The sequence below is a fragment of the Triticum aestivum genome, chromosome 5A (assembly GCF_018294505.1).
Source record: "Triticum aestivum cultivar Chinese Spring chromosome 5A, IWGSC CS RefSeq v2.1, whole genome shotgun sequence".
NCBI lineage: Eukaryota > Viridiplantae > Streptophyta > Magnoliopsida > Poales > Poaceae > Triticum > Triticum aestivum.
In genome coordinates, this window is record NC_057806.1 from 389552883 (window position 1) to 389624971 (window position 72089).

At 43.3% G+C, this 72089-nt stretch overlaps 1 protein-coding gene and 1 long non-coding RNA gene across 3 annotated transcripts; one reads left to right on the forward strand and one right to left on the reverse strand.

Moving 5' to 3' along the window:
* The first annotated feature begins 18250 nt into the window (after positions 1 to 18250).
* On the forward strand, positions 18251 to 19726 carry LOC123103538 (uncharacterized). The gene is made up of 2 exons (XR_006449854.1): positions 18251 to 18542; positions 19457 to 19726. It is a non-coding gene; the product is annotated as an uncharacterized lncRNA (long non-coding RNA).
* Positions 19727 to 22793: 3067 nt separating this feature from the next.
* LOC123103537 (uncharacterized) lies at positions 22794 to 27581 on the reverse strand. Of its 2 annotated transcripts, none has more exons than XM_044525154.1 (7): positions 27426 to 27581; positions 26687 to 27285; positions 26428 to 26595; positions 26182 to 26349; positions 25690 to 25857; positions 23961 to 25611; positions 22794 to 23658 (listed from the first exon to the last, which is right to left on the reverse strand). In XM_044525154.1, coding segments are annotated over exons 1-7 (3330 nt in total). In that variant the 5' UTR covers positions 27428 to 27581; the 3' UTR covers positions 22794 to 23084. The 2 variants fall into 2 exon arrangements, with proteins under 2 accessions (XP_044381089.1, XP_044381088.1); XM_044525153.1 differs by adding an exon at positions 25936 to 26103 and having other exon boundaries at positions 23961 to 25857.
* Between the last annotated feature and the right edge of the window lie 44508 nt (positions 27582 to 72089).

A 72089-nucleotide genomic window follows, 5' to 3' on the forward strand; every position in this document is an offset into this window, starting at 1 on the left:
GTAATTGACAGGAATGCTATGAATGATGTTGAATAGCAGATTCTTCATGATGCCAACTATTTCCTCATCAGATGAGTCGTGGCCTTTGATAGGACTCATTGTCCTCGTCAGAATGCGATAGACTGTTCTGGGCACATAGAGTAAGTCCTTCACAAGGAATTTGGTCCTTGGGGCTTGACCGGGCTTCAGAGGCTTCATTAGAACTTGCATGTAATGAGTAGTGAGTTCAGGTTCTTGGTACAGGCAGCGAGCTCCTTCACTGGGTGGACTGATGGGCAGGGCGTGAAGTAATTAAGAGGCCGGTGCCTTATAATGAGTGTTATCGGTCATCCAGTCCAAGACCCAGGTGTTGATATCTTCAGGATCACTTGTGATGTGCAGTGTCGCATAGAACTGAAGAATAAGCTCTTCATTCCAATCAACAATGTCAGAGCAAAAGTTGAGGAGGCCTGCATCATGAAGCACACCGAGGACAGGAGAGAAACAAGGCAATGATTCCATGTCCACGTGAGGAATATGCTCATGGTAGAAGATTTTGTCCTTGTTGAAAAGCAGTGAAGAATAGAAGTTGGCCTAGCTTGCAGTCTAGAAACGCTTCCTCCTTAGACGAGCAGAGTCATAAGGATTGTAGTCAGTGAAGAATACATGCTCGCCAAAGAAGTCATCAGCCTTGAATTTTTGCTTCTTCGAGAAGGGATCCTTTGGCTTGGGGTGAGGAGTGTCAGTCAATTGCATCACAACCTCAGGGATCTCGATCTCAGGTTCCGCAGGCTGAGGAATTTCAGGTTCTTCTTCAGTGGCAGCCTGGGACTTCAATTCTTCATTTACATTTTCTTCAAAACTAGTGGCTGGAATTTCTTCATGAACAGATGGGGTTGCATGTGGTTCTTCAGATCCCATTTGTACTTCAGTAGCTACAGGGGACTGAGGACTTTGTTGAAGCGGTGTGAACAGAGGAGAATTGGGGTGCTGACTTTCCCAAAAGTCATCATTCATCACTGGTGTAGTGCTTCCAATGTCCACACCTTCTTCTTCATTCATTTCTTCAACGCCGGCCTCTTCAGTAGTGAACTGAGGCATGGGCGATGAGATAAGTGGGGTTGAAGGGATTTCATCCACTTCAATTTCTTCATCCAACTGCTTTGATGAAGCAGCAGAAGGAATGTCATCATCTGATCCGCTTGGGATCACGTATTCTTCATCAAAAGGAACAAGGTCCTTTGATGGCATGGACGAGACAGGAACAACATCAATTGGATTGTCATAGGAGCTTGTCAGTGGCTTCATTTTCTTCTTAGCTGAAGAATCTGATGCAGTTGATGCCTTCCTTTTCTTCACAGCTGCACGTTCTGCAGCCTTGGTCTTCTTCGCATCTGATGCAGATGGAAGGATCGGAGTTGGTGTAGGCGTAGGAGGAGCAGAGGAATTTGGTTGAATTTCTTCAGGCGCAACTGATGCAGTTGCCCTGACTTCTTCATTTTCTTTAGGCGCAACACTAGAGGTTGCCCTGGCAATTTCTTTAGCAGCTAGAATGCAGTCATTAGCCCTGGAATTAACATTTTCTTCAGTAGCCTGAGAGTCATCAGCAATGCTGGCATTTTCTTCAGTAGGCTGAGTATATGCAGTAGTCTGAGGAATTTCTTGTTGCGATTGGGCAGCAACAGTGGAGGTGAAGTTGTCAGCGAGTCTCACAAAACGAACCTTGGCTCCCAGCAAATCAGCATGGTATGCGTCAAATTCATCACTGAGTTTCTTGATCTCAGACTGCATATTGACGAGTTCTTCAGTTGTCATAGAGACAACATTTTTCTTCAGGAAGCGCTCCTTTTTGTACTGCGCTTTCTTGATTTGCCTTGCCTTTTCAAATTTCCATTTCTCTTCTTGAATGAAGTGAGTCAACATATGACTTTGGCCAGGAGTCAACTTGAAATCAGGCATGGGAGTGTTGGGGTCCTTGTGCCAGAGATCAATGTATTCAAGGATCAACTTTGGATCCAAAAGCAGAGGCACACTTGTGCCTTTGGCTCTAGCGGCCCTGATTTGTCTGTCCCTGATGATTTCAGCAAGTTCTTCATCATCAGCTTCGTCTTCATCAGACGGTACTTGAAAAGTGACCTGCTTCTTTTGAGGACTTGGTCGAGAGCCTCGTCCAGCAGTTGCCTTGGTCTTCAACAGAGTGGAACCAGTTGAAGAATGCAGTGGTGCTGAGGAACTAGCAGATGCTCCTGAGGCAATAGAGATGCCTGTTGTCCTTTGGCACGTGGCGAGATGCACATGTGCTGAGGATTTGGTCGAAGCAGGTGAGGACTTTGGAGGAGCAGGTGAGGGTTGAGGAATTTGCCGTGAGAGCTTTGAAGAAACTGGACGTGAGGGCATAGCTGAGGAACTTGGCCGAGAGGGCATTTGAGTAGAAGCACTTGGCTTATGAGCCGGCTTCTTTGGCATAGCCTTCTTGGGCTTACTTGCAGAGGCCTCAGCAGTGGCAGCAGCAGCAGAGTCTTCATTGAATTTCCTCACTGCTTCCTTAGCAACTTTGGCAAGCTTGGCCTGGCGCTTGGCCCATTCATCAGGATAATCCTCACCACACTTGAGGCTGGTGGGATCAGCTTCTTGGCCAGGTGCCAATGGAGGTCTTGGGCATGGAGGATGAAGAGTGAATTTCTTAATATACTTGGGAGTGACATATCTGTATTCCCTCCATTCCCGTGCCCATCTCCTCTCTATTCTTTGGATGCGCACTTTGCGCTCATTCTTGGTTTCCTTTCCATGAGTGGCCTCATCAGGAGTGCAATAATCCTTGTATATGTCCTCAGGGATTTCAAACGCAGTGTTGACTTCCAGCCTCTTTCCTCCCTTCTGAGGCATCTTGCCATCTGCCATTTTCTTCAGCTGAGGGTTTTTAACAATTGAGTTCTCTGAAGAGGTATGCAACTTTTCTTCAAGGAACGCTGCAAATGAGTTAAGTTGATGAGAACCTAATTATTCAGCAGCGGTCATGTGTACCTGTGAACAGAGTATATGTGCGAAGAATTTGGAGAGGTCATATGCGTTCTCAGAAGTTTTTGCAAAAAGAACAAGTTTGAGGAAATTGACCAGATGAGTCTTGAAGAATTTCACTAAGCATTCTTTGACTTAGGTTCCAGAGTTGTACAGATTTGAAAATCCACACAATTGAGGAATCTTGAAGAAAAATGTTGCTTAGAGAAACAAATCAAGAACAGATGATATGTGAGGTGTTTAGAGTGTGAAGAGTTGAGGAATAAACACCTTTTGAAGATTTGAAGAAAACATCAGAATCAACAAGGGCACTAAAAGTAGCTTTTAATTACCCTTGACGAAGAACACGACGAACTAGGAAGTGTAGATTTGAAGCTTGTCGGTTCAGATCTTCCACGCCCTAACTTGGCTGAGGAAGACAGCTAAGGCGGCGGCGGAGTGAAGAAATCCTCATCCGGCATGAGTACGGTGGCGACGAGGTCGAGGTAGTGAAGCTTTTCCTCACCGGCGATGATGGAGGTAGCGGTGGCGCTAGGGTTGGGAAGCTCGAGCGAGGGAGTGAGATCGAGCGGAGTAAAAGTGAAGTGAGGAAGGGAGAGGGGTATTTATAGCCGAAGTGAAAAAACCGCTCGCCCGAGGAAATAGGACGAGCATGCTCCTGAGCTTTCTCATTCGCTTGACATGTGTCACCCACGTATAGAGAGGTGATGATCGAGTGTGATCGTGGGTGAATAGATAAACATCGTAGAGAATGCGGAACGGTTTGAGTGGCAAAGCCAAAAATTTAGATAAGATAGGTTTTAAAGTTCCGTTCCCAATTTCTTCAGCTGACAAGAACACAGTGAAGATTTTGAACGAGATTCAAATAGAACGCACATGAAGAATTTGTGAATAGAGTGGGTTGAGTTTACCATAGAGGAGAAAGGGTCCGATCACATTCACTTAGCAGAACAAGCAATTTGAAGAAATAGCAATAAGTGAATGTTGTAGCGGAGATAAACTCACATATATATAGCCAATGAAGAAAAACAACGGAAATGGTGAAGACAATGCAAATTGAAAAACAACTGAGGAATTTCAAAGAACTGAGGAAAAACTCAATTGAAGTTTTTCAACATTTTGTGGTGGCGTGACCCACCGTATAAAAATGATGATTTCAGACACCGCGTACAATTGTCGTAGGGTTCTGAGAATCAAATTCTTCGTTTCTTCACACTTAGAGTGTTATTCTTCATTAATTGAAGAAAAACGTTTCTTCATGTGTTGCACATATAAGTCATCAATTTTGCATAAGTGTTAGGATGAGTGTCCTTTTCGAAGAACATTCAAAGATTCTAGGATATTTAGCTCACATCGCAACTTGCTAAATCTCTCCTTGTCCAAGGGCTTAGTGAAGATATCGGCTAGTTGTTCTTCAGTCTTCACATGCTCAATAGATATGTCGCCCTTCAACAAATGATCCCGAAGAAAATGATGACGAATCTGAATGTGCTTTGTCTTCGAGTGCTGAACTGGGTTATGAGCAATCTTGATGCCACTCTCATTGTCACAGTAGAGTGGCACATTCTTCACATTGACTGTCGTAGTCCTTGAGTGGTTGCTTCATCCATAGTGATTGAGCACAGCAAGAACCAGCAGCAATGTACTCAGCTTCAGCAGTAGACAGTCATATGTAGTTCTGTTTCTTCGAGGACCAACAGACCAAAGATCGTCCGAGGAAATGGCATGTGCCAGATGTTGACTTGCGGTCCACGCGATCGCCAGCATAGTCAGAGTCTGAAAATCCAATGAGATCACAAGCTGAGCCCTTGGGGTACCACAATCCAAGTGTTGGTGTGTGAGCTAGATATCGAAGAATATGCTTCACAACCTTATGGTGTGATTCCTTCGGTGTAGCTTGAAATCGGGCACACATGCAAACACTAAGCATAATATCTGGCCTAGATGCACATAAGTATAATAAAGAACCAATCATGGAGCGGTACACCTTTTGATCGAAGTCAATACCATTTTCATCAGTGCATAGATGACTATTTGTGGGCATAGGGATTTTGACTCCTTTGTAGTCTTGCATGCCGAATTTCCTCAGTACATCCTTGAGGTATTTCTCCTGAGATATGAATATGCCATTGCGCTGTTGACGAATCTGAAGACCTAAGAAGAATTTCAATTCTCCCATCATAGACATTTGATATTCTTCACTCATCATATAGGCAAATTCATCACTGTAACGTTGGTCAGTACAGCCAAAATGATATCATCAACATAAATTTGGCACACAAACAATTCACCATCATAAGATTTAGTGAAAAGAGTTGGGTCAAGTGAACCGGGTTTGAAGCCTTTCTTCATGAGGAATTCCTTCAAAGTATCATACCACGCCCGTGGGGCCTGCTTGAGGCCATAGAGGGCCTTATTGAGTCTGAAGACTTTGTCAGGATGCTTTGGATCTTCAAAACCTGGGGGTTGAGCAACATATACTTCTTCCTCAAGCTTACCATTGAGGAATGCACTTTTCACATCCATTTGATATAAGATGATATCATGATGGTTAGCATAAGCAAGTAATATGCGAATAGCTTCAAGTCTAGCAACAGGTGCAAAAGTTTCATCGAAATCAATTCCCTCAACCTGTGTGTAGCCTTGAGCTACAAGCCGTGCCTTATTCCTCACCACAAGGCCATTTTCATCTTGCTTGTTGCGGTAGATCCACTTTGTGCCGATGATATTGTGCTTGCGAGGATCTGGACGTTTGACCAGTTCCCAGACGTTGTTGAGCTCGAATTGATGTAATTCCTCTTGCATAGCTTGAATCCACTCAGGCTCCAGAAATGCTTCATCTACCTTAGTGGGCTCTGTGATAGAGATGAAATCAAAGTGCCCACAAAAGTTAGATAAATGTGAAGCTCTTGAGCGTGTGAGAGGACCTGGAATGTTGATGTTGCTGATGATTTTCTCAATTTGCACTTCATTTGCAATGCGAGGATGAGCGGGTTGACATTGAGGAATTTGATCTGCATTTTCTTCGGCGCCATTTTCCTCAGGTGCATCAGCATGACGTTCTTCATGTTCTGGAATGACTTCTTCAGCAGATTCTTCAGTAGGAATGACATCCTCAGTAGCCTTGAACCTAATAGATTCCTTAGGAGGTATTTCATCTGTCACAGGAGGTAGGTGCTCTCTTTGCAAGCCATTAGTTTCATCGAACCGCACATCTACAGTTTCAACAACCTTGTGGTGACAGGTGTTGAAGACTCTGTAGGTGTGCGAGTCCTTACCATAACCGAGCATAAAACCTTCATGTGCTTTCGGTGCAAATTTAGAACTGTGATGAGGATCTCTAATCCAACATTTAGCACCGAAGACTTTGAAATAACTCACATTGGGTTTCTTGTCAGTGAGGAGTTCATATGCAGTCTTCTTGAAGAATTTGTGAAGATATACCCTGTTGATGATGTGGCACGCGGTATCGATTGCCTCAGGCCAAAAGCGAGGAGGCGTCTTGTACTCATCAAGCATAGTGCGGGCCATCTCAACAAGAGTCCTGTTCTTGCGCTCCACGACGCCATTTTGCTGAGGAGTATAAGGAGCAGATAACTCATGAGTAATACCAAGTTCATCAAGATAGTCATCAAGACCAGTGTTCTTGAACTCAGTTCCATTATCACTTCTGATGTGCTTGATCTTCACACCAAAGTTGGTTGAAGCCCTCGATGAAAATCGTTTGAAACTTCCTGCACTTCAGTTTTGTAAGTGATGATATGGACCCATGTATATCGAGAATAATCATCAACAATGACAAAGCCATATAAGGATGCAGCATTAGTAAATGTGGCATGGTGAGTAGGGCCAAGGAGGTCCATGTGAAGTAATTCAAATGGTCGAGAACTAGTCATGATAGTCTTCACTGGATGCTTGGCCTTGGTCATCTTTCCAGCTTCACAGGCTCCGCACAAGTGATCCTTGAGGAATTTGACATTTTCAATGCCAATGACATGCTTCTTCTTCGCGAGCGTGTGCAAATTCCTCATGCCAGTATGACCAAGTCGACGATGCCATAGCCAGCCTTCTGAAGCTTTTGTAAGTAGACATGTAGTAGGTTGTGGTCCTGTAGAGAAATCAACAATATACAAATCTCCTATCATAAAGCCTTCGAAGACTTTGGAATTGTCAGCTTCCATGATCACAACACAACGATACTTGCCAAAGACAACAACCATATCAAGATCACAAAGCATTGAGACAGACATGAGGTTGAACCCTAAGGACTCGACAAGCATGACTTGTCCATGTGTCGATCCTTTGAGATCGCAACCTTACCTAGACCCAATACCTTGCTTTTGCCTTTGTCAGCGTAGGTGATATGCTTCAGATGTGATGGAGACAAAGCAGTGTCCATCAATAAGTTCCTGTCACCAGTCATATTATTTGTACATCCACTATCGAGGACTCACTCAGTGGCTTTGGGTTGATCATCCTACAGATGAATTAGTGCATCTTACAAACTCATATACTTCAGCAGTGAAGAGTATGACATCAATTTCATCAGATCAATTTCATCAAGCGATAGAACAGAAATAGCAGTATGAGACGTGAGAAATGAAAACTCATTTCTTCATGATTAGCTTGCGCCCTTTCAAGCATATTCTGGTCTCCAGCAAATTCTTTAGACGTTTAGGATCGTCTGGAGACCTGACCCTGCATAAGAGATTAGTTCTTTTTCTTCACCACCCATATCTGGAGGGGTGGCAAAGAGTTCATCATTCTGCAAGCTCCATATGAGGAAGGTGGCATAGAAGCCAATCCACTTCGTTTCACATGAGAGGGGTTAGAGTAATCATATGAATAAGCAAAGAAATTCTTCGAGGACTTATGAACATAATGATTTGAAGAATAATGCACATATCCATAATCCTTAGATCTTCCCTGCAAAACAGACGGGTTAGCACGATGATGTTCATATGAGGACTTTGATCCTTTTGAGGAATTTGATCCATGTGAGAAGTTTGGTCCGTATGAGGATTTGGATCCATATGAAGAATTTGGTCCATATGAAGAATTTGATCTGGGGTTCCTATTCTTCACAGGTGGTGTCATGATGACATTCACCTGAAGATTTTCAAGGCACCTTTTGGGAACCCAGATTTTCTTCATAGGAGGACCGTTCCTGCAGTTAGTGCCAACATATCTAGCAAATACTTCACCATTCTGTGTTTTGAACAGTTTATAATTGGAGTCAAATGACTCATCAGAAGAATATGAAGATTCACATGTAAAGCCAGATAAAGTAGATGGATCCACTGAAGGTCCCTTTGCAGCAACCCATGAGGTTTTGGGATACTGCTCAGGTTTCCAGTAGGTCCCATCAGCATTGAGTTTCCTCTCAAAGGCAATACCCTCTTTCCTAGGGTTCCTGTTGAGGATCTGCTTTTTAAGCACGTCACAAAGAGCCTGATGCCCTTTGAGGCTTTTGTACATGTCTGTCATATACAATTCCTTCAGCCCTGCATCATCAATGATACTAGCAATGTCCTCAGATGAGGAATTAGTGATAGCAGAGGCAGTTGAAGAATTTGCACCAATGGAAGTATTTGAGCATTCAGGTGAAGAATTAGCAGTTCCACGTTCAATGCACTTCAAACATGGAGGAACAAATTCATCCTGAGTAGCGCTGATCTATTGAGCAAGTAATGAATCACGCTCCTTCTGAAGATCTTCATAACTCACTCTTATCTGCTCAAGATCTTGCTTTATTTGAAGAAATTCATAAGAAAGCTTCTCATGATCAGATAGGAGAGTGTTATGATGACCTTGAAGATTGTCAAACTTGGACTAAAGTCTCTGAAGATTTTCAGTCAAAATTTTAGTGCGATCCATTTCCTCGCCCAACATATCATCGCTTTTATATAGCATGTTTTGAACATTTTCAAGAGCCTTTTGTAGTTTCATAGCAATCTTAGCAAGTTTAGAATAGCTGGGTTTGAGGTTTTCATCAGATTCATCCTCACTAGATTCAGAGGAGGGATATTTGAGTACCTTTGAGCCTTTTGCCATGAAGCAATAGGTGGGAGTGTAGTCCTCATCGTCGTCATCAGTAGTGTTGGGGAGGTCCTTTTCTTTAGAGTTGAAGATGGACTTGTTGACGAACATGGTAGCGAGGGCTAGGCTCGCCACACCAGAGTCTGACTTTTTAGATTCCTCCTCTTCCTCATTTTCCTCAGATTCAGCCTCAGAGTCCATTTCCTTGCCAATGAACGCCCGAGCCTTCTTGGAGCTGCTCTTGTTGTGAGATGAGGACCTTGAAGGGTTTGATGACAAGGACTTTAAAGATTTCTTCTTCTTCTTTGAATCATCAGAACTGTAATCCTTATACTTCTTCTTCTTTGATCCCTTTTCCCACTGAGGACTATCTTGAATGTAGTGTCCAGGCTTCTTGCATTTGTGGCAGAGTCTCTTCTTGTAATCATGGGGTGATGAATCTGTTCTCAAGTCACCACTTCTTGAGGATTTACCAAAGAGACCACGTCTTGAGAACTTTTGGAACTTCCTAACGAGCATAGCTAGATCCTGGCTCAGTTCTTCAGGGTCACCAAGGCTGCTGCCAGAATCTTCACCATCAGATTCAGACACTGCCTTGGCCTTCAGAGCCCGTGATCTACCATAGCTTGGTCCATAGAGATCTCTCTTCTCAGCAAGCTGGAACTCATGAGTGTTTAGTCTCTCGAGGATATTAGCGGGATCAAGTGACTTGTAGTCTCCACATTCTTGTATCATCAATGCCAAGGTATCAAATGAGGAATCAAGCGATCTAAGCAATTTCTTCACCACCTCATGGTCGGTGATATCAACGGCATAAAGTGCTTGAAGCTCATTTGAGATGTCAGTGAGGCGATCGAAGGTTTGCTGAACATTTTCATTGTCGAGTATTTTGAAGCGGTTGAAGAGATTTCGAAGAACGTTAACTCGAGAGTCACGCTGTGTTGAGACTCCCTCATTGACCTTGGACAGCCTATCCCAGATAAGCTTAGCTGTCTCCAAGCACTCACTCTGCCATACTGCCCTTTGCTCAGATGTCCACATATGATATTCTTCGCTTGAGAGTCGAGTTGCTTGAATCTCTTCACATCAGCTGCGTTGATGGTGGGAGTGACAGAGGGAACACCATTCTCCACAACGTACCAGAGATCGTTATCAATTGCCTCAAGATGCATGCACATCTTATTGTTCCAGTAGGGGTAGTTCGTCCCATCAAATGTAGGACACCCAGTAGAAATCTTGATCATACCTGCGATCGACATAACTAAAACTCCAAGTGGTTAAACCAAAATCACACAAAACAAGGGAGTACCTTGCTCTGATACCAATTGAAAGTGCGTTATATCGACTAGAGGGGGGGTGAATAGGCAATTTTTATGAAATCTTCACTGAAGAATTTCAGGGTGAGGAAATTCCTGAGTGAAGAACTACTTGCAGCGGAATAAGTACTCAAAAGTAAACATGACACAACATGAGCATGGTCTTCATGATGAAATGAAAAACAAGCACATAGCACAGAAAGCGTAAACACAGGATAACACAGGATGAAGACAAGCACACTGAAGAAATTGAGCTGAGGAAATTGAGAAAGTCTTCAGTCAAAGTCTTCAAACAGATATGAACAAGCTCACAACACAGAAATGAGGAAATAAAAGGGTTGAGGAAATGGAACCAGGTAGCTTGGTGAAGACAATGCTTTGGTTGACCAGTTCCAACTGCTCTGACAGTTGTACGTCTGGTTAGGGCGGCTAGGTATTTAAACCTGAGGACACACAGTCCCGGACACCCAGTTCTGAACACGCAGTCCAGAACACTCAGTCCTCACCGTATTCCCCTTGAGCTAAGGTCACACAGACCTCGCCCAATCACTCGTGGTAAGTCTTCAGGTGACTTCCAAACCTTCACAGACTCGGTCACTCGGCGATCCACAATTTCCTCTTGGATGCTCTAGACCATAACGCCTAACCGTCTGAAAGATGCACAGTCTTCAAAGGTAACAAGTGTCGGATCCACGCAGGATCAATCTTTTAAGTGATGCTCAATCACTTGGGGTTTGTAGGTGTTTGGGTTTTCCTCACTTGATGATTTTCACTCAAAGTCCTCGGAGGATGGGATGCTCTCAAATGACAAGTGTCAGTTTCTCTCAGAGCAGCCAACCAGCTAGTGGTTGTAGGGGACGGCTATTTATAGCCTAGGGAGCAGCCTGACATGATAAGACATAAATGCCCTTCAATGATATGACCATTAGGTGGGTAGATATTTTGGGACAGCTGGCGCATAGCACAACAACGGTCGGATATTTGAGTATCAAATTCCTCAGGGCTATCATGTTCCTCACTGTGTAGGCAATCCGCACTGGCGAATTCCTAACTCCTCAGTCAGAACAAATTCCTCAGAGACCAGAAGAACTTCATCTCTGTCACTGAAGAAATTGACTGAACTGTATGAGATTTCCAATGGCTTCACTCGAAGGGATTGGTAGGTGTAGGATTTGAGTTGAGCATCACTTGAAAAAATTTCCTTAGTATTTCCTCGACCCCCTTTAACAGTACGGTGTTTCCTATGACTCAAGAAAGAGAAAATGAAACTACGAAAACAAAAGTCTTCACGCTTCATGTTCCTTGAACGAATACCAAGTCTTCAGGATTACACCAATTTCTTCACTTTCAAAGTCTTCAGAAATACAAAGTCTTCAGTTGAAGAACTTCATTTTTAGGGGTCAACTTTCTCTGTAAATATCAAACTCCTCATAGACTTATAGACCTGTGTACACTTACAAACGGATTAGTCCCTTAACCTATAAGTCTTCAATACACCAAAATCACTAAGGGGCACTAGATGCACATACATGACAGAACTCTCCCTCGAAGCTCTACTGAATAGTGAGTTCGTGAGACGTCACCGAGCTGAACGTGTGCAGATCGCGGAGGTGCCGTACGCTTGGTACTAGGATCGGTCGATCGTGAAGACGTACGACTACATCAACCGCATTGTCATAACGCTTCCGCTTACGGTCTATGAGGGTACGTGGATGATACTCTCCCCTCTCGTTGCTATGCGTCACCATGATCTTGCGTGTGCATAGGAATTTTTTTGAAATTATTGTGTTCCCCAACAGGGACATCTGATATGTGGAACCAGCTGAGACAGATGTGTGATGGTATTACTTTGTCAGATAAAGAAGATGTATGTTACTGGTTGTTAACCAAAAATGGTAAATTAGTGTTAGATCCCTTTATGTTAGTTTCAAATATAGTCACAAGAAGTATGGGGGGTTAAAGTTCTCGTGTGGTTGGTCCTAAGGAAAAGTATTCCAACTAGAGATGTTCTGGCTAAAAGAAACCGGGAAAGTAGTGAAACTAAATGTAGTTTTTATGATTATGCTGAAAGTACACGACATCTTTTCTTTGACTGTACTATTGCTAAATATGTGTGGGGAGTAGTTCGTGTGGCTGTAGGTTTGTCTGAATTCCCCAAACTGTAGATCAATTGTGCTTGGATTGGTAGTTTTAAAGGTAAAGTAAAATAGAGGTTAGCGTTGGGTGTGATAGTTGTGTTCTGGACACTCTGGAAAACTAGGAACACTACTATTTTTGACCACATATACCCTAGTGATCCTATTATGGTGGTGTATAAGTTGTCTCATTGGATTAAATTATGGTCTGGTTTACAGAAAATGGAACACAATTGGAGGTACAGAGATCAAGATGGCCACAAACTCACTCTTGATAACTTTTATGGTTTGCTATTATGGCCATGCTGCTCATTAAGGTTTGCTATCATAGATAGGTTGCTTATTTACCAGTCTTGTTTCAGTGTTTCTTTATTATTATTGTTTGTTTCCTCTTCATTCCTACAGTTTTATGTTCCTTTATTCTGTAAGTTTTCTTGCATCATTTTTGGTTATTTTAGTCAATAATTATTTAGTTCATCTCAATAGCCCCTTATAATTCTCTATTTAAATAATTATTTCAGTTTTTCCTGTTATATTCATTTATGCCTTCACTTGATTTAGTTGATCAGTGTGTTTGGTATTTCAATAGTTCTGTATTTTCATTTCTTTAGTGTTCACTTTGTCTTTTTTTAGTATGCAGTTTATCATTTTTCAAGTCTTCATTTGTTTATAGTCATCAGCGTCCACCTTTGATATTTCATTTGGTCCTCTTTAGTTTTTTATAACTTATTAGTTATTTTTTTCATTCTATGTCCATCAATTTAAAGTTAAGTAGTTAAGAATAAAGTTAAGCTATCCATCAGTTTAGCTATAAGAATAGGTTTTTCTCTCCCATGTGTGCAATCTCTTTTTAAGCCTATCAGTTTTGAGAGTTTAACAAGCATCAGGAGAGCAAATCTTTCTTTTTCGAAAAATATTTTCATTTTCATTTCTTCTTCAGTTTCTGTATGACTTCAGTTTCCTTTTCTTTTTCAGATATAAACTTGTTATTTTTAGCATGTAATCTCTTTTTAAGTCTCCCAGTGTTGAGAGTTTAACAAGCATCAGGAGAGCCAATCTTCTTTTTTCGACAAAGTTTTTCATTTTCATTCTTCTTTAATTTCTGTATGACTTCAGTTTTTTTGGGTTCATTTTAATTCTTCTTACTTGCTCCTTTTTCTGCATTTTGTGCTATGGCACTCAAGGGCCGAATTCAACGGCGCAACTGGTGACTGCGTGCCCTTTGAGGAATGTGAGGGCCGCAGATTTCTGCAGTTCGTTCATTCAGGCACATCAAGATCGCTGGCTAACAAGTTTACAATACTGCTAGGGGCATCATCCACCCAAAAGCAATCCTGGGACTCATTTCTCAACCCGACCTGGGCAAGTTCATGCGCTACGGTGTAACAGACATGACTACTAAAAGGGAACTTGAAAGACTCAAAATTTGAAACGCATAAGCTCCAAGCTTCCTTCACCAGTACGACCGACAGTCCAGCGCCCTCCGTGCGGGCCGAAGCCGACGCGCGATGGCTCACGGTCGACACCGGCGGCGGAAGCCCACCCCCCAACTCCGCGGAGCTGTCCTCAGGCTAGCTATCCATCCTCACCGTCCTGCCCCTCCGTGGGTGGGGCCGGCGGCGGTGCTGGCGGCGTGTCCTCCGGCTGCCCCTCCATTGCATCTAGGTCGATCTCATAGGTGATACACTTGCCCTTGTTATTGCCGAAGTAGAAGATCAGGGACAAGCCGTCCACATTAGCTGGAGCCTGACAAAGGAGCTCGACGCGCGCCGGTCCATCGCCCTCCAAGGAATCCAGATCGACTGTCAGAATCTTGCCCACCGGCTCCGAGATGGCTTTGAGAATGTCCTCGCGCTTGCCCCCACTCGGGAGCCCGTAGATGAGCATCCACACCCGGGCAAGGGGGGGCACCGTGTCCGGCTCAGCATCAGCCTTCTGGATCGAGATCATGAACTTGACGTGGTTGTGGGTGCAGACATTGAGCATCTCAGCAGAAGGGAAGGGTACCGAGAAGACCATCGGCGTTGTCTCAGTGACTTCCCAAGAGAAGGCGCTATCTCTATAATCGCCAATGTACGCTGACAGCTCCGCCCGTATGATCTCAGCAGTAACCACAACCGACGGTGGCGGCTGCTGATCCGGGACGAGGGTGATCGTCGCCAGGTGCGACCGGACAGGCTCGTCCTCCAGGGTCGCGTCCACATAGTAGAAGCCACCCCCTGTACCCCGTACTCCGGGTAGGCAAGAGTGATAGGGCACCGGGAGGGCGCCAAACACTCCAAATGGAAGTGATCGGCACACCCACAGTTGATGCACATCGTCTCCTCATAGGTCTGGGCGCGACCGGCTCTAGCCGAGGGAATCACCGAGGCCTCCTGCTCCGGCTCCCCGATAGCCGACCTCCCCGATCCGTCCACGATGGCAGGACCACCGAGCCCACCCGAGCACTTCTTCTTCCGCTTCGTCAACGGCCCACTTGGAGCCTCCCCCGAGGTGCTAAGGGGGGTGTACCGCGGCGATCCGGATGAGGACCTAAGCCAATCACACGAGTCCGCACGGTCCAGATCCATGGACCCATACCAAGCACGGTCGTCCGAACCCGCGGATCTTTGGGCGCCTTGGCGCGAGCTCTGACCCACCTCTAGACCGGGCCGTCTAGGGGTGGAGTATGCAGGCCGGCGCCGCAGCTCGGAGCGGAGTTCATCTCCGCATCGCTGGTCGTCTTCACGTAGCCGCGCAGCCTCCTCCCGGTGTCGCGCCCCCCGGGAGCCAGGCAGAGGGAGCCACGCGTCCCGGCGGCCGTCATGGGTGCCCTCACGAGCAGGGGCCGGCTGGTAGGGAGCGGCTGCTGAAGCCCTGCGTGGAGCGGCCCAGTCATCCCGGTCAGCGAGCCGACGGTCGTCGGCCCCCCGTCGGGCGCCGTCCCCAGCCGGCATGCGAGGTCCGCGCGGCGGGCGAGAGGACTCAGGTCGCTCCAACGGCCTCTTCGGGCGGGGCCCCTCATCCCCAGGCAGGCGGGAAGCCATCTACGCGGCCGCGTAGGAGCGTGCGGGGGCGGGGGTGAGCAGCGGTGTGGCGGAGTCAGGCGACGGTGGGAGGGGATTGAGGGTTTGGGGGGGATACGGGTGACAGTGGCGGCGCGCGGTGGGAGATGTGTCGGGCGTTCGATCCAAACCTAGCGACGTTGGTGTGAGGTGATCCAGATGATTAAATTAAGAAACTTTGGGGTGAGTAATATTGTTGTGGAAACTTACAAGACAGATGGCAGGATAGAGCTAGATGCATTAGGGAAAAACTAATGGAGTGGATTTAAATTATGTGTGGTTCTATAAAAACAGAGGGTAGCTTTAGTTGAGAAGATAGATAACATAGATAAGGACAGCACGATTAATGGTTTAAGTAGAGAGAACTACTTATTAAGAAAAGACTTAGAGGAACAAAGGAAGATATTTTTTAGAGAAGAAGAGATTATGTGGCTGCAGAGATCTAAAGAGAAAGAGCTGTTGGAAGGGGATGCACTCCCTCATTACTTCATTGCTAGAGCTAGTGGTAGGAAGAGAAAAAATAGGATAACTTCCTTTAATTTTATAGTTAATGTTGTGCAAGGGGATAAAGACTTGTTAGACTATGCCACATCCTTTTATAAACTTATTTGGCCCTGTTACTAATAATTTAATGTTACTGTCGATTTGGAGTTTCCTTTTGTTTTAGATGATATTGATAGAAGTTTATTAGATAGGGATTTTACTTTAGAAGAGATTTAAAAAGTAATTTTTCAGATAAAGCATCATAAGGCGCCTGTGCCTGATGTTTTCGCAGCTGAGTTTTATCAACATTTTTGGGAAGTAACTGGTGTTGGTTTACTTAAATTGTTTAATTATTTTTATCATGGTAAACTAGATTTAGTTAGATTTAACTATGGAGTGCTCAGTCTGCTTCCCAAATATGTGGGGGCCGAAACACTACAATAGTATAGACCTATATGCCTATCTAATGTGATTTTTAAATTTACTAAGGTAATTAATAATAGGGCAAGTATAGTAGCTGACAAAATTATAACTCCTGTGCAAACAACATTTATTAAAGGTAGATATATATTAGATGGATTGGTGGTGTTACACGAAGTCATGCATGAAGTACATAAGAAAAAGATGGATGTTTTTTAAAGTATATTTAGAGAAAGCGTACGATAAGATTAACTGGACATTTTAGATTTGTTAAGGGAAAAGAAGGATTTCATGATATACATTAATTGGGTGATGCAAACAGTTACCTCAGGTAAAGTAGTAGTGATGGTCAATGACCGAATTGGTTCTTTCTTCCTACTAAAAAGGGTTTAAGACAAGGTGACCCCCTGTCACCAATTTTATTTAACATTGCTATAGATATGCTTAAAGTGTTACTAGATGAAGCTCCGGAAAGTGGTTTAATTACTGGTTTAACTCCTGATTTAGTTGATGGTGGCATCTGCATGTTACAATATGCAGATGGCACCAGTTTTTTGTTTCAAGATGATCTAGAGGGGGCTAAGAACAATAAGTTTATTTTGTCTCTTTGAGCAGATTTCCGGGTTAAAGGTAAATTTTCATAAAAGTGAAGTAATGTGTTTTGGTAATGCTAGAGATAAACAGAATGGGTATACTACTATTTTTACTTGTCGATAGGATATATTTTCTTTAAGTATTTAGGTATTCCTGTTAATTGTGTAAGATTATGCAATAGTGATCGGGATCCTACTTTAGAGAAAGTTGAGAAGAAAGTAGGTCCTTGGAAAAGTAAATTACATTCATATGGAGGCGGGTTAATTTTACTTAGGTCTTGTTTGACCAATATTCCTTTTTTAATGATGTCTATGTTCGAATTACCTAAAGGACCAAAAAACAGTATGGATATATATAGGAAAATATTTTTCCAGCAAGAAGGTGAAGATACTAAGAAAGTTCATTTAGTTAATTGGGAGACTGTTTGCTTACCTAAAGATATGGAAGGCCTGGGTGTAGTAGATCTTACTATTATGAATATTTGTTTATTCTGTAAGTGGCTTGGAAATTAGAGAACGAAAAAGGAGTCTGGCAAGATTTGCTTAGGAAGAAGTATATAGGTAACTACTCTGTCCATGTGTAAAACTAGACCTGGACAATCACACTTCTGGCAAGGTTTGACGAAAGTGAAGCCTATTTTGTTTAAGTATTGTAGAAAAATTGTGGGTTGTGGGTAACGGTAGGAGAACCGGGTTTTGGGAAGATCTTTGGTTAGGAGATAATCCTTTGTGCATTAAATTCCCTAGATTGCATTTGCTTACTTTCAGTGCTAATTTCTCAGTACCAAAAGTTATCAAGAGTGAGTTTGGTACTGTTAGATCTAGAAGGAATTTGTGTGTGTGTGGGGGGGGGGGGGGGGGGGGCACCTGATATGTGGAACCAGCTGAGACAAATGTGTGATGGTATTACTTTGTCAGATGAACAAGATGTATATTACTAGCTGTTAACCAAAAATGGTAAATTTAGTGTTAGATCCCTTTATGTTAGTTTCAAATATAGTCACGAGAAGTATGGGGGGTTAAACTGCCCTTGAAGGTTAAAGTTCTCATTTGGTTGGTCCTAAGGAAAAGTATTCCAACTAGAGATGTTCTGGCTAAAAGAAACTGGGAAGGTAGTGAAACTAAATGTAGTTTTTGTGATTATGCCGAAAGTATACGACATCTTTTCTTTGACTGTGCGATTGCTAAATATGTGTGTGTGTGTGGGGGGGGGGGGGGTAGTTCGTGTGGCTATAGGTTTGACTGAATTCCCCAAACTGTAGATCAATTTAGTGCTTGGATTGGTAGTTTTAAAGGCAAAGTAAAATAGAGGTTAGTGGGTTAGTGTTGGGTGTGATAACTGTGTTCTGGACACTCTGGAAAACTAGGAACACTGCTACTTTTGACCACATATACCCAGTGATCCTACTATGGTGGTGTATAAGTTGTCTCATTGGATTAAATTATGGTCTGGTTTACAGATAAAGGAAAACAATTGGAGGTACAGGGATCAAGATGGCCGCAAACTCACTCTTGGTAACTTTATGGTTTGGTATTATGGCCATGCTGCTCATTAAGATGGTTTGCTATCATAGATGGGTTGCTTATTTATCAGTCTTGTTTCAGTGTTTCTTTATTATATATTGTTCGTTTCCTCTTCATTCCTTCAGTTTTATGTTCCTTTATTTAGTAATTTTTCTTGCATCATTTTTCAGTATTTTAGTCAATAATTATTTAGTTCATCTCAATAGTCCCTTATAATTCTCTATTTAAATAATTATTTCAGTCTTTCCTGTTAGATTCATTCATGCCTTCACTTGATTTAGCTGATCAGTGTGTTTGGTATTTCAATAGTTCTGTATTTTCATTTCTTTAGTGTTCACTTTGTCTTTTTTTTTAGTATGCAGTTTATTATTTTGTAAGTCTTCATTTGTTTATAGTCATCAGTGTCCCAAAGGATCAGTACCTTTGGTATTTCATTTGGTCCTCTTTAGTTTTTTTATAACTTGTTAGTTATTTTGTCATTCTCTGTCCTTGTCCATCAGTTTAAAGTTGAGTCATTAAGAATAAAGTTAAGCTATCCATCAGTTTAGCTATAAGAATAAGTTTTTCTCTGCCATATGTGCAATCTCTTTTTAAGTCTATCAGTTTTCAGAGTTTAAGAAGCATCAGGAGAGCAAATCTTTCTTTTTCAAAAAATATTTTTATTTTCATTTCTTCTTCAGTTTCTGTATGACTTCAGTTTTCGTTTCTTTTTTCAGATATAAACTTATTATATTTAGCACGCAATCTCTTTTTAAGTCTACCAGTTTTGAGAGTTTAACAAGCATCAGGAGAGCCAATCTTCTTTTTTCGATTCTTTTTTTCATTTTCATTCTTCTTTAATTTCTGTATGACTTCAGTTTTTTTGGGTTCATTTTAATTCTTCTTACTTGCTCCTTTTTCTGCAGTTTGTGCTATGGCACTCAAGGGCCGAATTCAACGGCGCAACTGGTGACTGCGTGCCCTTTGAGGAATGTGAGGGTCGCAGATTTCTGCAGTTCGTTCATTCAGGCACATCAAGATCGCTGGCTAACAAGTTTACAATACTGCTAGGGGCATCATCCACCCAAAAGCAATCCTGGGAATCGTTTCTCACCCCGACCTGGGCAAGTTCATGCCCTACGGTGTTACGTACACGACTACTAAAAGAGAACTTGAAAGACTCGAAATTTGAAACACATAAGCTCCAAGCTTCCTTCACCAGTACGCCGATCGTCGCCATATCAAACCCCTTGCTGTTCAGCGCTTACACAAGATTGGTAGCATCAGGCTCTCGAAAACAATTTGGTTTGCGCCAAGTCTGATAGCCCCATCGATAGCAGCAAGGCACGCCACTGCTTCAGGATGAAGTAAATCTATCAGGTGCACAGACGCTCCCGCGCCAGCAGCAGCAAAATCATCTCTGAGCAGGGGCAGAAGCCAGGGGGGGGGGGGGGGGGGGGGGGGGGACGAGCAGGGGCCTGCCCCCCCCCCCCCCCCCCCCCCCCCCCCCCCCCCCCCCCCCCAACGATCAACAATTTTAGTAGAAGCAACTAGTAATTATCAACAAGATTCGATCAATATACGTACTCGGCCCCCCCTATACTCGAATCCTGGCTCCGCCACTTTCTCTGAGGACTAGAAACTGGCTCCCTTGTGTTGGCTTTCTTCCTGACATCCCACCACTCCCACATCATGCCAAGAGCCCTCAGCTGGGAGGCACTGTCAGCTTTCCACAATTCACCAAGCATCTCATGGGCGGAGTTATGCTGCAACAAGACTTCCCAAAGATCACCTAACGCCAGCCTGCTCCAACGTTCTTTTACCTTCTTACATTTAAGGAGAATGCGCCGTCTTCATTCAACCGATGACACACCGGGCAGGCTGTCTCCAATTCCACACCCAACCTCTGAATCTTCATCCTGTTTGCCAAACTGTTGTGAGCAAGGCGCCACACAAACATTTTGAACTTATTGGGACCCCAAAACTTCCAAATTTGCTTCCAGTTGAAATTTCCAGTGCTGCTCCCTTTTGTTTCTGCGGGGGTAGCCATTGATCCTATATACAGGGTAAAAGTTACTTCCCAGTCTTGATCGCTGGAATATTTTGCTTGTGTTTTGTGGGAAAAGTGTGATATCTTGAATGAGGGCAAAATTGGATTTCCTGGACAAAACGATGGAACTGATGTAAATTTCAGAGTAGTGATGTTGAAATCAGTAGATGAGAACAGCCTTGTTTCACATGGTGTTGTTTGGTTTAGGCCAGGATTTCTGCTCTTATTTGGACCAGCACATGCAGAAGCAAGTGTCATTTTGTAATGGGAGTAAGTTGTCTGCCACTCTCGTCTCCATTGGGGACTGATGGATTCTATTTTCTTCCTCATCAACTTGGATGAAGCTTTTTTTTAAAAAAAAAAGAGGAGGGTCACACCCGGCCTCTGCATCAGAGTGATGCATGCAGCCATAACATTCTTCCTCATCAACTTGGGTGAAGCTGACCGTACCATTCTTGAAAAAGGAAGCTGCAGCATTCTTTGTGGACTTAACTCTTTAAGAGATTCTGGTAAATCTGTAGATGAATTCTGGTACTAGGTTCTAGTTTGGAGCATTACCTTTTGTCAGCTTAAAGTAACCTTACCACTTCATGGCCATCAAACTAACTTTTAATCTCAAGAATCAGTGCTGACGGAAGTACACGGTCTTCTCGCAACCTGTCCAGATGGACAAAATGAGATGCTACTAAGAGCGCAGTGATGATAAACTTGTCCCGAGCATTCAGAGAGGGAGTGATGATCTACATCTACATGATGGCCCTGGAAGATCAAATACAGTAGGCTACCAAGGATGGGGAACACAGTATGATTCGTTTTGGTGCTCTTTTGGTAAGTGAACATATCTTAGTTTTAGGACTGGAATAGAACTGTCAAATATTCTAATTGTCTCTTTTGGGTGTGCAGGGATAGGCCCATTCCTTGGTTATTCAATCTATCTTGAAAAATAAAGATAGCAGCAGTTTCCACATCGTAGTCCCAAAAGTCTCTCAAGTTCATCTTCTACCCGCGAAGAAAATCCTCTCGTCAGGATTGATCAGTTGCAAAGACCGGAACTTCAGCAATAACACACGCCACCATGGACTACATGAACCATAGTAGAAACATGTCGCAAGAGGCGGGACAAAACGCATGCTTGAACAATGTCAGGCAGGGCCTGTGAACAAGCTGTTGAAGATCTGCCGCAGAATCACCAACAGGAAGAAAGAACACGCATTTGAGCTTTGACGAAGAGAGGAGGCACTAATATACTACATTGACGCTCGCCCAGATCCAACACTATGCTTGATTATTCTGTTCGCCGCCATCGGCACCATGGCATCGCCCAATATATCCAGCTGCCCCATGGGACCATGCCATCAGCCTACCTCCAGTATCGATGCAAACACTGTCGGGGCTTATGACATTGCCACGATGTCAACGCCACCTCAACATCGTTATTGGGAGTCATGAACAAAGAGCTACACAACAAGAGAGTACACACCTGATGAAGAGGGCAGTCCCACGCCTAGATGACGTCCTGAGCAGGTCGAGAACAATGGTCTTGCTGGAGAATAGAGAAACCCTAGCCGCCTTTGTGCGGGGAGAAGAGAAATAATGAATTGGATTTTCCCCTTAGCACCATAAAGAACCAAGATATTCTGGTGATGGATTCTAATGGCATAAGTTTGATCATCTTTTGTCAGAAATGTCACAGTTGAAATAGTTTTGTTAGGGCTAGTCCAGAGCGTTTAGCTGAAGCTGTGGCCACTGGAAATGAGTAGTCTTGCTTGCCCCATCTACCACATGCCAAATGTGATTTACTTCTATAAAAAAAATGTGATTTACTTCTTCATGACCATAAAACTGACATTTCATCTCAGCGTGCTAAAGAATTTATGCAGGCTTCTCACAACCAGTTCAGATGAACAAATGAGATACTACTATGGCTCGCTGAGCGTGCGCTGATAAATGGTGTACTGACCATCCATGCTGCCCTGGAAGATCAAAGCAGTATTTTACCAAGGATGGGGATTCGTTTGGGTGCTGTTATGAGACTGTCAAGTAAATACTTCTTTTTGTTTCAAAACTGACAATAGAACTGGGATTGTCCAATTTAAGTGTCGGATTCAGAACTGGGAATCTATCTATTTGGAAAGAAAGGCAGCACAGCAAGAATGCTTAAAAGGGCAGCCCAGTGCACTTAGCTCCTGCTTGCGCAGTGTCTGGAATAATGCTTAAAAGGACAGCAACAATGCTTGATTATGTAAAATTTGTGACAGAGAAAAGCTACAGCCAGAACTCATGTACCCAGTACAGGTTCGGTTCTGAACATAAAGCTAACAGCAGAATGAGCTAATGCAGCTCTTTAAAAAGCAGTACTAATTCAACGCTAGGGTAGCAAGAAAAAAACATCACAAGCCATCGACAATTGCAAGGTGACCGGGAGAGTAAGACCAAGGAGCACTGCGCTGACAGGACTGCATTCCGCCGAAATATGAACATTACCATCATCAGTCACCAATACCTTAGTAAAGCCTGAGGCGGCACTTCGACGAACCACAGAAGCATTTCTTCTCCTTCACCTTGCCATTCTTGCGCACATTACCTATGTTATAATTATAATCGTAAGTAAGCTCTTGTAGCGGACGGATATTCTTTTCGGCGAAAAGCATAACATGCGGCATCCTCTTATCATCATGGTCCCAGAGAACATCCTGTGCATGCATGTTTGGAGTGCAGCTATGGTTGATGAATCTTCCAACATTACCACACTTTGCAGCATCTATTGTATAGCCCAAGCCCTCCGCTGTCATCTCGGATTTAGAAGATTGTGAATCTTTTTCTTCATCGTCATCATCGTCATCGTCATCATCATCGTCATCGTCATCGTCACGACCAATATCAAAAAGGTACTCATCATTTTCTGTCCTCTCAGCTTCTGTCTCTTGCAATACCTCACCTACATACTCACATACGAAACTACCTGAAGGGATAAAACTGAGGGATCTTACACCCCAACCTGTCTTCCCAGTCTTGAATATTTCCAGTGGAACTTTGGGGCCGTGCTGGCTCACCCTATTGTGGCATGTTGGTGGGCACCTGCATGCAGTTTTGACAATTTGGTTAGCTCACCATTTCAGTTTAACCTAAATTGTCTAATGTGAACAAATAACTTTTTGTCAAAACCAACTTCCAGGTAAGCAGGCTTCGGCTGTACGAGACAGTTTCCCACATTTCACTGCCATCTGGATTTACCAATCTAAACTTACCATGCCAGAACTAGTATAACATTGGGCTGGCAATAAGAACATGTTGTCAAACATTAAAAATAAAATATTAATGGGTTATTCTTGCCTAGCTAGGTTATGCTATTGTGTTTTGTAAGTTACTGAACACCCTACCTGCATGATGGGCCACACTCATATATGAGAGGCTTTGTATAAACAATTGCGCTATTCAAATTGAATGGGATCTCCCCTCCATTTTTCACAGCACAAGCACATTCACTAGAGTCCGAGCAACCATTAGTGCAGTCACAGCCTATTGAAGGTGCTTTTGCATATGAGGGCGGATATATGACTTTGGTGATGTACTTAAATGGCGTTGGCAGCACGCCATCAATTGTGTTGATCACACATATGGGAATGCTCTCTTTTCCTTGAGATATGTCAGACAAACAAAGGCCTTCATGAACGGTAAGAGAGTTATTATTCCTACAAGTGAGAGACTGAGAAACACCAACAATAGACCTCTTCCCTTCTGTCCACAGGCATTTGTCAGGAGCCATCAATGCTAATACAGTCATCTTGTTGGTAACAAGGCCGACATTATCATTTTCTTTAATTTGATCAGTCTGAAGATGATCCCCACACTTAGACTCCTTTGTGAACTTATTCCCAGAGTCCTTGTCGATGCCATCGCGCTTATGAGCAAACATGCCTTTCTTCACGTTTTTAATATTTGAGGAGCGCGCCACTCCTCTCCGAGTTCTTGAAATTTGGTTTCTCGTCTTGTCATCTTCAAAGACCCGCCTATCATCTAACAATGTCACATTCACCTTGACATTATCTGGTTTCTTGCCCTTTGTCTTCACATTAACAAGAGCTCTCACATGGTTCCTCGGAGTACCTTCTTGCAAGCTTCCTTCACATTTGGTTTTTACATCAACAACCCCCGCTACAAGTGGTACATCCTTTGGATCGCTCAATCGACTTCTCTCATCAATCTTATGAACACTCACCTCGTCGGAAGGAGGACATCGAGAGATGTTGACGCATGATTTATTATTTCTTTCATGCGCAAGTCGTGCCAAAGATTTCTCATCATCTTTTGAGGAGGAATCTTCTCCGCCCTCTCTTGCCTTGCGCCTAGCCGGTGTAGAAGGGGTAACTTTGGAGTGCAATTCTTTCCTTGGAGTAGCAACCTTTTTCTTCACATTTTTCCTAGGACCAAGCGATTTAGGAACACTGGCAATAGATTTCTTTCGTTGCGTCCAAGGGCATCTGTCTGGAGCCATCAATGCTTGTATAATTACCCTATTAGTATTAAGGCCCACACCATCCTTATCTTCAATTTGATTGGTCGCAACATGCTCTCCACACTTGGATGCCGAGCGTATCACGTCAATCACCCCTGCATCATCTACCAATGTCACATTGATCTTGACAATCTCTGCACTCTTGCCCTTTCTCTTCACATTAAGTGGGCCTCTTGGATGAGTCCTCGGAGTGCCATCATGCACACGTCCTTCGCGTCTGCTTCTAATCTCAGTGTTCCCCACTACTAGTGGTGCGCGCTTCCTTTCACGTAATAGTCTTCTACCATTCATCTGCTCTGAGAAACTATGTCTTGGTGAGTCGTCTGTAACATCATTTAGCGGATTATCATGGCCGCGTTGGCCTCTTGCAAAACCATCTTGAACAATAACGTTGACGACTTGAGATTCTTGGATCTTCTCATTGTGTGCCTCGGTAGCTCCTCCAACCTCTTCTATTTTGCCTTCTATATCCACATTAGAATCATCTCGCCTCAAAATCGGAGAAGCACCATGACCTGAAATTGTAATCGTGAGCAAGGCATCCACTATATAGGCACACCCACAAGCGAAAAATGATTGGCATGTCTTCATACCAGCATAATTTCGTGGGCGGTCTGCAAAATCATCTGGAGCGACACAATTGATGACTTGAGATTCTTGCGTATGATTGTGTGCCCCGGTGGCACCTCCGACCTCTTTTCTTTTGCCTTCTGTTTCGTGATTAGAATCATCTCGCCTCAAAACTGGAGAAGCACCATGACCTGAAATTGTAATCGTGAGCAAGGCATCCACTACATAGGCACACCCACAAGCGAAAAATGATTAGCATGTCTTCATACCAACATAATTTCGTGGACGGTCTACAAAATCATCTGGAGTGACACAATTGACGACTTGAGATTCTTGCATATGATTGTGTGCCTCGGTGGCACCTCCGACCTCTTCTCTTTTGCCTTCCGTTTCGTGATTAGAATCATCCCGCCTCAAAATCGGAGAAGCACCATGACCTGAAATTGTAATCGTGAGCAAGGCATCCACTACACAGGCACACCCACAAGCGAAAAATGATTAGCATGTCTTCATACCAACATAATTTCGCGTACGGTCTGCAAAATCATCTGGAGTGATACAATTGACGACTTGAGATTCTTGCATATGATTGTGTGCCTCGGTGGCACCTCCGACCTCTTCTCTTTTGCCTTCTGTTTCATTATTAGAATTATCTCGCCTCAAAATCGGAGAAGCGCCATGACCTGAAAGTGTAATCGTGAGCAAGGCATACACTACAAAGGCACACCAGCTAGCAAAAAATGATTGGCGTGTCTTCATACCAACATAATTTTGCGGACGGTCTGCAAAATCATCTGGAGCAACACAATTGACGACTTGAGATTCTTGCATATGATTGTGTGCCTCGGTGGCACCTCCGACCTCTTCTCTTTTGCTTTCTGTTTCGTGATTAGAATCATCTCGCTTCAACATCAGAGAAACACCACAACCTGAAATTGGAATCGTGAGCAAGGCATTCACTGCTAAGGCACACCGACTAGTGAAAATGATTGGTGCGTCTGCATACCAGCACCTCCTTACCTCTGACGCCGATGCCGGTAGCAGCAACACTCCCACAGCCAGGCGGAAATCTGCGCTTGGCTGAGACCGCTCTCCTCTTGGGAGGCGGATTCATGACAGATGCCGACCACCTCTTCTTTCTGCTCTCGTCCTCCTCCCTCTCCAATTCACCGTCGTCCACTCTGCTTCCCACAACACTGTCATCTCCATTGCCAATAACAACATCCTCATCCCTGACCAATTGCCCCTCCACATTCAACGAATCGGCCATACGACCGCCATCTTCCATGGAACCATTAGCAGGAGCAACGGCACATTTCCGTGGGGCAGCGAACGCCAGCGGCATCACATCTAGCGCCCTGATCTCTGCCTGGCTATCTGAGGGACGTGCATCCCCGTCGCCGGGCGGCTGCGGCTGAGGGGGTTCGCGCGGGAGCCCGCCGTTGCACGCCGCAGAGGAAACGCCCGCGTGGCCGGCCGCCTCGTCCGCCGTGCCCTGGACGCCCCTCTCGCCGTCGCCGTTCTCGGGGACGCGGCCGCAGCTCGGCGGCCAGGAGCGCCGGGCGGAGACACCCCCGCGAGGCGGCAGCACCTCCACCCCCGCCGTCGGGGCGCAGACCCTGCGTACAAATCCAGATCGACACCTCGTCAGCCAATCTATAGAAAGGGGACGAGCCAAACCATGGATAGATATCGGCGTTCGCGACACGCGCGTACGCGCACGCTACGGGCCGGGTGATTTCGCCGGACGGGCACTCACATTCCGCAGACGGGCGGCGGCAGGCGGCGGAGGTGGCGCCGTCTGGCGACTGGAGGCGAGGTAGAGGGTGGAGACTGGAGCGGTCTCCTCCCCCTATGTTTGGGAAGGAGATGCGCATGGGTTGTTTCGTAGTACAGTAGTACTACTCCCGCGATATTGTTGCTCCGTCGCCGTGACGATAGCTGATTTCTTTCGTTATGACGCATCATTTGGTCGGTACTGTAGAGAAAGATCGGTCTGACCGAATCAGGTCGTACGGGCTCTAGAATCTTCCGAAATGAGAAGGTTGACTATGGGTGGCTTGGATTATCTGTGGTTTACTTAGACCGGCCACAATGGGTGATAACATAGACTAGTAACATGCACATGTTACTACTCCCTCCGTTCCTAAATACTACTTGTCTTTCTAGGCATTTCAACAAGTGACTACATACGGAGTAAAATGAATGAATCTACACTCTAAAATATGTCTACATACATCTGTATGTAGTAGTCATTTGAAATGTCTAGAAAGATAAATATTTAGGAACGGAGGGAGTAGTATATGTTACTACCTCTATAGTGGGGAGTAACATATGTGTGGTAACATGCAACACTTCATTTATTAGGCTATAGACTCATTTTGCCTTTTGGGTGTTACTCATACTACTAGTAACTAACTATATTAAAATGTGTGATGTTACTCATACTACTAGTAACTAACTATATTACCACTTTCCTCCATTTTTTTCATTTATTGCTTGTTACATCATTTTTTTTATCTAGATATGTGTGATGTTACTACCTATCTTACTCTTACTGTGGATAATTTTACAACAAAAAAAGGTTCACCTTAACCTGTTGCCGGATCGGCCAACTGCATATAAAAATGCCGACCTTCACAATATCATTTAAGAGGACAAAGAATCAATTTGTGACTACGTTGCACGGTGATTCAAGAAGAAGAACACTCTGTCCAACATCTTCGATGAAATGGCCATCGAAGCATTCATGAGCAGAGCACAACGCCCCTTATTCAGAGACAAGCTCGGCGAGAAGACAGGGAAAGACAAGCTTACATCAGTGGCGGCCCTGATGAATGTCGCCAACGACTTCGCCACAGGAAAAGAAGCAGTCGGGGCAGGCCAACAACCAATGCCAGGCCTCAAGATAACGGAGGTCCTCGGTGATCTTCAACGACTTTCTCTTTCCGCGATTGGGCGCAGAGGTCCTCGATGATGTGTCGATTCCTATCCAAGGACCCTCCTTCGCCACGAAGCAGCTCCTGATGGGCACGCGCCTCAGTAAGCTTAGCAGTGGCGACATCACGAGCGCGGTTCATTTCCTTTCGAACTGCACCGAGATGCCCTTTCATCTCAAGCAAGTGTTCTTCAGCTGTTTCCGGACACAACCAACACATTCAAACAGAGATGGATGCTCGACAAAGCTCAAAATATTGCAGAACAGGAGGGACTCACAAAACACGGCATGCAAGAGATTGCTCCCGCTGGGAGACCCGGATGTGCTCCGTTTCCACTAATAGGCGAAGCTCGCCGACCCGAGGGGCGAGGCTGGATCTTTGGGCAAGGTGAACCTAAGGTACAACAGAAATAACAATCAAAACCTCAAGCACGTTATGACATAATATACCCGAGGCTCGGAGGCTACTAAGGCCGCGCTTGGATTGGTTGTATTCAAATACGGAGGTGTATATTTTACACCTGTATCTTACCGGCCGCTTAGCAAATCTGGGGCGGAAATGAAACGACGAGCTGAGACTTGTATTCTTTACGGGTGTATTTGAGAAGAACACGACAATCCAAACGGGGCCTAAGGGGGACGCAATATGCTTACCTTGGTACCGGCCTCCCCCAAGGTATCCCGCGGGACCTGGGCCTGGACACCACTCTCGCTAAGAGAAACTCGTAAGCGAGCTAGGGCAGAAGGGCTCCTTGACCATCTGTTGTGCGAAGACGCGGGAGCCGGAGGCGGTGCATAGCCAACTACCATATCGGCACCAGGACCAAGCCCGTGAAACAATGTCGTGACCTCAAGCGAGGCCCCAGTCCCTGGCGGAGGCTTGGTGCGGCTCCCAGCCACACGGAAACTTGAGCCCGCCAGGTCTTCAGTGGCCGAATCATCACAAGACCACTCCCTCAGAGGAAGCAAAATCGTTGGTGCTGGAGGCGGACGACGGCATGCGAACTTCTTTGGAGCACGCACCGACCTATGAAAAACAAGAAGTATAAGGACATCGCATGACGAGAGCTCCGCAAAGAACCGCGAGCAAAAAACATGATACATATGTTGTCCCTTATTGGCTTTGACTTTGGCATCTAGCGAGGAATCACTCGGGACACGGAGGCATGTGCCTGGACCGGCTCCTCTGAAAGGCTCGGTGCTATCATCTCACTTGGGGGCTCCTGCGCGTCCAGCGAGGGCTCCGAAGGGCCAGGCACGCTTGTGCCCATGATTCGAGGATCGAACCTCCCCATGGATGGATCCTTAGAGGCGTCCACAGGCAATTTTGCAGCTTTCACCGAAGGGAGGTCAGCTAGCGGCGTCCCTGACCTCTTCCCGGATCCTCCCACGACAAAAGGGGTTCCAGTCACCATGGTACCAAAGCTCTGGTCTGTTATGCATGCATGGTTGGCAAGATACATCGTTGTTGCATAACCGTGAGGCTTTGGGGGATTCAAAATAAAGTCCCGAAAGTCCTACAAACAAAGACGCCCCTAGGGGTTAGGACTTAGGATCGCTCTCCGCAACAAGTTATAAACAGAAATCAGGCCATCATAACTTACTAGAGGGCGCAGGTTCGCCTAGCTGTAGGGTTCTATACCGACCCCCATATGGATCTCACCGAGAGGAAGGATGGTCACCAGGTGCATACGGAGCTCGAATTTACTCTCTGTGATCTCCCGTCAAAGCAGGCGGTTGGGTTCGTCCACTCCCTTGTACTCAAACATGGGGGACTCTCTCCATCCTAAGGTATGGACGTTTTGCTCCACCTAAGTCTTCAGAAGCTGCAGGCTGCAGAGCCCTTTTCCCCGCAGCCGGAAAACCACATCTATCTCGAGGCCAGTTTCTAGGGAGAAATATGTCTTGGAGCCCCACTTCGGTCTTTACCAACAAGGCACATTGGCGAACTTGGGCAGCCCAGTGTCACGGTAATCACAGGGAATGTCTAGGGGGGAACCATCTCCATTCCCACAACGTTGACTCTGCGGTGGTCGCAAACTCAAAATAATTGGAATCTGGGTGAGGATGAATGATGGCCCTATCGCAAGAGGGGACGTTACCCTCCTTCAGGCGAGGAACCACCTCAAAGAAATATTGGAAGAGGTCAAAATGCGGGAGAATCCTAAGGAAGGACCCGTAGAGGGTTGTGATGCATGACAAATGAAGCACGCCACTCAGAGTCGGGTGGTGTAACTGCAACCAATAGTGGGTCAGGACCCTCCCCGGTGAAGGAACTCAGCGGGAGGCTCAACCCGCGGTAAGTGAATACCACGTGCACCACCATATTAAAGAGCAATGGCCGAGGGACCTTGTACTTGTGAGGAGGCGCCAGCCAGGCAATGGAGGTGTGCTTCGGCAGGCAGCCAACTTCCACCAACTGCTCCAAATTAGTTGCAGCGACCAGATAGCTCTTCCAATCACTTACCCACTATGGGTGATTGGTCAAGGGTGGTGGAGGCGGTGAAGGCGGACTCACCGAGCGCTCTTGGTGTTCGTCGGACGACATCGAAGAAAAAGCCATCTCGCTCCCTCTCGCTTGATACTCTGTATCTGGCGGCGAGGGGTGAGAAACTTTGTGGTCAAAGAACGGGCGGTCGAGGCAGCGCCGCCCGCTCCAGATTTGTAGCAAAGAAACTATTGATTCTAGTCGATGATGTAACGACGCATGTTGTGCCAGTGGTGGGCTGAATCATGGTGGCAATTGGCTTCTTAATAAAGAACTTGGGCCTAAGCAGGCCCATACGCGCCCTCACTTGATCGATTAAGGCGGGAGAACACGGGTTGTGCGCGCCAAGGTTAAAGAGGCAGGGTGGTTCAAGACAAGGAGGTATCAAGAAACAAAGGAGGCCACAAACCTACAAGATGAAGAGCCCGACGAAGGTCTAAGGTCACGATGCTTGCGACCTTGATACGACCATTTTGCATCATGTTTTCCTACTGTTTTTATGATGTTTTGATCAATATAATACTTTGTGGTGTAATTCTAATGTCTTTTCTCTCTTAATTTGCAAGATTTATATGAAGAGGGAGATTGCCGACAACTGGAATCCTGGACCTAAAAAAGCTATGTTAGAGATACCTATGCTGCACAACTCCAAAGAAGCTGAAATTTCGAAGGATTATTTTGGAATATATATAAAATATTGGAGAAAAGAAATACCAGAGGAGGCCACCCAGGTGCCCACGAGGCACCAGGGCGTGCCCACTGATACGTCCATTTTGCATCATGTTTCCTACTATTATTTATAGTGTTCTATGCCAATATAACACTTTGTGGAGTAATTCGAATGCCTTTTCTCTCATTATATGCAAGGTTTACATAAAGAGGGAGATTGTCGACAGCCGAAATTCTGGACCTGAAAAAGCTATGTTAGAGATACCTATTTTTGCACATCTCCAAATGAGCTGAAATTTTACAGAGAATTATTTTGGAAGATATAAACAATATTGGAGAAAATAAATACCAGAGGGGGCCACCCAGGTACCCACTAGGCACCAGGGCGCACCTGCACCCCCCCCCCCCCGCCCTAGCGTGCCCTGGTGGGTCGTGGCCCCCCTGGCTTGCTTATGGTGCCCATCTTCTCGTATATAAGGTCATTTACCCTAGAAAAAATAAGGAGAGGACTTTCTGGATGGAGCGCCGCCGTCTCGAGGCAGAACTTGGGCAGGAACACTTTTGCTCTCCGCCGAGCGATTTCGCCGGGATACTTCCCCCTGGGAGGGGGAAATCAAAGCTATTGTCATCACTCTCATCGTGGGAGGGCCAATCTTCAACATCTTCAACAACACCATCTCATCTCAAAACCCTAGTTCATCTCTTTTGTTCAATCTTTGTATCAAAACCACAGATTGGTACCCGTGGGTGACTAGTAGTGTTGATTACATCTTGTAGTTGATGCTAGCCAGTTTATTTGGTGGAAGATTATATGTTCAGATATTATGATATTCAATACCCCTCTCGTCTTGAGCATGAATATGTTGTGTGAGTAGTTACTTTTGTTCTTAAGGACATGGGAGAAGTCTTGTCATAAGTAATCATGTGAATTTGATATTCGTTTGATATTTTGATGATATGTATGTCCTGATTCCCTTTGTGGTGTTATGTGAACGTCGACTACATGACACTTCACCATCTTTGGGCCTAAGGGAATTCATTCTGGAGTAGTTATTAGATGATGGGTTGCTAGAGTGACAAAACCTTAAACCCTAGTTTATGCGCTATTCCGTAAGGGCTGATTTGGATCCATAAGTTTAATGCGATGGTTGGATTTTATCTTAATTCTTCTTTTGTAGTTACGGATGCTTGCGAGAGGGGTTAATCATAAGTGGGAGGCTTGTTCAAGTAATAATAGGACCCAAGCATCGGTCCACCCACATATCAAATTATCAAAGTAGCGAACGTGAATCAAACCAACATGATGAAAGCGACTAGATGAAATTCCCGTGTGTCCTTAAGAACGCTTTGCTTGCTATAAGAGATTTTTTTGGCCTGTCCTTTGCTACAAAAAAGATTGGGCTACCTTCCTGCACCTATTGTTACTATTGATACTTATTACTTGTTACAAATTGTCTTGCTATCAAACTACCAATTATGGACAATTTCATTGCTTGAAGAAATTACCTTGCTGAAAACCACTTGTCATTTCCTTCTGCTCCTTGTTGGGTTCGACACTCTTACTTATCGAAAGGACTACGATTGATCCCCTATACTTGCGGGTCATCAAGAATCTTTTTTGGCACCATTTCCATGGAGTGAAGCGCTCTTGGTAAGGAAAAATTTATATAATGTGCTGAAATTTGCTGTTACTTGTTACTATGAAAAACAATCCTTTGAAGGTTTTGTTCGGTGTATATTCACCTCCATCGGAAGCAGAAAGAGTTGATCCTCACTATTGGGAAATGTTGCATGGAAAACAAAAAAAATCTACACACACACAAGATCTATCAATGGACATGCATAGCAACGAGAGGGGAGAGTGTGTCTACGTACCCTCGTAGAACATAAGGGGAAGCATTTATTAACGCAATTGATGTAGTCAAACTTCTTCGCAATCCAACCGATCGAGTACCAAACATACGACACCTCCTCGTTCAGCACACGTTCAGCTCGGTCACGTCCTCGCCTTCTTGATCCAGCAAGACGGCGAAGTAGTGGATGAGTCCCGGCAACACGATGGCATGGTGACGGTAGTGGTGATGTTATCTTTACAGGGCTTTGACAAAGCACTATGAAAATCTGACAGAGGGACAAAACTGTGGAGGGGGGGCACCGCCGGCTAAGAGATTGCCGGGGTTATGTGTGGCGCCCCCCTCCCCCCCCCCACACACACACATATATATATATATATATATATATGTGTGTGTGTGGGGGGGGGGAGAGGGGAGCAGCCAGGAGACGCCCCAAGTAGACATGACCGAGACACCTCTCCGATCAATAACCAATAGCGGAACCTGGATGCTCATATTGGCTCCTACATATTTTATGAAGATCTTTATCGGTCGAACCTTATGATAACACACGTAATTCCCTTTGTCTATCGGTATGTTACTTGCTCGAGATTCGATCGTCTGTATCCTCATACCTAGTTCAATCTCGTTACCGGCAAGTCTCTTTACTCGTTCCGTAATACATCGTCTTGCAACTAACTCCTTAGTCACTTTGCTTGCAAGGCTTCTTATGATGTATATTACCGACAGGGCCCAGAGATACCTCTCTAATTCACAGAGTGACAAATCCTTATCTCGATCTATGCCAAGTCAACAAAAACCTTCGGAGATACCTGTAGAGCATCTTTATGATCACCCAATTACGTTGTGACGTTTGATAGCACACAAGGTATTCCTCCGGTATCCGGGAGTTGCATAATCTCATAGTCAAAGGAATATGCATTTGGCATTAAGAAAGCAATATCAATAAACTGAATGATCAAATGCTAAGCTAACGGATGGGTCTTGTCCATCACATCATTCTCCTAATGATGTGATCTCGTTATCAAGTGACAACACATGTCTATGGTTAGGAAACCTTAAACATCTTTCATCAGCGAGCTAGTCAAGTAGAGGCTCACTAGGGACACATTATTTGTTTATGTATTCACACATGTATTTAAGTTTCCGATCAATACAATTCTAGCATGAATAATAAACCTTTATCATGAATAAGGAAATATAAAATAACAACTTTATTTTCCCTCTAGGGCATATTTCCTCCAGTCTTCCACTTGCACTAGAGTCAATAATCTTATCGTGGTGGGCACACGACAGATGCCAAAGGGTGGCTAAAGAGAGGAGGAGGCTCGAGGGCACCGGTGGGCTCCAGAGGCGAGGTCAGCATGAGCGAGCGAGGGACGCAAGGCATACCCAGGTTCGGGGCTCTCCGGAGAGATAACACCCCTAGTCCTGCCGAGCTATTCGGAGGAAGAAGGAAGACTGGCCAAGGCTTAGGCTGCTCCTGCTCCCGGTGTGTGTGTGTGTGGGTGTGTGCTAATGATCTGATCGCCCGTATGCATGAGGGCTCTTGGGGGTTTTATAGGTCAACCAACAAGGGTACAATGGTAATGTTACAAGGCCGCGGGGCTGGGTTGTCAGTGTCCGGGAAGCCGGTGGTGGGACCCGCCAGGTACCAGGGATCGCCGGGTTCTCCGGGCGCAGGCCCTGCTCGTCGAGGGGCACTGTGCTTCATCTTGTAGATCGTCACGGAATGGCCGGGTTGAGTCGGCTACATTGGTACACCACCAGGTCGCCGTCCGCTAGAGTCAGCGGTGACGATGGATGCACTGTAGCCACGCTGGCCATGGTCAGCAGGGCCGGTGGGGCATAGTTGCCATGCCCTTGCTAGTCAGAGGAATTGGTGGTGCACTGTTGCCACACTCATCCCCTTGGTGAAGACTTTTCCCATCGTACCTTGGATGGGACAGGAGCTGACCTGTGGCCGGGTTGAGGAACACGCCACGGGAGAGCTGGCTTGCTGGAGAAGTCTTGCTTTGCTAGGCTCGGCTGGCCTGCGCCAGCTGGCAGGGCCGGGTCGCCGTCTTGGTTGGGTTGAAGTAGTTTGGCCGAGTCGAGGGACTTTGCCGGGTTGAGGGGCGATGCTGGCCCCAATGTTTTTGAAAAGGATCTGGATTCCGTTGCCTGCCTGGGGTTCATTCCCCTAACAGTAGTCCCCAAAGCTGTGAAGCTCCGTCGGCTTCGAGTAGGAGGGCCTTCACAATCCCCCCCCCCCCCTCGAGGAGGCGGCTGTTGATGAAACTTGCGACCACCAGGTCCGGCAACACCCATTGTGTGCCGGCTTCCAGAAACCGGATCACGACATCCCGGCCCAGGCGGGAAACCGAGGAGTCCGCCGAATCTTGAGATAACCTCTTGGGCTCGGCGCGGGCGCCACGTGGTGCACGAGAGCCGAAGGGTCCTAACAGGCCACGCGTGTGACGGGACGGGGCAATGGGCTGGGGCCCACCACTATGCACCCTCGGCCCATGCACGTGGATTTATTGTGGCATCAGCGGGCCGGTTGCCATTCTCGAGGCAGTTATTGCGCGTGGTACGTGCAAAGTTATTGAGGGGAAGTGGGAGGGGCGGGCGCAAACGATCCCACTTCCCCACATTCTCGCCGTGGCTTATAAATTAGGAGGAGGGGCGGCGGAAATCACTCTTGATCGCACTCCCCTGCTTCTTCCTTCTCCTTGCTCTTGCGATCGCCGCGCGCCGCGACGCTCCGCCGCTCCTTGAGCAAAACTCTGCTACCAATCTTCCCTTGTCTTTCTTTCTTCGCCCTGCACCGTCGATGGCGCTTCCGCCGGGCTCGTGGATGGGTTCCACCATCACCGCGGAGGACGTCACATATCTGCGCGACACTCGGAGCCTGCGGAGGGAGGCGGGAGTGGTCGTGTGTCTGCCGGAGGGCGAGTAGGAGCCGCGGCCGGAGGGGACCAAGCGCATGGTCTTATACACGCGTTTCAAGTGCGGGTTCAGCATTCCCGCGAGCAACTTCTTCCGCACCTGGATTTCTTCGGGCTCCAACCACACTACCTTGGCACGAACGCCATTCTTCAGCTCTCCGGCTTAGTCACCCTGTGCGAGGGGTACCTGGGGGTCGAGCCCAGGATCGAGCTCTAGGCGCGCTTCTTCTCCTTGAAGCAGCAGGGCCCGAAGGCCGGTGAGATGTCCTTTTGCAGGGCCACCGTCATCACAACGCGGACACGCAGGAGGTGCCCCAAGATGCCGCTGGAGGATTCTGCCAAGAAGTGGCAGAACTCCTTCTTCTACGTCCGCAACCTTGGCGCGAACCATATTAATCTGCCGCCCTTTGTCGACGCGACACCGCAAGGGAAGCAGAACTGGAACTACTTCCCCAAGAACACGTCGTAGGAGGTGCTCAATCTGTGCCAGCGGGTGGCAGAGATGAAGGAGCGGGAGGGGCTCACCGGCACGGATCTCGTTGCCGCCTTCATCATGCGCCGGGTGCTGCCGCTACAGCACCATTCCCATCATTGGCCTGATGACCAGCCTTCATGATCCCAACAGGATATCGCCCCTGTGCCTGGGGACAGACTAGATCGCCCGCCGGGTCAATGACATCTCCAAGGCCGGGCTGAAGGGGGACTGGGGGTTCGGGAAGCCTCCCTACAGCCACACGAACCCGGCGCCAGCGGTGAGTCCTTGGTCCTTGTACTTTGCCGCCGCCCATCTTCTTGTTCGTCCCGACACGACGAGGGAGGTGTTACTGAATGCCATCCGGCATCCGTATGACCGGGTGCCGACTTAGGTGGAGCGGGTCGGCTCGGAGGAGGCAGCCCAGGACGAGGACCTGGAGGAGGTCGACGCTAACGCCGGTGCGGTGCACCACGTAGGTAAGATTCTGTGCTTTCTGTTTCTTGGGACGCCATCTGTGAAGCGGTGTGGGGATGTTGATGCAAGCTGGCGACGTAGCAGCGCCGAGAGCAGGCGGTGACACGGCCGGAGCCGGGTCATCTCGCGGATCAGCAACGGCTAGCCGGCCGCACGGGAAGGGCGACGTGGAAGCCGGCCATGAAGCGCGCAGCGGACCCGGCCGCCGGCTCCAAGCCGCCCACCCAAGAAGAGGTGTCGCACTCCATAGGCGGCGCCGGCAAGACCGACTGCCCCGCTGGTGACCAGGTGAGTTTTCTTCTGTTGACTTCAAGTGAGCCGCCGGATGGCTTCTCTTGGTTCTTGTTTGTTTACCCTGTCGTGCTTCAGGTCGCCGATATCGCTGGCGCTGGCGACGACGGAGGCCGTGTCCAGTGGTGGCGCCGTTTTCTAGAAGACCCAGTCTAGCGCTATCGACCGGGACGAGGAGATGGCCGACCCGGACCTGGGCCTGGACCCGACAGATGCTGAGGGCCGGGCTTGGAGAGACCGGAACTGGGCCGTGGAGGAGATGGAGGCGGCATCGACCCAAGCTTGGGCTAGGGCCACGGCTGCGAGGGGGCGGGCCGCAGAGGAGCTGGCGTGGACCGAGATGCTGGAGGGCATGGAGCCGACGACGACAGTTTTTATGCCGCCGTCGCCGGAGGGGGAGCGCGGCCCTGAAGACCGTGCGGAGGTGGAGGAGCTCGACCGGGAGGTCATGGTGATTGGGGACGACACCCCGCCACGGGCCGACACGGTTGAGCGGGCGGAGGCCGTGGAAGGAGGCGGCGAGGCGGCGCGGGGGACGTCGGACTGGGCGCCTCAAGCGCCGATGATGTCGCTTGAAGCTACGTCGGTATTTCCCCAAAGAGGAAGGGATGATGCAGCACAACGGCGGTAGGTATTTCCCTCGGATATGAAACCAAGGTTATCAAACCAGTAGGAGAACCAAGCAACACAACATAAACATCCCCTGCACACAGATAACAAATCCTCGCAACTCGATGTGTTAAAGGGGTTGTCAATCCCTTTCGGGTAACGGTGCCAGAAATTGGTGCATGACGGGAGAAAGTTGTAATAGATTGAATAAATAGATCGCAAAAAAAATAAAGTGTAGCAAAGTATTTTTGGGTTTTTGGATTAATAGATCTGAAAATAAAAGCAAATAAAAATAGACGGCAAAGGCAAATATATGAGAAGGAAGACCCGGGGGCCGTAGGTTTCACTAGTGGCCTCTCTCGAGAAAAATAGCAAACGATGGGTAAACAAATTACTGTTGGGCAATTGATAGAACTTCAAATAATTATGATGATATCAAAGTAATGATCATTATATAGTCATCACGTCCAAGATTAGTAGACCGACTCCTGCCTGCATCTACTACTATTACTCCACACATCGACCGCTATCCAGCATGCATCTAGTGTATTAAGTTCATGGAGAAATGGAGTAATGCAATAAGAACGATGACATGATGTAGACAAGATCTATCTATTTAGAGATAGACCCCATCATTTTATCCTTAGTAGCAACGATACATATGTGTCGTTTCCCTTTCTGTCACTGGGATCAAGCACTGTAAGATCGAACCCACTACAAAGCACCTCTTCACATTGCAAGATAAATAGATCAAGTTGGCCAAACAAAACCCAAAATCGTAGAATAAATACGAGGCTATAAGCAATCATGCATATAAGAGATCAAAGAAACTCAAATAACTTTCATGGATATAAAAAGATATAACTGATCATAAACTCGAAGTTCATCAGATCCCGACAAACACACCGCAAAAAGATTTACGTCATATGGATCTCCAAGCGACCATTGTATTGAGAATCAAGAGAGGGAGATGAAGCCATCTAGCTACTAACTACGGACACGAAGGTCTACCAAGAACTGCTCACGCATCATCGGAGAGGCACCAATGGAGGTGGTGAACCCCATCCGAGATGGTGTCTAGATTGAATCTGGTGGTTCTGGACTCTGCGGTGGCTAGATGAATATTTCCTCGATGCCTCTAGGGTTCTGGAAATATTGGGGTATTTATAGAGCAAAGAGGCGGTCCGGGGGGCACCCGAGGTGGGCACAACCCACGAGGGCACGCCCGGGCCTCCTGGCGCGCCCTGGTGGGTTGTGCCCCCCTCAGAGCACCCCCAGGCACAGCCAGGGCCCGTTGTGCTCTTTCTGGCCCATAAAAATTCTCCGTAAAGTTTCGAGGCATTTGGACTCCGTCTGATATTGATTTTCTGCGATGTAAAAACATGGAAAAAAACAACAACTGGCACTTGGCACTATGTCGATAGGTTAGTACCAAAAATGGTATAAAATGACTATAAATGATTTTAAAACATCCAAGATTGATAATATAACAGCATGGAACAATAAAAAATTATAGATGCGTTGGAGACGTATCAGCATCCCCAAGCTTAACTCCTACTCGTCCTCGAGTAGGTAAGTGATAAAAATAGAATTTTTGATGTGGAATGCTGCCTATCATGTCATATCATATTGTTTTCTTTATAGCATGGGCATTTGGACTTTTAGTTGTTCAAAGCAATAGTCTAGTTTTGACATGATAATTTAGACACTCAAGCATATCAACAAGCAACCATGTCTTTCAAAATATCAACGCTAAAATAAGTTATCCCTAGCCCATGATGCTCAAACATTGATCCATTCATGAAACACACTCGAATATTAGCTACACCCAATACTTAAGTACAATCATATTGCCTCCTAGTTGGTGCTTTTGTAAGAGAAGATGGAGAGTCAAAATAAAAATTACATAAAGTAAAAGAAAGGCCCTTCGCAGAGGGAAGTAGGGATTTGTAGAGGTGTCAGAGCTCAAAGCGAAAAACTTAGAGAGAAAAACAATTTGGGAGGTGTATTCATCCCACCAACGAAAACGACTTAGAGTTCCCAAGACTTTCCATGCATAGATATACCATAGGGGGTTCCCAAACAGAAAATAAAGTTTATTCCTTTTTCCACCATACTTTCATTTTCCATGGGTAGCCGTATCCACAGTTGCCCTCCATACCAACACTTTCCAAGGAATTTATTATTTGACAACATAAAGTAAATTCATTTTTCATTTCGGGACTAGGCATCCCTAATACCTTTGCCTTACTCTTGTGCAATGACAAGTGAATAAACACTCATCTTGAGAATAACACATCTATCATGGAAAATATTAGCCACCCCTCACCGCTCCGCGAGCGAAACAAACACACAAAAGAGAAGTTTATTTTGAAAATTAGAGATGGCACATGCAAATTTGCTTAGAATGGCAAAAGAATACCACATATAGGTAGATATAGTGGGCTCATGTGGCAAAACTGGTTTAAGGATTTTGGATGCACAAGTAGAGATCATACTTAGGGCAAAATGAAGGCTAGCAAAAGATTGAGAAGCGACCAACCAAGAAACAGTAATCTCATAAGCAAGCATTAAGCATAATAACATCGAATAGTGCACCACAAGTAGGATGTAATTTCATTGCACAACTATTGACTATCATGCTTGCATAGGGAATCACAAACCTTAACACAAAATTTATTACTAATGCACAATTACTCATCAACATGACTCACATATCACATCGTCATATCTCAAAACTATTACAAGGAATCAATTTTATTTTGTCCAATGATCTTCATGAAAGTTTTTATTATATCCTTCTTGGATATCTATCACTATGGGACTAATTTTCATGTGTTGCTTTTGATAAGCTCAAACAAATTTAAGTGAAGATCATGAGCATAATATTTATTTCTCTCAAATTAATTTAAGTGAAGCAAGAGAGAATTTCTTCAAAAATACTAAAGCACACCGTGCTCAAAAAGATATAAGTGAAGCACTAGAGCAATCTATAGAAAAGATCTTCGTTGACGGGATGTGAATGCTGCTTACCTAGCCTCCCTGGCAACTATTTGAGGAATATATTTTATTTAAAAACCTTCAGATCTAATTACTTTATTAAAACATTAAGGAAAACAAAACAAAATTACATTCCAAGGATAGCACAACTTAGGTGAAGAAGCAAAAACTTACGCTCAACCGATACCAACCGATAATTGTTGATGAAGAAAGGTGGGATGCCTACCGGGGCATCCCCAAGATTAGATGATTGAGACTTCTTGAAATATTATCTTGGGATGCCTTGCGAATCCCCAATCTTGAGATTTTGTGTCTCCTTAATTCTTCTCATATCACGGTTTTCCTAAATCTCAAAAGCTTCATTCACACAAAACTCAACAAGATATCGTGAGATAAGTTAGTATAAACCAATGCAAAAAACTTATGATTCTCTATGGTAGCAAATCACTAAAATTATTATTAAACATTTCACACTAAATGCCTCTGCATATTTAATACTCCTATCCTCAAATAGAATCATTAAACAAGCAAACATATGCAAACAATGCAAACATAACAGCAATCTGCCAAAACAGTACAGTCTGTAAAGAATGCAAGAGTATCAATACTTCCCTAACTCCAAAAGTTATGAAAATTTTCCACACTATAGAAAATTTATCATAGCTCATTTTTCAAAAAGTTTCAACATTTTACCACATTCTGACTTTTCTAGGGAATTTTTGCAATGGCGGTAAACTTTTTGTTTTCAAACAGCAACATGTATACTTGCAAAATAAGCATGGCAAAGGCTATCATTGCCACTTTTATTGAAATAAAAGATGCAAAACATTATTATAAATAACAGCAAGAAAATCCTAACAAAATAAAATGACTCTCCAAGTAAAACTCATATCATGTGACGAATGAAAACATAGCTCCAAGTGAGTTTACCGATTATGTTGGAGACGAAAGAGGGGATGCCTTCCGGGGCATCCCCAAGCTTAGTTGCTTGGATCTTCCTTAGATATTAACTTGAGGTGCCTTGGGCATCCCCAAGCTTAGGGTCTTGTCACTCCTTATTCTCCTCATATTGACATCTCACCCAAAACTTGAAAACTTCAACCACACAAAACTTAACGGAACTTCGTGAGATAGGTTAGTATGATAAAGAGCAAACCATTTCACTTTGGTACTGTCAAAGACAAGATTCATTATTGTTCTCACACAATGCCTACTGTAGCATATCATTTCCACAATTTATATTGAGCAATATAAGCCATGGAAATTAGAAAACAAGCAAACTATGCATTGAAAACAGAATCTGTCAAAAACAGAACAGTCTGCAGTAATCTGTACTCCAACCATACTTTTGGTACTCCAAAAATTCTGAAAAAATAGAAAAACCTGGATAATTTGTCTTTTAATCTTCTGCAAAAATAATCAGCATTTTATCACACTTATGCTAAAAATGAGAATTGTTTTCCTGAGCGCAAAAGTTTCTGTTTTTCAGCAAGATCAAATCAACTATCACCGTAAGCCATCCCAAAGGCCTTACTTGGCACTTTATTGAAACAAAAGCAATAAAACATGATAAATACAGTAGCCTAATCATGTGAACACAGAAAAACAGTAGGTAAAAGTGTTGGGTTGTCTCCCAACAAGCGCTTTTCTTTGATGCCTTTTAGCTAGGCATGATGATTTCAATGATGCTCGCATAAAAGATAAGAATTCAAACATAAAGAGAGCATCATGAATCATAAATTCCTCTCTCATAATAATTTTCAGTAGCATCATGAGTAGATTCATCAATATAACTATCACACAAAGCATCCCTTTCATGATCCATAAGCATAGAAATTTTATTACTCTTCACATAAGCAAAATTATTCTCTTGAATAGTAGTGGGAGCAAACTCAACAAAATAACTATTATGAGAGTGAAAATTAAAATCATGATGACAAGTTTCATGGTTATCATTATTCTTTATAGCATACAGGTCATCACCATAATCATCATAGATAGGAACTTTGTTATCATACTCAATTGAAACCTCTTCCAAAATAGTGGATTCATCACTAAATAAAGTCATGTCCTCTCCAAATCCACTTTCATCAATATAATCATCATAAATAGGAGGCATGCAATCATTATAACAAATTTGCACATCAAATCTTGGGGGACTAAAAATATCAACTTCATCAAACATAGCATCCCTAAGCTTGTGGCATTGCATATCATTAGCATCATGGATATTCAAAGAATTCATACCAACAACATTGCATTCATGCTCATCTTTCAAAGATTTTATGCCAAACATTTTATTAACTTATTCTTCTAACACCTGAGCGCAATTTTCCTTTCCATCATTTTCATGAATGACATTATAAAGATGAATAATATGATGAAACCTCAATTCCATTTTATTGTAGCTTTCTTTTACGAACCAAACTAGTGATAAAACAAGAAACTAAAAGATTCAACTACAAGATCTAAAGATATACCTTCAAGGACTCACCTCCCCGACAACAGCGCCAAGAAAGAGCTTGATGTCTACTACGCAACTTTATTCTTGTAGACTCGCGTTGGGCCTCCAAGCGCAGAGTTTTGTAGGACAGTAACAATTTTCCCTCAAGTGGATGACCTAAGGTTTATCAATCCATGGGAGGTGTAGGATGAAGATGGTCTCTCTCAAACGACCCTGCAACCAAATACAAGAAATCTCTTGTGTCCCCAACATACCCAATACAATGGCAAATTGTATAGGTGCACTAGTTCGGCGAAGAGATGGTGATAAAAGTGTAATATTGATGGTAGAAATATATTTTTATAATCTGAATAAATAAAAGCAGCAAGGTAGCAAATAGTAAACGGGCACAAAAACGGTATTGCAATGCTTAAAAACGAGGCCTAGGGTTCGTACTTTCACTAGTGCAATCTCTCAACAATGCTAATATAATTGGATCATATAGCCACCCCTCAAAGAGCGATGAAGAATCACTCCAAAGTTCCTATCTAGCGAAGAACATAAGAAGAAATCGTTGATAACCCACAAGTATAGGGGATCGCAACAGCTTTCGAGGGTAGAGTATTCAACCCAAATTTATTGATTCGACACAAGGGGAGCCAAAGAATATTCTCAAGTATTAGCAGCTGAGTTATCAATTCAACCACACCTGGAAACTTAGTATCTGCAGCAAAGTGTTTAGTAGCGAAGTAATATGATAGTGGTGGTAGCGGCAACAAAAGTAAAGACAGCAAAAGTAATGTTTTTGGTATTTTGTAGTGATTGTAACAGTAGCAGAAGGGAAAGTAAATAAGCGAGAACCAGTATATGGAAAACTCGTAGGCACCGGATCAGTGATGGATAATTATGCCGGATGTGGTTCATCATGTAACAATCATAACATAGGGTGACACAGAACTAGCTCCAATTCATCAATGTAATGTAGGCATGTATTCTGTATATAGTCATACGTGCTTATGGAAAAGAACTTGCATGACATCTTTTGTCCTACCCTCCCATGGCAGCAGGGTCCTATTGGAAACTAAGGGATATTAAGGCCTCCTTTTAATAGAGAACCGGAACAAAGCATTAGCACATAGTGAATACATGAACTCCTCAAACTATGGTCATCACCGGGAGTGGTCCCGATTATTGTCACTTCGGGGTTGCCGAATCATAACACATAGTAGGTGACTATAGACTTGCAAGGTAGGTTCAAGAACTCACATATATTCATGAAAACATAATAGGTTCAGATCTGAAATCATGGCACTCGGGCCCTAGTGACAAGCATTAAGCATAGCAAAGTCATAGCAACATCAATCTCAGAACATAATGGATACTAGGGATCAAACCCTAACAAAACTAACTCAATTACATGATAAATCTCATCCAAACCATCACCGTCCAACAAGCCTACGATGGAATTACTCATGCACGGCGGTGAGCATCATGAAATTGGTGATGGAGGATGGTTGATGATGACGGCGGCGACGAATCCCCCTCTCCGGAGCCCCGAACAGACTCCAGATCAACCCTCCCGGGAGGTTTTAGGGCTTGGCGGCGGCTCTGTATCGTAAAATGCGATGATTTCTTCTCTCTGATTTTTTCTCTCCGAAAGCAAATATATAGAGTTGGAGTTGGCGTCGGAGGGTTTCCAGGGGGCCCACGAGGTAGGGGGGCGCGCCCTAGGGGGGCGCCCCCCACCCTCGTGAGAAGGGTGTGGTCCCCCTGGTCTTCATCTTTGGCGAGGATTTTTTATTGTTTTTTCTAAGATGTTCCATGAAGTTTCAGGTCATTCCGAGAATATTTGTTTTCTGCACATAAAACAACACCATGGTAATTCTGCCGAAAACAGCGTCAGTCCGGGTTAGTTCCATTCAAATCATACAAGTTAGAGTCCAAAACAAGGGCAAAAGTGTTTGGAAAAGTAGATACGACGGAGACGTATCAACTCCCCCAAGATTAAACCCTTGCTTGTCCTCAAGCAATTCAGTTGACAAATTGAAAGTAAGAAAAACTTTTACAAACTCTGTTTGCTCTTGTTGTTGTAACTATGTCAAGCCAGCATTCAAGTTTTCAGCATAGATCATACCTAACCACATTTGCAATAATTCTCAGGTCTCATAATTACTCATATCAAAAGCATAATCAACTAGCAAGTCATAATAATAAATCTCGGATGACAACACTTTCTCAAAACAATCATAATACGATATAACAAGATGGTATCTCGCTAGCCCTTTCTGAGACCGCAAAACATAAATGCAGAGCACCTTTAAAGATCAAGGACTGACTAGACATTCTAATTCATGGTAAAAGAGATCAAATCATAGTCATACCCAATATAAATTAACAGTGATGAATGCAAATGACAGCTGTGCTCTCCAGCTAGTGCTTTTTAATAAGAGGGTGATGACTCAACATAAAAGTAAATGGATAGGCCCTTCACAAAGGGAAGCAGGGATTTGTAGAGGTGCCAGAGCTCAGTTTTGCAATAGAGATAAATTGTATTTTGAGCAGTATACTTTCATTGTCAACGTAACAACTAAGAGATGGCGACATCTTCCATGCTAAACACATTATAGGCGGTTTCCAAACAGAATGGTAAAGTTTATACTCCCCCTCCACCAACAAGCATCAATCCATGGCTTGCTCGAAACAATGAGTGCCTCCAACATACATCAGGTCCCAGGGGGAGTTTTGTTTGCAATTAATTTTGATTTAGTTTGCATAAAGCATGGGACTGGGCATCCCGGTGACCAGCCATTTTCTCGTGAGTGAGGAGCAGAGTCCACTCCTCTTGAGAATAACCCGCCTAACACGGAAGATAAGGACAACCTTTGTTGATACATGAGCTATTCGAGCATACAAAACAGAATGTTTATTTGAAGGTTTAGAGTTTGGCACATACAAATTTACTTGGAATGGCAGGTAGATACCGCATATAGGAAGGTATGGTGGACTCATCTGGAATAACTTTGGGGTTTAAGGGATTGGATGCACAAGCAGTATTCCCGCTTAGTACATGTGAAGGCTAGCAAAAGACTGGGAAGCGACCAACTAGAGAGCGACAACAGCCATGTACATGCATTAAAATTAATAAACATTGGATGCAAGCATGAGTAGGATATAATACACCATGAACATAAATATCGTGAAGGCTATGTTGATTTTGTTTCAACTACATGCGTGAACATGTGCCAAGTCAAGTCACTTAAATCATTCAAAGGAGGATACCACCCCATCATAACACATCATAATCATCTCAATAGCATGTTGGCATACAAGGTAAATCATTATAACTCATAGCTAATCAAGCATGGCACAAGCAACTATGATCTCTAATTGTCATTGCAAACATGTTTATTCATAATAAGCTGAATCAAGAACAAGGGACTCATCGTATTTACAAAAACAAAAGAGGTCGAGTTCATACCAGCTTTCCTCATCTCAGTCAGTCCATCATATATCATCATAATTGCCTTTCACTTGCACGACCGAACGGTGTGAATAATAATAAGAGTGCACATGCATTGGACTAAGTTGGAATCTGCGAGCATTCAATAAACAGGAGAAGACAGGGCAATATGGGCTCTTGGTTAAATCAACAATAATGCATATAAGAGCCACTTCAACAATTTAATTATGGTCTTCTCCTACTGACCCCCAAAGAAAAGAAAAGAAATAAAACTATTTACACGGGAAAGCTCCCAACAAGCAAAATAAGAACGGGAAATATTTTTGGGTTTTCTTTTTAATTATTACTACTACAGCAGAAAAATAGACTACTACTAATTTTTTTTGGTTTTTCTTAAGGTTTAATAGACACACAAGAAGAAAACTAGAAAAACAAAATAAACTAGCATGGATATTACAGTGAAAAAGTATGAGCACCGACATCTAGCAATGAGTGTGTGTGAACATAAATGTAATGTTGATGAGAAATACGTATTCCCCCAAGCTTAGGCTTTTGGCCTAAGTTGGTCTATGGCCACGGCTAGCCTGACGGATATCCATAATAATAGTTGTTGGGGTCGTACTATGATGAGGAAGGATAGTTGGGATCATACTGATGTGCAGCGGTTATCGCCTGCTGAGCTGCAGCGTGGAGTCGAGCTGCCTCCGCTCTCCTCTCGTACTCTTCTGCCTCCTCTCTGGTAATAACATATCTTCCTTTTGTCTGTGAATCAAAGAAGGCAGGAGCAGGGAGAGTAATACGGAAAACACGTTGTTTATCAAAAATTAACCGATATAAGAGAGGTGATTCAGGCCTCTCGACAAACTGGTGCGAAGCCATAGAGTTATAATCTAAATATGCAGGAGGCAACTCCATATCACCCGCACGAATGTCTATTTCAAGAAAGTGAGCTAAGCGGGTTGCATAAATTCCTCCAAAGAAATCTCCATTATGTCTATTATGATGCAACCTACGAGCTACAATGGCTCCCATATGATAAGATTGGTCTCCTAACACAACACTCCTAAGAATGCTGAGATCAGGGACACACATGTGACATGCTTCATCCTTAGCATTTATGCATCTACCGATGAAGAGAGCAAAATAATGTATAGCGGGAAAGTGAATGCTCCCTATGGTAGCCTGCGTTATATCTCTAGATTCCCCCACGGTTATACTAGCAAGAAAGTTTCTAAATTCAGATTTAGGGGGATCCCTAACACTACCCCATGATGGAAGTTCGCAAGCAGAAGTGAAATCCTCTAGGTCCATGGTATAAGATTTGTCATAAAGATCAAACATGACTGAAGGAGAATTACGCGAAGATGAATACTCGAACCTCCTCACAGATGAACTTGTGAGATCATGATACTGGGGGCATTTGTTAGCCTCAAAATCTTCAAGACCGACATTGCGCAAATATGCTTTGAATTCTTCTTTAATTCCCGCACGGTCCATAAAATTTTCCGACGGCCATTCGCAAGGCCGTACTGGAGCGTCTCTTGGTGGATCCTCGTCAGCATCGCACATAGCAATCCTGGGTCCTTGCTTCTTAGAGGAACCACCTTGGAACATCTTCCTAAACATATTGTTTTTCTCTGAAAAATTCTGAGATTTTTAGTAACTTCAAAATAAAAGTAAACCAACTTCAATAATACTGATGGCAACTACTCCCACAAGTGCCTAGAGCCTATATCAAGCATTAGAACTACTTAGAACCATATAAATTTGACATGCAAGCTCAAGAACATGGTCACCTATGCAGCACAAATTTGCAAAGAATAAAGCACTAGAACAAAAACTAATTGGACCAATGGAGGAGTCACATACCAAGGAACAATCTCCCCAAGTAGTTTTGCGAGAGGTGCTTTGAGCAAGGAGATCGAAAATCACAGCAAAAGTGGCTGGAACTCGTGCTTGAGTTGGTTTTTCGGGTTTGTGTGAGACAGAGGAAGAAGATGGATGCTGGGATAAGTGGAGGAGGGCCACCGTGGGCCCACGAGGCAGGGGGGCGCGCCCTATAGGGGGGCGCCCACCACCCTCGTGACCAGGTGGCAGCTCCTCTCGCGGTAATTTTTTGCACAGTAAATCCTCAAATATTCCCGAAAAAATCATATTAAATTGGCATGGCATTCTGAGGACTTCTATTTTCGGGATATTTTTATATTGCACAGATAAGCCAGGAAACAGACTGAAAATGTTATTTTTACTTTATTTCTACTAATTGACAGAAAATAAAGAGAAGGTACAGAAGGTGGTGCTTCTAGTTTCATCTGTCTCATGCTCATCAAAAAGAATCCACTAACAAGGTTGATCAAGTCTTGTTAACAAACTCATTCCGATAATCATGAAACTGGAGAAATTTCGAATAACACTAAGTTACCTCAACGGGGATATGCACATCCCCTATAATAAGTATATCATATTTCTTTTTGACAGTAGGAAGAGGAAATTCAAAACCTCCAATTATAATCGATGGAATTTTTCCAATGGAGTTGATACTATGAACTTGAGGTTGTTTCCTCGGAAAGTGTACGGTATGCTCATTACCATTAACATGAAAAGTGACATTGCCTTTGTTGCAATCAATAACAACCCCTGCAGTATTAAGAAAAGGTCTTCCAAGAATAATAGACATACTATCATCCTCGGGAATATCAAGAATAACAAAGTCCGTTAAAATAGTAACATTTGCAACCACAACAGGCACATCCTCACAGATACCGACATGTATAGCAGTTGATTTATCAGCCATTTGCAAAGATATTTCGGTAGGTGTTAGCTTATTCAAGTCAAGTCTACGATATAAATAGAGAGGCATAACACTAACACCGGCTCCAAGATCACATAAAGCAGTTTTAATATAATTTCTTTTAATGGAGCAAGGTATAGTATTTCAGGTTTCTTAAGAGGATGATCAGACAAAGCATTAAGTAACTTGAGAAGCCTCCCCCAAGCTTGTGGGAGACTCTCTTCTTTAATTTGCACAAAGTTGTATATTTCCCTCAAAGCAACTTGTTTCTTATGAGCAGGGAAATATTTATCAGAGAAGTAATAAATCATATCCTGGGGACTGCGCACACAACCAGGATCAAGAGAATTAAACCATATCTTAGCATCACCCTTTAATGAGAACGGAAATATTTTGAGTATATAGAGGTAACGCGATCTCTCATCATTAGTGAATAGGGCAGCTATATCATTTAACTTAGTAAGATGTGCCACAACAGTTTTAGATTCATAGCCATAAAACGGATCCAATTCAACCAAAGTAATTATATCAGGATCAACAGAGAATTCATAATCTTTATCAGGAACACATATAGGTGAAGTAGCAAAAGCAGGGTCGGGTCTCATTCTATCTCTAAGTGATTCCTTGTTCCATTTAATTAATAACTTCTTAAGCTCATATCTATCTTTGCAAGCAAAAATAGCGGCAGAAGATTCCATATCAAAAAGATAACCCTCAGGAATAACAGGCATATTTTCATCATCACTATCATCATCGTATTTAGATTCAATAATTTCTCTTTCTCTAGCCCTAGCAATTTGTTCATCAAGAAATTCACTAAGGGGCATAGTAGTATCAGGCATAGAAGCAGTTTCATCATAAGTATCATGCATAGCAGAAGTGTCATCATCAATAACATGCGACATATTAGAACGAATAGCAGAAGCAGGTGTAGGTATCGCAAACTTACTCATAACAGAAGGTGAATCAAGTGCAGAGCTAGATGGCAGTTCCTTATTGATTCGACACAAGGGGAGCCAAAGAATATTCTCAAGTATTAGCAGCTGAGTTGTCAATTCAACCACACCTGGAAACTTAGTATCTGCAGCAAAGTGTTTAGTACCAAAGTAATATGATAGTGGTGGTAGCGGCAACAAAAGTAAAGGCAGCAAAAGTAATGTTTTTGGTATTTTGTAGTGATTGTAACAGTAGTAGCGGGAAAGTAAATAAGCAAGAACCAGTATATGGAAAACTCGTAGGCACCGGATCAGTGATGGATAATTATGCCGGATGTGGTTCATCATGTAACAGTCATAACATAGGGTGACACAGAACTAGCTCCAATTCATCAATGTAATGTAGGCATGTATTCCGTATATAGTCATACGTGCTTATGGAAAAGAACTTGCATGGCATCTTTTGTCCTACCCTCCCATGGCAGCGGGGTCCTATTGGAAACTAAGGGATATTAAGGCCTCCTTTTAATAGGGAACTGGAACAAAGCATTAGCACATAGTGAATACATGAACTCCTCAAACTATGGTCATCACTGGGAGTGGTCCCAATTATTGTCACTTCGGGGTTGCCGGATCATAACACATAGTAGGTGACTATAGACTTGCAAGGTAGGATCAAGAACTCACATATATTCATGAAAACATAATAGGTTCAGATCTGAAATCATGGCACTCGGGCCCTAGTGACAAGCATTAAGCATAGCAAAGTCATAGCAACATCAATCTCAGAACATAATGGATACTAGGGATCAAACCCTAACAAAACTAACTCGGTTACATGATAAATCTCATCCAACCCATCACCGTCCAGCAAGCCTACGATGGAATTACTCACGCACGGCGGTGAGCATCATGAAATTGGTGATGGAGGATGGTTGATGACGACGACGATGACGAATCCCCCTCTCCGGAGCCCCGAACGGACTCCAGATCAGCCCTCCCGAGAGGTTTTAGGGCTTGGTGGCGGCTCCGTATCGTAAAACGCAATGATTTCTTCTCTCTGATTTTTTTCTCTCCGAAAGCAAATATATAGAGTTGGAGTTGGCGTCAGAGGGTTTCCAAGGGGCCCACAAGGTAGGAGGCGCGCCCTAGGGGGGGCGCCCCCCACCCTCGTGAGAAGGGTGTGCCCCCCCTGGTCTTCATCTTTGGCGAGGATTTTTTATTGTTTTTTCTAAGATGTTCCGTGAAGTTTCAGGTCATTCCGAGAATATTTGTTTTCTGCACATAAAACAACACCATGGTAACTCTGCTGAAAACAACGTCAGTCCGGGTTAGTTCCATTCAAATCATACAAGTTAGAGTCCAAAACAAGGGCAAAAGTGTTTGGAAAAGTAGATACGACGGAGACGTATCAATCGTTTGTGAAGGAAATATGCCCTAGAGGCAATAATAAAGTTGTTATTTATATTCTTATATCATGATAAATGTTTATTATTCATGCTAGAATTGTATTAACCAAAAACTTGATACATGTGTGGATACATAGACAAAACATTGTGTGCCTAGTAAGCCTCTACTAGACTAGCTCGTTAATCAAAGATGGTTAAGTTTCGTAACCATAGACATGTGTTGTCATTTGATGAATGGGATCACATCATTAGAGAATGATGTGATGGACAAGACCCATCCATTAGCTTAGCATTATGATCGTTTAGTTTTATTGCTATTGCTTTCTTCATGACTTATACATATTCCTCTGACTATGAGATTATGCAACTCCTGAATACCGGAGGAACACCTTGTGTGCTATCAAACATCACAACGTAGCTGGGTGATTATAAAGATGCTCTAAAGGTGTCTCGTAAGGTGTTTGTCGACTTGGCATAGATCGAGATTAGGATTTGTCATTTCGTGTACCGGAGAGGTATCTCTGGGCCCTCTCAGTAATGCACATCACTATAAGCCTTGCAAGCAAAGTAACTAATGAGTTAGTTGCGGGATGATGCATTACGAAATGAGTAAAGAGACTTTCAAGTAACGAGATTGAACTAGGTATGATGATACCGACGATCAAATCTCGGGCAAGTAACATACTGATGACAAAGGGAATAACGTATGTTGTTATGCGGTTTGACCGATAAAGATCTTCGTAGAATATGTAGGAGCCAATATGCGCATCCAGGTTCCACTATTGGTTATTGACCGGCGACGTGTCTCGGTCATGTCTACATAGTTCTCGAACCCGTAGGGTCCGCACGCTTAACGTTCGATGACAATTTGTATTATGAGTTATGTGTTTTGGTGACCAAAGTTTGTTCGGAGTCCCGGATGAGATCACGGACATGACGAGGAGTCTCAGAATGGTCGAGAGGTAAAGATTCATATATTGGAAGGTTGTATTCGGACATCAGAATGGTTTCGAGTGATTCGGGTATTTTTTCGTGGTACCGAGGGGTTACCGGAATCCCCTGGGGGAATATTGGGCCTACATGGGCCATAGGGGAGAGGGGAGGCAGCCCACAAGGGGTAGCCGCGCCCCTCCCTATAGGGAGTCCGAATTGGACTAGGGAAGGTGGCGCGCCCGCCTTTGCTTCTCCTCTTCCTCTCCCTTCCCTCTTTCCCCCTCTCTGGAAAAGGAAAGGGAGTCCAACTAGGATTGGGAGTCCTAGTTGGATTCCCCCCTTTGGTGTGCCCCCTAGGCCGGCCGCCTCCTCCCCTCCTCCTTTATATACGGGGCGGGGGCACCCAAAGCACAATAGTTGTTCCTTAGCCATGTGTGGTGCCCCCTCCACAGTTTACCACCTCGGTCATATTGTCGTAGTGCTTAGGCGAAGCCCTGCACGAATCACATCACCAACACCGTCGCCACGCCGTCGTGCTGACAAAACTCTCCCTCGACCCTCTACTAGATCAAGAGCTCGAGGGACGTCATCGTGCTGAATGTGTGCTGAACACGGAGGTGCCGTACGTTTGGTACTTGGATCGGTTGGATCGTGAAGACGTTCGACTACATCAACTGCGTTACTAAACGCTTCCACTTTCGGTCTACGAGGGTACGTGGACACACTCTCCCGTCTCATTGCTATGCATCTCCTTGATAGATCTTGCGTGATCATAGGATTTTTTTTTGAATTACTATGTCCCCAACAGTGGCATCAGAGCCAACTCTATGCGCAGATGATATATGCACGAGTAGAACACAAAGAGTTGTGGGCGATAATAGTCATACTGCTTACCACCAACGTCTTACTTTGATTCAGTGGTGTTGTTGGATGAAGCGGCCCAGACCGACATTACATGACCGCGTTCATGAGACTGGTTCTACCGACGTGCTTCGCACACAGGTGTCTGGCGGGTGTCTATTTCTCCAATTTTAGTTGAATCGAGTTTGACTACGACTGGTCCTTGTTGAAGGTTAAAACAACACAATTGATAAAAAATCGTTGTGGTTTTGATGCATAGGTAAGAACGGTTCTTGCTAGAAGCCCGTAGCAACCACGTAAAACTTGCAACAACAAAGTAGAGGACGTCTAACTTGTTTTTGCAGGGCATGTTGTGATGTGATATCATCAAGACGTGATGAGATATAGATTATTGTATGAGGTGATCATGTTTTGTAGAAGTTATCGGCAACTGGCAGGAGCCTTATTGTTATTGCTTTATTGTATGAAATGCAATTTCCATGTAATTGCTTTACTTTATCACTAAGCGGTAGTGACAGCCATAGAAGCAATAGTTGGCGAGACGACAACGATGCTACGATGGAGATCAAGGCGTCAAGCCTGTGACGATGGAGATCATGATGGTGCTTTTGGAGATGGAGATCAAAGGCACAAGATGATGATGGCCATATCATGTCACATATTTGGATTGCATGTGATGTTTATCTTTTATGCATCTTATTTTTCTTAGTACGGCGGTAGCATTATAAGATGATCTCTCACTAAATTTCAAGATATAAGTGTTCTTCTTGAGTATGCACCATTGCTAGAGTTCATCGTGCCAAGACACCACATGATGATCAGGTGTGATAAGATCTACATTCACATACAACGGGTGCAAGCCAGTTTTGCATGTTCAGAATACTCGGGTTAAACTTGACGAGCCTAGCATATGCAGATATGGCCTCAGAACACTGAGACCAAAAGGTTGAACGTGAATCATATAGTAGGTATGATGAACATAGAGATGTTCACCATTGAAAACTACTCCATCTCACGTGATGATCGAACATGGTTTAGTTGATATGGATCACGTGATCATTTAGATGACTAGAGGGATGTCTATCTAAGTGGGAGTTCTTAAGTAATGTGATTAATTGAACTTTAATTTATCATGAACTTAGTCCTGATAATATTTGCATATCTATGTTGTAGATCAATGGCTCGTGTATAGCTCCCCTGTTTTATTTTTGATATGTTCCTAGAGAAAACTAAGTTGAAAGATGATAGTAGCAATGATGTGGACTGGGTCCGTGATCTGAGGATTATCCTCATTGTTGCACAGAAGAATTATGTCCTTGATGCACTGCTAGGTGATAGACCTATTGCAGGAGCAGATGCAGATGTTATGAACGTTTGACAAGCTCGGTATGATGACTACTTGATAGTTTAGTGCACCATGCTTTACAGCTTAGAACCGGGACTTCAAAAATTGTTTTGAATGCCATGGAGCTTATGAGATGTTCCAAGAGCTAAAAATGATATTTCAGACTCATGCCCATGTTAAGAGGTATGAGATCTCTGACAAGTACTTTGCCTACAAGATGGAGGAGAATAGCTCAGCTAGTGAGCATGTGCTCAGAATGTCTGGGTACTACAATCGCTTGAATCAAGTGGGAGTTAATCTTCTAGATAAGATAGTGATTGACAGAGTTCTCTAGTCACTATCACCAAGTTACTAGAACTTCGTGATGAACTATAATATGCAAGGGATGATGAAAACGATTCCCAAGCTCTTCACGATGCTGAAATAGCGAAGGTAGAAATCAAGAAATAGCATCAAGTGTTGATGGTTAACAAGACCACTAGTTTCAAGAAAAAGGGAAATAAAGGGAACTTCAAGAATGACAAGCAAGTTGTCACTCTCGTGAAGAAGCCCAAAGCTAGACCCAAGCCTGAACCTAAGTGCTTCTACTGCAAAGGAAATGGTCACTCGAAGCGGAACTGCCCCAAATACTTGGCGGATAAGAAGGATGGCAAAGTGAACAAAGGTATATTTGATATACATGTTATTGATGTGTACTTTACTAGTGTTCATAGTAGCCCCTTAGTATTTGATACTGGTTCAGTTGCAAAGATTTGTAACTCAAAAGAGGAGTTGCAAAATGAACAGATACTAGTTGAGGGCGATGTGACGATGTGTGTTGGAAGTGATTCTAAGGTTGATCACCATCGCACACTCCCTTTACCTTCGGGATTAGTGTTGAACCTAAAATAAATGTTATTTGGTGTTTCCGTTGAGCATGAATATGATAGGATCATGTTTATTGCAATACGGCTATTCATTTAAGTCAAAGAATAATTGTTATTCTGTTTACATGAATAAAACCTTCTGTGGTCATACACCCAAGGTGAATGGTTTATTGAATCTCGATCGTAGTGATACACATATTCATAATATTGATGCCAAAAGATGCAAAGTTGATAATGATAGTGCAACATACTAATGGCACAGCCGTTTAGGTCATATTGGTGTAAAGCGCATGAAGAAACTCCATGCGGATGGACTTTTGGAATCACTTGATTATGAATCATTTGATGCTTGTGAACCATGCCTCATGGGCAAGATGACTAAGACTTCGTTCTTCGGAACAATGGAGCGAGCCACTGACTTATTGGAAATAATACATACCAATGTATGTGGTTCGATGAGTGTTGAGGCCCGCGACGGGTATCGTTATTTGCTGACCTTCACAGATGATTTGAGAAGACATGGGTATATCTACTTAATGAAACACAAGTCTAAAACATTTGAAAAGTTCAAAGAATTTCAGAGTGAAGTTGAGAATCATTCGTAACAAGAAAATAAAGTTTCTACGATCTAATCGCGGAGGTGAATATTTGAGTTACGAGTTTGGCCTTCATTTAAAACAATGTGGAATAGTTTCACAACTCACGCCACCTGGAACACCACAACGTAATGGTGTGTCCGAACGTCCTAACTGTACTTTATTAGATATGGTGCGATCGATGATGTCTATTACCGATTTACCACTATCATTTTGGGGTTATGCATTAGAGACAGCTGCATTCACGTTAAATAGGGCACCATCTAAATCCGTTGAGATGACACCGTATGAACTGTGGTTTGGCATGAAACCTAAGCTGGCGTTTCTTAAAGTTTGGGGCTGAGATGCTTATGTGAAAAAAGCTTCAACCTGATAAGCTCGAACCCAAATCGGATAAATGCGTCTTCATAGGATACCCAAAGGAAACTGTTGGGTACACCTTCTATCACAAATCCAAAGGCAAGATATTCGTTGCTAAGAGTGGATCCTTTGTAGAGAAGGAGTTTCTCTCGAAAGAAGTGAGTGGGAGGAAAGTAGAACTTGATGAGGTAATTGTACCTTCTCCTGAATTGGAAAGTAGTTCATCACATAAATTAGTTCAAGTGATTCCTACACCGATAAGTGAGGAAGCTAATGATGATGATCATGAAACTTCAGATCAAGTTAATACCGAACCTCATAGGTCAACCAGAGTACGGTCCGCACTAGAGTGGTACGGCAATCCTGTTCTGGAGGTCATGTTACTAGACCATGACGAATCTATGAACTATGAGGAAGCGACGATGAGCCCAGATTTCGATGAATGGCTTGAGGCCATGAAATCTGAGATAGGATCCATGTATGAGAACAAAGTGTGGACTTTGGTGGACTTGCCCAATGATCAGCAAGCCATTGAGAATAAATGGATCTTCAAGAGGAAGACGGACGCTGATGGTAGTGTTATTATCTACAAAGCTCGACTTGTCGCAAAAGATTTTCGACAAGTTCAAGGTGTTGACTACGACGAGATTTTCTCACTCGTATCGATGCTTAAAGTCTGCCCGGATCATGTTAGCAATTGACACATTTTATGAAATGTGGCAAATGGACGTCAAAACTGCATTCCTTAATGGATTTATTAAAGAAGAGTTGTATATGATACAACCAGAAGGTTTTGTCAATCCTAAAGGTGCTAACAAAATTTGCAAGCTCCAGCGATCCATCTATGGACTGGTGCAAGCATCTCGGAGTTGGAATATACGCTTTGATGAGTTGATCAAAGCATATAGTTTTATATAGACTTGCGGTGAAGCATGTATTTACAAGAAAGTGAGTGGGATCACTACAGCCTTTCTAATAAGTATATGTGAATGACATATTGTTGATCGAAAATGATGTAGAATTTTCTGGAAAGCATAAAGGAGTGTTTGAAAGGAGTTTTTCAAAGAAAGACCTCGGTGAAGCTACTTACATATTGGGCATCAAGATCTATAGAGATAGATCAAGACGCTTGATAAGTTTTTTCAATGAGTGCATAACTTGACAAGATTTTGAAGTAGTTCAAAATGGAACAATCAAAGAAGGAGTTCTTGCCTGTATTGCAAGGTGTAAAGTTGAGTAAGACTCAAAACATGACCACAACAGAAAATAGAAAGAGAATGAAAGTCATTCCCTATGCCTCAGCCATAGGTTCTATAAAGTATGCTATGTTGTGTACCAAACCTATTGTGTACATTAGTTTGGCAAGGGGGTACGATAATGATCCAGGAGTGGATCACTGGACAACGGTTAAAGTTATCCTTAGTTACCCAAGAGGACTAAGGAAATATTTCTCGGTTATGGAGGTAATAATGAGCTCATCGAAAAGAGTTACGTCGATGCAAGCTTTTACACCGATCTAGATGACTCTGAGTCTCAATCTGGATACATATTGAAAGTGGGAGCAATTAGCTAGAGTAGCTCCATGCAGAGCATTGTAGACATAGAAATTTGCAAAATACATACTGATCTGAATGTGGCAGACCCATTGACTAAACTTCTCTCACAAGCACAACATGATCACACCTTAGTACTCTTTGGGTGTTAATCACATGGCGATGTGAACTAGATTATTAACTCTAGTAAAACATTTGGGTGTTGATCACATGGTGATGTGAACTATTGGTGTTAAATCACATGGCGATGTGAACTAGATTATTGACTCTAGTGCAAGTGGGAGACTGAAGGAAATATGCCCTAGAGGCAATAATAAAGTTGTTATTTATATTTCCTAATATCATGATAAATGTTTATTATTCATGCTAGAATTGTATTAACTGGAAACTTAGTACATGTGTGAATACATGGACAAACAAAGTGTCCCTAGTATGCCTCTACTTGACTAGCTCGTTAATTAAAGATGGTTAAGTTTCCTAACCATAGACATGTGTTGTCATTTGATGAACGAGATCACATCATTAGAGAATGATGTGATGGACAAGACCCATCTGTTAGCTTAGCATTATGATCATTTAGTTTTATTGCTATTGCTTTCTTCATGACTTATACATATTCCTCTAACTATGAGATTATGCAACTCCTGAATACTGAGGAACACCTTGTGTGCTATCAAATGTCACAACGTAACTGGGTGATTATAAATATGCTCTACAGGTGTCTCCGAAGGTGTTTGTTGAGTTGGCATAGATCGAGATTAGGATTTTTCACTCTGTGCATCGGAGAGGTATCTCTGGGCCCTCTCGCTAATGCACATCACTATAAGCCTTGCAAACAATGTAACTAATGTGTTAGTTGCGGGATGATGCATTACATAACGAGTAAAGAGACTTGTTGGTAACGAGATTGAACTAGGTATGATGATACCGGCGATCGAATCTCGGGCAAGTAACATGCCGATGAGAGAGGGAATAACGTATGTTGTTATGCAGTTTGACCGATAAAGATCTTCGTAGAATATGTAGGACGCAATATGAGCATCCAAGTTCCACTATTGATTATTGACCGGAGATGTGTCTCAGTCATGTCTACATAGTTCTCGAACCCGTAGGGTCCTCACGCTTAACGTTCGATGACGATTTGTATTATGAGTTATGTGTTTTGGTGACCGAAGTTTGTTTGGAGTCCCGGATGAGATCACGGACATGACGAGGAGTCTCACAATGGTCGATAGGTGAATATTCATATATTGGAAGGTTGTATTCGGACATCGAAATGGTTCCGAGTGATTCGGGTATTTTTCCGGAGTACCAAGGGGTTACTGGAACCCCCCCGGGGATATTGGGCCTACATGGGCCATAGGGGAGAGGGGAGGCAGCCCACAAGGGGTAGCCGTGCCCCCTCCCTTTGAATTACTATGCATGTCCTAGATAGATCTTGCATGATCGTAGGAATTTTTTTGAATTACTATGTCCCCAACAGTTTGTAGGGTATGAAACCACCTCGAAGCTATTCGTTCCGATCAATCTATCATAGAGTTCATACTAAAATAACACGAAGCTATTCGTTCCGATCGGTCTAACCAAGAGTTCATACTAAAATAATACCAAAGCAAAGTCAGATTCATAGTATTCAATCCAACACAAAGAACTTCAAAGAGTGCCCCAAGATTTCTACCGGAGAAACAAAGACAAGAACGTGCATCAACCCCTATGCATAGATTACCCCAATGTCACCTCAGGAATCCGCGAGTTGAGTGCCAAAACATATATCAAGTGAATAAATATGACACCCCATTGTCACCACGAGTATTCAATTGCAAGACATATATCAAGTGTTCTCAAATCCATAAAAGTATTCAATCCGATAACAATGAAATCTCAAAGGGAAAAACTGAATTCGTCACAACAAGATAGAGAGGTGAAAACACCATATGATCTGACTACATTAACAAAGCCCGCGATACATCAAGATCATGACATCTCAAGAACACGAGAGAGAGAGAGAGAGAGAGATTAAACACATAGCTACTGGTACAAACCATCAGCCTCGAGGGTGGACTACTCCCTCCTCATTGTGGTGGCCATCGGGATGATGAAGATGGCCACCAGTGATGATTTCCCCCTCCGGCAGGGTGCCGGAACAGGGTCTAGATTGGTTTTCGGTGGCTACAGAGGCCTGCGACGGCGGAACTTCTGATCTAGGTTAACCCCGAGGGTTTCTGGAATTTTTGGGAATTTATAGGGTAAAGAGGGGTGTGGGAGGCCACCGAGGTGGGCATAACCCACCTGGGAGCGCCTAGACCCCCCAGGTGCTGCTCTGGCCCATTGGTGGTCTTCTGGTCCATAAAAATCCACAAAAAGTTTCACGATGTTTTGACTCTGTTTGATATTGATTTCCTGTGATGTAAAAAACATGCAAAAAACAACAACTGGCACTTGGCACTATGTCAATAATTTAGTCCCAAAAATGATATAAAATGACTATAAAATGATTATAAAACATCCAAGATTGATAATATAACAGCATGGAACAATCAAAAATTATAGATACATTGGAGACGTATCAATGGTTCTCTTTCCTTACCGTGTTTTCTAGCAATGAAGTATCTTTTATCATATCTTTTATTCTTAGGTTGTGGTTTATCAAGATCAACTGGTGGTTCTATCTCAACATCATTGTCTGGTTCATTACTATTTGTTTGAGTATTTTCATGAACCTCAACATTATCTTTTTCATTGTCAGAAGGTGAGTGATCACTACCAGGTTGAGTTTCAGCATCAGAGATAGAGACTTCATTATCACTTATCAGGAGGTTTTTCTACTTCAGGTTCACTAGAAGCATGCAAAGTCCTATAAATTTTCTTCCTCTTTTTTCTTTTTAGAAGGACTAGGTGCAATGGTGTTGTTCCTTTGTGAATCTTGTTCAATTTTTTTCGGATGTCCATCAGGATAAAGTGGTTCCTGAGTCATTTTACCTCCTCTAGTTGCTACTCTAACAGCAAAGTCATGTATGTTATTGTTCATTTCATCTAGCAACTCTCTTTGAGATTTAGCAACTTGTTCTAACTGGGTTTGAACCATAGAAGCATGTTTTCCAACACCTCTAACATCATTTGAGATTCTAAATAACAAGTCCCTCAAGCAAGCAATCATATCAGAATTGTATTTCAATTATTTCATAACATTTGCATTGAAGTGATCTTGTTTTCTAATATAATTTTCAAACTCATAAAGGGCATTGGCTAGGGTGCATATTGTGAGGATTGTCATTATCATTGAACTTCATTAGAGAATTTACCTCTACCACCTTAGGCAGTGGTGGTGTATCAAGCCCATGTATTTCTTCAATAGGAGGTAAATTTTTAGCATCCTCAACTTTAATACCTTTTTCCGTCATAGATTTCTTTGACTCTTACATATCTTCAGGACTGAGATATAATATACCCCTCTTCTTCAAAGTGGGTTTAGGCAGTGGTTCAGGAAGAGTCCAATCATCATAATTTTTCAAAATGTTATTCAATAATTCTTCAGCTTGCCCAACAGTTCGTTCCCTGAAAACACAACTAGCACAACTATCTAGGAAATCCCTAGAAGCATCGGTTAGTCCATTATAGAAGGTATCAAGTATTTCATTTTCTTAAGAGGATGATTAGGAAAAGCATTAAGTAATTGGCAAAGCCTCCCCAAGCTTGTGGGAGACTCTCTTCTTTAATTTGCACAAAGTTAAATATTTCCTATAAAGCAGCTTGTTTCTTATGAGCAGGGAAATATTTTTCAAAGAAGTAATAAATCATATCCTGGGGACTACGCACACAACCAGGAGCAAGAATATTGTACCAAGCTTTAGCATCACCCTTTAATGAGAATGGAAATAATTTAAGAATAAAGTAATAACGAGTCTTCTCATCATGAGTAAAAAGGTTGGCTATGTCATTCAACTTAGTAAGATATGCCACAATAGTTTTAGTTTCATAACCATGGAAAGGATCAGATTCAACCAAAGTAATTAACTCCGGGTCGACAGAGAATTCATAATCCTTATCATCAATAAAGATAGGTGAAGTAGCAAACTTAGGATCATATTGCATTCTAGCATTCAGAGATTTTTCTTTATACTTGCATAATCATTTCTGTAGATCATCTCTATCCTTACAAGCAAGAATGTCTCTAGTTGTCTCTTCATTCATAACATAGCCTTCCGGTACCTTAGGCAATTCATATCTAGGAGGGCTAGTTCTAGTAGGTGTTTCAAGATTTTCAGTTTCAAGCTCATCATCAGATTCAACAACATCATGTTGAATTACTCTAGCAATTTGTTCATCAAGAAAATTACCAAGTGGCACATCATTATCATCAAGCAAGGTACTGGCATCATCATAATTATCATTCATAACAGAAGTAGCATCATCAATAACTTGCGACATATCAGGATTAATAGCATGTGGTGGTGTTGCAAGTTTACTTATAATAGAAGGTGAATCTAAAGCAGAACTGGATGGAAGTACCTTACCTCCCCTCGTCTTAGAGGGATAAATCTTAGTCTTAACATCCTTCAGATTCTTCATAGTGATAAATTGATAATAATCCCAAGTGACTCTACAAATATAGCTATGCTCCCCGGCAACGGCGCCAGAAAAGGTCTTGATAACCCACAAGTATAGGGGGTCGCAACAGTTTTTGAGGGTAGAGTATTCAACCAAAATTTATAGATTCGACACAAGGGGAGCCAAAGAATATTTGAAGGTATTAGCAGCCGAGTTGTCAATTCAACCACACTTGGAGATTAATTATCTGCAGCAACATGATCAGTAGCAAAGTATCATGATAGTTTTGTTGGGTTCTATGGTAGGGTGCGTCGACTGCAAATTAAAATTTTCCTACGCGCAGAACAACCAAGAATATGCTACAGGAGATGGATCATAGATCGTTACCACTAGACGTGCAGTGCCGTGCAGCGGAAGAAGAGTTGGGGCAGCGCATCTCCTCTTCGTACGATCTCCCTCGAACAGTCGGTCATCGGTTCCCTCGTGCAGGTTCGTCGGAGCGGCGCAAGTGCACCGCCTCTAACAGTATCCGTGCGTGCAGGAGGAACACCGTGCGGCGGACTGCTAGGTCCGATCACACAGTCGGCGGTCGAGTGGAGGTGGCTATTCGCAACATATGCAAACCCTAGTGATAGCGCCGAAGCGATCAATCGCATGAGTGTGCCGCACCCCCACTTTATATAGGCATCCGTCGCGAGCTAAACACTTGGGCCTCGCACGGACCCTAAAGCCCATAAGTCTACTCAGCTAGAATCCGAACATAGCTTTGATCACATCCGACCAGTGTCCTTGGATCCGACCTCGTAGGTTCCTTCCCTTAAGCGCGTGACCCCTTAGGTTCAAGCCGGCTTGGTCGCAGTTCGGATCACCTCTGAACTGCACGGTTGGTAGCGACCCCTAGCAAGGCATGCCAAACACCAAGTAGACTATGAAGGTGGTTAGGCGAACCTGTACATCATACTTCCATTCCTTTTGCCACACGATATATGTTGTCACGATCAAGGCGAGTCTGTCATCCTTGTGCTAGCCCGACTTCTTTGTCGTTCCGGTGATGTCGACCACAAACCAGATTATCTCATAATCCTTGTCGCATGGTCATGCTTATCCTGGTCGGATCATAAGAGGGGCCCAGAGTATATCTCTCCTGATCGGAGGGGCAAATCCCATCTTGCTCGACCATGTCTCGCAACATGGGTCTGGACAAGCCCAAAACCTACCTTTGTAACTACTCAGTCATGGAGTAGCGTTTGGTTGGCCCAAAGCAAGTCTGTCACCATCCCGAGTACATGCGCTAGCTCAGGTCTTAGGACATAGAACGTATGTTGTACTAGAGACTCACAAATGACATATCGCTGCTTCTCATAGTTGGGTCTGTCCGACTCAGACCTTATCTCAACTCGGATCCGACTACGTCGAATCCGACCAGATCCTTCCGAGTCCATATTATCCGGGTAGCATCCAATGCTCCATGGCTAGTGAGACCAAGCCATCAACCGTGTCATAGCTAGTCTAGTCGACTGCGCGTCCACACATCCCTTTTGACTAGGGAACTTTTAGGACAGTCATCATACAATGCATAGTCCCACAAACAAGTCATGTAATTGCTGACACACATCATTGATAATGTCCAAGGACTATCTTTATTCATAAACACATAGGAAATATCATCATACATGATTGCCTCTAGGGCATATCTCCAACAAGTTTTGATAGTAGTGACAACAGCAATGGTAACGGTAACAGTGATAGAAATAGTTTTGTAGCAAGTGTAACAGTAACGATAGCAGTAGTAACTTAGCAAGAACAATATAAGATAAATTCGTAGGCATTGGATCGGTAATTCGTTGGATGATATTCATCATGTGACAGTCATAACCTAGGGCGATATGACACTAGCTCCAATTCATAAATATAATGTAGGCGTGTATTCCGTAAATAGTCATACATGCTTATGGAAAGAACTTGCATGACATCTTTTGTCCTACCCTCCCGTGGCAGCTAGGTCCAACTGGAAACTAAGGGATATTAAGGCCTCCTTTTAATAGAGAACCAGAACAAAGCATTAACACATGATGAATACATGAACTCCTCAAACTACGGTCATCACCGGGAGTGGTCCCGACTATTGTCACTCCGGGGTTACCGGATCATAACACGTAGTAGGTGACTATAACTTGCAAGATCGGATCTAGAGCATGGATACAATGGTGATAACATAAGCGGTTCAGATCTGAAATCATGGCACCCGGGCCCAAAGTGACAAGCATTAAGCATGGCAAAGTCATAGCAACGTCAATCTCAGAACATAGTGGATACTAGGGATCAAGCCCTAACAAAACTAACTAGATTACATGATGAACTCATCCAACTCCTCACCGACCAGCGAGCCTATGAAGGAATTACTCACTTCGGTGGGGAGCATCATGGAATTGGTGATGGAGAAGGGTTGGTGATGATGAAGAATGATGATCCCCCTCTTCGGAGCCCCAAACGGACTCCAGATCTGGCCTCCCGATGAAGAACATGAGGTGACGGCGGCTCCTTCTCATGGATCGCGATTATTCTTTCTCCCTGATTTTTTCTGGAAAAAATAGGATTTTGTAGCATCGGTTTCAGGGTCTACGGGGCCACCAGGTGGGGACAACCCACCTGGGCGCGCCAGGAGGGGGCGCCTGCTACCTCTTGAGCATCCAACTTTATATCTCAAAACAATTACCAAGCATCCAACTTCTCATAGTATTCAATGCACTTTCTATGATAGTTTTTATTATACCCATCTTGGATGCCTATCATATTAGGACTAATTTCATAACCAAAGCAAATTACCATGCTGTTCTAAAGGACTCTCAAAATAATATAAGTAAAGCATTAGATATCATTAATTTCTATAAAATAAAACCACCACCGTGCTCTAAAGGATATAAGTGAAGCACTAGAGCAAAATTATCTAGCTCAAAAGATATAGGTGAAGCACATAGAGTATTCTAATAAATTGCAATTCATGTGTGTCTATCCCAAAAGGTGTGTACAGCAAGGATGATTGTGGTAAACTAAAAAGCAAAGACTCAAATCATACAATATGCTCCAAGCAAAGCACATATCATGTGGTGAATAAAAATATAGCCTCAAGTAAAGTTACCGATAGAAGAAGACGAAAGAGGGGATGCCTTCCGGGGCATCCCCAAGATTAGGCTTTTGGTTGTCCTTGAATTTTACCTTGGGCTTCCTTTGGCATCCCCAATCTTAGGCTCTTTCCACTCCTTGTTCCATAATCCATCAAATCTTTACACAAAACTTGAAAACTTCACAACACAAAACTTAAACAGAAAATCTCATGAGCTCCGTTAGTATAAGAAAACAAACCACCACTTAGGCACTGTAATGAACTCATTCTTTATTTGTATTGGTGTTAAACCTACTGTATTACAACTTCTCTATGGTTCATAACCTCCGATACTAACCATAGATGCATCAAAATAAGCAAACAACACACGAAAAAGAGAATCTGTCAAAAACAGAACAGTCTGTAGTAATATGTAGGTTTCGAATACTTATGTAACCCCAAAAATTATGAAATAAATTTCTGGACGTGAGGAATTTATCTATTAATCATCTTAAAAAAGAATCAACTTAATCGCACTCTCCAGTAAAATATGGCAGCAAATATCGTGAGCGCTAAAGTTTCTGTTTTTTTACAGCAAGATCGCAAAAACTCCCCCCAAGTCTTCCCAAAGGTTCTACTTGGCACAAACACTAATTAAAAGCATAAAACCACATCTAAACAGAAGCTAGATGAATTATTTATTACTAAACAGAACCAAAAATCAAGAAACGAAAATAAAGTTGGGTTGCCTCCCAACAAGCGCTATCGTTTAACGCCCCTAGCTAGGCATTGAAACTTTCAATGATGCTCACATGAAAGACAAGAATTGAAGCACAAAGAGAGCATCATGAAACACGTGACAAACATATCTAAGTCTAACATACTTCCTATGCATAGGCATCTTATAGGCAAACAAATTATCGAGGCAAGCAAAAACTAGCATATGCAAGGAAGCGGAAAGAAACAATAGCAATCTCAACATAACGAGAGGTAATTTAGTAACATGAAAATTTCTACAACCATACTTTCCTCTCTCATAATAATTACATGTGGGATCATAAGCAAATTCAACAAAATAGCTATCACATAAAATATTTTCAACACGATCCACATGCATGCAAAGTTGACACTCTTCCAAAATAGTGGGATTAACATTAACTAAAGTCATGACCTCTCCAAACCCACTTTTTATCTAAAATTGCATAAGATTGAACATTTTCCAAATATGTGGGATCTAAAGTTGACACTCTTCCAAACCCACTTTCAATAATATTGCAAACACTATTATCAATCTCATATTCATCATGGGGCTTAAATAAATTTTCAAGATCAAAAGAAGAATCACCCCAATCATGATCATTGCAACAAGTAGTAGACATAGCAAAACTAGCATCCCCAAGCTTAGGGTTTTGCATATTATTAGCACAATTGACATCAATAGAATTTATAGTAAAATCATTGCAATCTTGCTTTTGATTCAAGGAACTATCAAGTATTGGTGCAATAGCAATAATCTCGTGTTTAACATAAGGAACTATAGCAAATTCATCTCCATAAATATTGGCATCATGGCTATAAGAATAGCAAGCATCATGTTCATCAAGGGATATTTCAATCAAATCATCGGGATCATAATTATCTATAGATTCGTGCATATCATTATTTTCTTCCAAAGCAACGGTCATTATCTCAATAAATTCCTTAACATAAGCATTGTGAGCATAGTTTTCATAGCAATATTTAAGTATGTAAAGATTTTCATATTCGTAGAGAGTAATATCATACTTTTCAATCAAAGAAGCAACTTCATAAGCACCCTTAAAAGCAACAAATTCTTCAATTTGTTCGATATCATAGTAACTATAAACACCCTTTGCATAAGAAGATAAGATTTCATTATCATTAAACTCACATAGGTAGGGGAGGTGTTTCTTAGGGTTTTTAGAGCAACAAGTAAAATCACAAATTTCACAAAGATTCCAAGCATAACACAACAACCTGTTTATTTGATCCCATAAGAGTCTCCCTTTTTCAGACAAACGGTGACACACAAAATGAGCATGCTCATCTAAAGATTTCAAATCAACGAGGCTAGTTGGGGTTTCAGCACGAGCGCATAAGGATCGGAGATGATCCAAGTAGAACACTTTAAATGGATCCATATCAATAGATTTTTAGTAAGCACAGATGCAAGAAAATGGAAGGCACATGGAAACACAAACAACGATACATACGGGAAGAAGGCAAAGAAAAGGCAAAGGTTTTTGAAAATCATTTTAGAAGTGGGGGAGAGGAAAACGAGAGGCAAATGGCAAATTATGTAATGCGAGGGATAAGAGTTTGTGATGGGTACTTGATATGTCTTGAATTGTGCGTAGATCACCCCGGCAACGGCGCCAGAAATCCTTCTTGCTACCTCTTGAGTACTGCTTTGGTTTTCCCTTGAAGAGGAAAGGGTGATGCAACAAAGTAGCGTAAGTATTTCCCTCTGTTTTTGAGAACCAAGGTATCAATCCAGTAGGAGACTACACACAAGTCCCTCGTACCTACACAAACAAATAAGAACCTCGCAACCAACGCGATAAAGGGGTTGTCAATCCGTTCAGGGTCACTTACGAGAGTGAGATCTGATAGAGATAATAATAGTAAGATAAATATTTTTGGTATTTTTTATGATATAGATTGAAAGTAAAGATTGCGAAATAAAATAGATGGGAAACTTATATGATAAAAGATATAGTCGGGGGCCAAAGGTTTCACTAGTGGCTTCTCTCAATATAGCATAAGTATTACGTTGGGTGAACGAATTACTGTCGAGCAATTGATAAAATAGTGAATAATTATGAGAATATGCAGGAATGATCATGTATCTACGCATCATGTCCGCGACAAGTAGACTGAAATGATTCTGCATCTACTACTATTACTCCACACATCGACCGCTATCCAGCATGCATCTAGAGTATTTAAGTTCATAAGAACAGAGTAATGCATTAGGCAAGATGACATGATGTAGAGGGATAAACTCAAGCAATATGATATAAACCCCATCTTTTTATCCTCGATGGCAACAATACAATACGTGCCTTGCTGCCCCTGCTGTCGCTGGGGCAGGACACCGCAAGATTGAACCCAAAGCTAAGCACTTCTCCCATTGCAAGAAAGATCAATCTAGTAGGCCAAACCAAACTGATAATTTGAAGAGACATGCAAATATAATCAATCATACATAAAAGATTTCAGAGAAGAATCAAATATTGTTCATAGATAAACTTGATCATAAACTCACAATTCATCGGATCTCGACAAACACACCGCAAAAAGAGTTACATCAAACAGATGTCCAAGAAGATCAAGGAGAACATTGTATTGAGATCCAAAGATAGAGAAGAAGCTATCTAGCTAATAACTATGGACCCAAAGGTCTGAGGTAAACTACTCACACAACATCAGAGAGGCTATGGTGTTGATGTAGAAGCCATCCGTGATCGATGCCCCCACCGGCGGAGCTCCGAAAAAGGCCCCAAGATGGGATCTCTTGGGTACAGAAGGCTGCGGCGGTGGAAATAGGATTTCGTGGTGCTCCTGGATGTTTTCGGGGTATGTGGACATATATAGGAGGAAGAAGTAGGTCAGTGGAGCTACGAGGGGCCCACGAGGGTGGAGGGCGCACCTAGATTCATGCATATCATTATTTTCTTCCAAAGCAATGGTCATTCTCTCAATGAATTCCTTAACATAGGCATTGTGAGCATAGTTTTCATAGCAATATTTAAGTATGTCAAGATTTTCAGATTCGTAGAGAGTAATATCATACTTTTCAATCAAAGAAGCAACTTCATAAGCACCCTTAAAAGCAACAAATTCTTCAATTAGTTCGATATCGTAGTAACTATAAACACCCTTTGCATAAGAAGATAAGATTTCATTATCATTAAACTCACATAGGTAGGGGAGGTGTTTCTTAGGGTTCTTAGAGCAACAAGTAAAATCACAAATTTCACAAAGATTCCAAGCATAACACAACAATCTGTTTATTTGATCCCATAAGAGTCTCCCTTTTTCAGGCAAACGGTGACGCACAAAATGAGCATGCTCATCTAAATATTTCCCATCAACTAGGCTAGTTGGGGTTTCAGCACGAGCGCATAAGGATCCAACATGATCCAAATAGAACACTTTAAATGGATCCATATCAATAGATTTTTAGCAAGCAAAGATGCAAGCAAATGAAAGGGACATGGAAACACAAACAAAGATACATACGGGAAGAAGGCAAACAAAAGGCAAAGGTTTTCAAAAATCGTTTTAGAAGTGGGGGAGAGGAAAACAAGAGGCAAATGGCAAATAATGTAATGCGAGGGATAAGAGTTTGTGATGGGTACTTGGTATGTCTTGACTTGTGCGTAGATCTCCCTGGCAACGGCGCCAGAAATCCTTCTTGCTACCTCTTGAGCACTGCCTTGGTTTTCCCTTGAAGAGGAAAGGGTGATGCAGTAAACTAGCATAAGTATTTCCCCTCAGTTTTTGAGAACCAAGTTATTAATCCAGTAGGAGACTATGCGCAAGTCCCTCGTACCTACACAAACAAATAAGAACCTCGCAACCAACGCGATAAAGGGGTTGTTAATCCCTTCACGGCCACTTACGAGAGTGAGATCTCATAAATATAATAATAGATAAATATTTTTGGTATTTTTATGATATAGATTGAAAGTAAAGATTGCGAAATAAAACAGATGGGAAACTTATATGATAAAAGATAGACCCGGGGCCATAGGTTTCACTAGTGGCTTCTCTCAAGATAGCATAAGTATTACGGTGGGTGAATGAATTACTGTCGAGCAATTGATAGAATAGTTAATAATTATGAGAATATCTAGGCATGATCATGTATATAGGCATCACGTCCACGACAAGTAGACTGAAACGATTCTGCATCTACTACTATTACTCCACACATCGCCCGCTATCCAGCATGCATCTAGAGTATTAGGTTCATAAGAACAGAGTAATGCATTAGGCAAGATGACATGATGTAGAGGGATAAACTCAAGCAATATGATATAAACCCCATCTTTTTATCCTCGATGGCAACAATACAATACGTGCCTTGCTGCCCCTGCTGTAACTGGGAAAGGACACCACAAGATTGAACCCAAAGCTAAGCACTTCTCCTATTGCAAGAAAGATCAATCTAGTAGGCCAAACCAAATTGATAATTCGAAGAGACTTGCAAAGATAACCAATCATACATAAAAGATTTCTGAGAAGAATCAAATATTGTTCATAGATAAACTTGATCATAAACCCACAATTCATCGGATCTCGACAAACACACCGCAAAAAGAGTTACACCAAATAGATCTCCAAGAAGATCGAGGAGAACATTGTATTGAGATCCCAAGAGAGAGAAGAATCCATCTATCTAATAACTATGGACCCGAAGGTCTGAGGTAAACTACTCACACATCATAGGAGAGGCTATGGTGT

Excerpts from the sequence above, each read along its gene's own strand:
- LOC123103537 (XM_044525153.1), bottom strand. Across the intron at positions 26,104-26,181 it reads CCGTACGCGAAATTATGTTG|GTCATGGTGCTTCTCCGATT; the intron begins GTATGAAGACAT and ends TTACAATTTCAG. Across the intron at positions 23,659-23,960 it reads GAGTGTGGCCCATCATGCAG|GTGCCCACCAACATGCCACA; the intron begins GTAGGGTGTTCA and ends AACTGCATGCAG.